This window comes from Rosa chinensis, chromosome 5 (genome assembly GCF_002994745.2).
Source record: "Rosa chinensis cultivar Old Blush chromosome 5, RchiOBHm-V2, whole genome shotgun sequence".
NCBI classification, from domain to species: Eukaryota; Viridiplantae; Streptophyta; class Magnoliopsida; order Rosales; family Rosaceae; genus Rosa; species Rosa chinensis.
Genome location: NC_037092.1, coordinates 89,289,565 through 89,360,803, shown reverse-complemented (window position 1 = coordinate 89,360,803; position 71,239 = coordinate 89,289,565). Strand labels below are relative to the sequence as shown.

Sequence of the window (71,239 nt, the reverse complement as noted above, 5' to 3'; positions counted from 1 at the left end):
CCTCTGGGGTTAGACAGCGGAGGTTGGGATGGGTGAATCCCTGGCGGTAAAGCTTGCCATCCTGGATGTTGTAGCGGGTTGCCCTGCGCTTGAGTTGTCTTGCGTGGACCTTATCTTCTGGCAATGTGCCGCTGCGCTTATATGCAATGATCTCGTCCATCCAGCTGGGATTGACCTGAATGTTGAAAATCTCCGCCAGGGTCTTTGTGATACTTGGCTTGTCAAGGTACTCCACCCTTGTGTCCGCTGGACTCTGATGTGGTTGGGCGGTTGCCAGTCTCGCCAGTGAATCAGCCTTAGCGTTCTTTTCCCTGGGGATTTGTGTGATGGTGTGAAATTTGAACTTTTTTAACAACGTTTTGACGTACCCCAAATATGCCGCTAACTGCTGGTCCTTGGCCTGGAAGCTGTCGTTGACCTGGTTAACGACTAGTTGCGAGTCGCTGAATATGTTGACGCTGTCAGCTCCTGAGTCAATGGCGAGGAGTAGACCGGCGACAAGTGCCTCGTATACCGCCATATTGTTTGAAGCTTTGAAGTTGAGTTTCAACGCGTACTCCGCGTTCAGTCCCCCGGGTCCTGTTAAGATGACTCCGGCGCCTTTGGCCTTGGCGCAAGCGGAGCCGTCCACATGCAGGTTCCAATCTGACTGTAGGGGAGTTGCCTCCTCACCGTTTACTATTTCTGTTCCGGGCTCTGTTTGAGTACCGGGTTCCGGCTGACGCTCAGTAAGCTCAGCGATGAAGTCAGCCACTGCCTGGCCCTTCATGGCGGTTCTTGGCTTGTACTCTATGTCGAATTCGCTGAGCTCAATGGCCCACTTACTGAGGCGCCCCGAGTGTTCAGGGTTCTGCATCACTTGCCTCAGCGGTTGATTGGTTAACACATGGATTGTGTGAGCCTGGAAGTATTGTCGGAGGCGTCTGGCGACAACGATAAGTGCGAGGGCCAGTTGCTCCAACGGTGGATATCTTGTTTCTGCTCCGTTCATGCCTCTGCCGGCGTAGAACACTGGGAGCTCATCCTGGCCTTCCCGCCGGACAATGGCGCAACTTATCGCCGTTGCCGAGACCGCTAGATATATGAATAGTGTTTCTCCTTGCACAGGGACCGAAAGGAGAGGGACTGCCGCCAGGTATTCCTTTAGGCCCTGGAACGCCGCCTGACACTCTGGGTTCCAGTCAATGACCTTCTTGTGAGTTGTTTTGAGGAGTTTGAAGAATGGGGCACACTTATCAGTGAGTCGAGAGATGAATCGAGAAAGGGCGGTTAACTTGCCTTGGAGGCATTGGACGTCCACCTTATACTCGGGGTTCGCCAGGTTAAGGATGGCTTGTACCTTATCCGGGTTAGCCTCGATACCTCGCTCACTGACGATGTAACCGAGAAATTTGCTAGCGGTGACTGCAAAGAAACATTTTTCTGGGTTGAGGCGCATATTATAGGCCAGGAGGATGGTTACTATGATCCTGAGGTTTGCCACATGTCCACTGGCCTTTATGCTCTTAACTAGCATGTCGTCCACGTAGACCTCGATGATTTTGCCCAGATGCTCAGCGAACATGGCATTCATCAACCGCTGGTAAGTTGCACCGGCGTTCTTCAGACCGAAAGGCATGACATTGTAGCAGTAAAGGCCTTTGTCGGTGGTGAAGGTGGTGCATTCCTGGTCGCTGGGGTGCATCCTGATATGATTGTATCCGGAGAAAGCGTCCATCATGCTGAGGAGCTCGTGTCCGGCAGTTGAATCGACTAACTGATCGATACGAGGTAGCGGGAAACTATCCTTTGGGCATGCCTTGTTGAGATTTTTGAAGTCGACGCACATCCGCCACTTGCCGCTGGGCTTTTTTACCATTACCAAATTTGAGATCCACTGGGGATAGATGACTTGGCGGATGAACCCAATGTCCCGTAGTTTGGCGACCTCCTCTCCGATTGCCCGGTATTTTTCCTCATCAAAGGCCCTCCGCTTCTGCTTGATAGGGTAAAAGGAGGGTTTGATGGTCAGCTTGTGAGTGATAATTTCAGGGGAGATACCTGGCATGTCCGCGTAGGACCATGCAAAGACGGCGGCGTTGTCACGCAGGAATTGAGTGAGTTCTGCCTCCACCTCTGGATCTAGTTGGGCGCCTATGCGGACTGTCCGCTCAGGGTGTTCGTCTGAGATGCAGACAACCTTTAACGACGTGCCTGGGTTGACCGGCTCCTTCCTTACATATTTCTCCTCCTCATCTCTAGGATCCTCAAAGATGTTTGGTGGCGGTGCCTCATTACCCACCGTCAGAATTTCATGGCGACGCGTTGACCACGCTATAGTCGTTGAATAACATTCTCGTGCCAGCTGCTGGCTTCCCCTCACACAGCCTGTGCCGTTGGGTGTGGGGAACTTCATGAGAAGCATGTACCCGGCAATGATGCACTTGAGCTTGTTAAGCGCTGGTCGACCAATGATGGCGTTGTATGAACTGAAGCAGTCGACAATAATGAACTCCGTATGCACCTCCGCCATGCACAGACTAGTGCCAATAACCAGGCGCATGTAATCCGACCCTAGCGGTTGTGTGACGTCACCGGAAAAGCTGAGCAGTGGCTCGTGATCCTGGAGTAGTTTTTTGTTTCGCTTGAGATGGTCGTAGCAACCGCTGAAGATAACGTTGACAGCGGATCCGCTATCCACTAAGATTCTCCCCACCGAGAATTTGCCAAGAATGGCATCGACCAAGAATGGGTCATCATGGGGTAAATGCACTCCGCGTTCCTCCTCCTCTGAGAAGGTAATAGGTTCCCAACCTGATCTTGGGAGTTTGGCGGATCTTTCGTAGCGGATGTTGCAGACCTCCTTCGGATGATTAGCGCGTGCATAGCGCTTTCTTGCCCTGTGGGACATGTTGGTGATTGGAGCACCGCCATCGATGGTGTTGATGCGGCCCAAGGTCTCGACGTTGGCAATTACTGGTGGTGGTTGGCGCACCCTGAACTGTTCCATCTTGCCGTCACGGTACAAGGTCTCAACGGCCGTTTTGAGAGCATTGCAGCTATTGGTATTGTGGCCGCTGTCCTCGTGGTATTTGCACCACTTACCGGTGTTCCTGGGTTTACCCGTTTTTGGGTATTTTGGAGGGGGCGGCGGTGGAATCTGATCCTTGCATTGATTATAGATATCTTCATACGAGGCCGTTAAGACCGTGAAAACTGCATACCGCTGCGAGGACTCCGCCTGCTTGTTGCGGTTATCTCCATGGGTTGGGCGGTTTCCCCTGTTGTAATGCTGGTCCTTCTGCCGCTTGTTCTGGTGGTGGCCCTGCTGCCACTCCCTTTTCTTGTCAGTTGGCGGTGCTGGGGGGTTTTGTTAGCGGTTTCCTGGTGACTGGAGGATGGTTGTGTTGACTTTGTTGGCGTTGCCGGTGGTGGTGGGGTTTCTCCATATGTGATGAATTCCGCCTGGGCGTGAATGACCGCCTCACTCATGACGTGGTCATACGTCGCATTGGGATGATTGTAGTTGAGGTGATAGAGGAACGGTCCCCTGAGAAGTCCCTTCCTGAAGGCCGCTGATGCCATTGTCTTGTCTAGGTCACGGCACTGAGACGCTGCCGCTCGCCATCTTGTGACGAAGGCCTTCAGTGATTCGTCCTCCCCCTGCTTAACGCTGAACAGCTGACTTGTATTGTGGTGCCCGGCGGACAATAGGATGAATCGGGAGAGGAAGGCGTGTGATAAAGCATGGAATGAGCCGACAGACCCCGGCGGACACTCAAAGAACCAGTTCATTGCCTCGCCATCCAATGTTTCGCTGAACAAGTGGCACAAGGTGGCGTCATCGAAACCCTTGTTGTTGGTGACCTTCTTGAAGGTGTCCATGTGGACGAAGGGATCGGACATTCCGCCGTAGTGCGGCATCTTTGGGGTTTTTGCATATGCTGGTCTGACAGCTTGCAGAATTGCAGCGGAAAAGGGCCCGGGTCTGGAAGTGAAGAGCGGATTCCGAGTTGGCGCTGGGACGCCCGACTCCTCCCGGATCAATCTCTGCTCCAGTTGGTGCATCCTTTCCAATATCTGGGCGGTTGCCTCGTCGGCGGAATCGGTCTGAATGATCCGCTGGGTTGGCCTGCACCTCGGCACAGGCGGACTACCTTCTGTCCTCGCCCTGGTTTCTGAGCGGTTGGTGTGCGGGAGTGATTCCGCCACCTGCTCTAACATTAGCTGAGGTATGGGCGGCGGTCCCATTCCCAACAACTCAGGTGGGTTCAGCGGTACCTGCATCTGTACGACCGGCCCTGGTACCAATGTGCCGGTGCTGGGTCGACTATGCCTGGTGCTACGTGACTGCTCGCTCTGTGCTGGGCGGTCGGTGGCCGCCAGCGTCTTCTTCAGTTCCTCAAAACGTGCCGTTAGTGTAGCCACCTGCCTTTGGGCTTCAGCCTTTTCCCTGCGCTCCTCCTCACGTTCTCTGTTTGCCTTGTGAAGATCCGCCAGTGCTAGCTCGTACATGGTGACGAGATCTTGGCCTGATGGGCGGCTGCTACCTGGATTTGCCTCACCGCCGGGGTTGGCCGGGGTTGTGAATAGTGCGCGGTTAACTCCGATCGCGGGGTCGGAGGGTTGAGGGATGGCGGGCTGTTCTGCCTGCTCCTCAGCGTTTCCTCCGCTACCGTTAGTCATGGTGAATGTAGCGGGATGACCTTTTGTTCAAGGGTTCCCACAGACGGCGCCAATGTTGATGTCTAAAAGTCCAGCGGTAGCTGGATCTTAGCTAACGCTGATCCGGTGGGCGGATCGATACTTGTATTGTTCTCGAAGCTCCCGTTACCTGCCAAGTGAAATACAAAGGGCGTCAGAGGGAGACCGCGCCGGGCGGTCTTCAACTCTCCGATGCCTAAGTTAGTCAATGTATTTATGTTTACAAGGTAACAGTAGGTAAGTATTGAATGCGTCCTTAATGAGGAGAGAGGAGAGAACCTTTTATAGGTGAGGAAGAGGTTGATCTTCTCTTTGTTTTCGATGTGGGACTGATATGCTTCAGTTCTCAGTTTCAGAAGCTTCTGATGCCATTTTGGCGTGGCGCGTGGCGGCGCGTCGACGGTGATCTGGATGTGGTTCGACGCTGAGGCTGCAGCCTGCCTGGCGGTGTGTCTGCGTGTCATTCCTTTAGTTGGAATTAGTACCTTCGGCGGTACAATGAGCGTGGCCCATTATAGCTAATTATGTTTGCAAATGTACATGTATGTACAATCCCAGTTAACCTCAATTTTTTTTCAATACAATTTGAAAGCGTTCTTGACAAAGTGTGTGAAGAATTATGTGAAAAGCCTACACAAGAGGCTTTGTTTTAGACTAACAACTAACAAATTTTTTGCAGATTTCTGTTTAAAGCAGGAATTTCATACATAAAGTGGCTTTGCGGCCAGAAGCATACAACAGAATAGAGCAATACAATTTCACATGCAATTACAAGGCCAAAGGTGGCTCTGACAGGAACGTAAAGTTTAAAAGTGACCGGATCTGGTTGCGAGGAGAAGGATCTGGGCGCTACCTCAGAGCACTCTTCCCCCCTTTACTCAGATCCTCCTCCGATCTGAGTCGCCACTGCTGTCATCGGTACTAGAAGAAGGGGGAAGGAAACAATCCATCATATTCCTTCCCTGAGCCTTTCTTCCAGGCAGGAGTTGGGGTCCGGAGCGAGCGCGACTCACAACCACATCTACCGCTTGGGGAAAAACAGAAGCCTCGTAACCAGGCCCCGGAGGTAGACCGCGGGAGAAGAACAGGCTGCCTCAACGTGGCCTTCCGCCCTTCTGCCCCATGCTCCTCGCGGACAGTCTGAAGAGACAGCCTCTTCAGAATCTGATTCTGCCGCGTTAGGAGCGTGGCGTGTTCTTCAGTTTAACTGAGACTGGCAAGTTCATCTAGATTTTCAGAAACCAAAGACATGCCACTGGACCTGAGATTAGGCCATGAGGCCTACCCAGGTCTTGAGATTAAGCCATGAAGCCTAAGAATTTGTGGCTAAGGTTGAAATCATAGAGGGAAGATTTTAGAAACTGAAGAAAGAGCAACAGGTCTTGCGAGGATATCTGTGGGAAAGACATGGTGGTTTGGTTATCGTTGTTCTTTGGAAACCGGTATTTATAAGACCAACTCTACACCGCGTGATAAGCAGTTGAGGCACTTTCAACGCCATCAATGAGAGAATCAATGCAGTTAAATGCTATAATCTCGGAAATGGAAGATATTGAAAACGCGTGGGAAGCAGGGCAGTCTCCAAGGAGGTAACGGCCCAAATTGGGGTTATCTTTTCAACGGTTTTACTTATCATTAATTGTCAGACTGTAAGTGATATTTGGGCCGAGCGAAGCGGGCTAAATATTAAACATTAAATATTAAGTTCGTTCATACAAAGCAAAATGGGCCTGAAGTAAGAGGCCTAAAGTTTACGACCCGCATGGGTCAAGCAAAGTAAGTGTTCATCTAGACGAAAGCTAGCGTCAGCAGCAGCTCGCTCCGCTTGTCGAACTGCTTCGCGTGCTTGAGCCAAGTTCTGAGTCATCGCTTCGAAGGCTGCTAAGGGTTGCTCTATCTGAGGTTCCTCTTGCTCAAGTTGGGCTGTCACCACCACCAACTGGGCCTTTGCTTCGATCAGTTGGGCTTGCAGGTCCTGAATGTAGGTCCGAAGGTGGTTCTGCGAGATCCGTAGGTCCCTGACGCGAATAGCTCGATCACCTAAGGAGTCGCGAGATGCCTCTGCTTGTTGCGCAAGGCCGCGATAGTGAGCCTAAACCTGCCTAGCCTGCGCGGCCGCGGTCGTTCTCTCATTAATCCGCGCAGGGAGGTTTTGTAGGAGCTCGTATATCTCAACAAATTCAGCTTCGGTGATAGTGCGCTCGCGGCGAAGCACCATCAAATATTCTTGAGCTCTGGCAGGCGCGCCCGGCAGTAAAATGTCAGGACCCAGAAGTCGTTGTAGACCGTCCCTCGCTTCGTCTATGACTCCTGGAGGAGCCACTTCGAGTACGCGAACAAGCCTTTCCAGCCTGTTAGGAGGTTCGGGAGGAGGAACAATGGCAATAGCATTAGCGTCAATAGCGACCGCGGCAGGGACTTCTTGGGCCTCGACGATTGTGGCCACGACTGGTTCCGGTGCTACATTTATCTCAGCTTCTACTTCTAGAACCTGGGGGGCAGGTTCTTGAGCCACCATGCCTTCACCAGCGGGCCCAACAGGATCAGCGACAGCGACCTCCTCAGCAGGGACGTTACTCTACGATTGGGGAAAGTTTATCAGGATATACAGAGTCAATCAAGAGATGAGGCATGGATTTTGGAATGGGGGTTACCTGTGCAACTGAAGGCTCGCCTGTAGTTGGTGTTGTTGCAGGTTCTCCAACTGCCGCGTTAGGGTCAAGATTGAGCGATACGTCTGCCGGGGGTTGTACAGCGATCGGCTCCTCGGGCGGTGCATCTGGCGGGGGTGCATTCTCTTCCGGCTCGGGTGAACTGTCTTCTATGATCTGCACAGGAATTGAGGCCGAGTCGCCAACGGTGTTGATAGGAGGTGGAAGGTTTTCAGGGCCCACGGGCGCCGGCACTTGTGAAGCAGTTGTTCCTTAACTAGCAGCTGAAGAGCCCTCCCCAGCGGTTCCAGACGGTCGGCGACGAACCTGCAAAAGAGAAGGTTATGGAAGTTTGGGCGAAGGTGTGGATAATGCTTAGGATGAGCTTCTCGCTTCTTACCAACCGATCAGCCGGTGGTTCATGTTCTGCCCAGGGGTCAGCACGAGGGTCCGAGCGACTACGCTTGCGAGCTAGAGCAGCTGCGACCTGTCAAAATCAAGGAGTTAGGACTTAACCCACAGAACGTGATCCTGAGGATAGAGGATTTCTTACGGTTTGTGGATCGTCGTCATCAGAAGAAGAAGAATCTTTGGCTGCAGGTTCAGCGAGCACTGTTTTTTGTTTTCCAGATTGTCCGGCCGCCGGGGAAGCACTGGTTGTGCGGCGGCCAGGGCGCGGCGCACTCCCCTAGTACAAAGAGGTGTGAGTAAACGGAGAGAACAGTGAAGGAACTTGCAGAGGGTAAAGTTACAATACTTACCTCCGGCGGAGGTTCGCGAATTACGATTCCAGCCTGGGCCGGGCGAGGAACTCGGGCCGGTCGGATCACTTGAAGGGGCCGGGGCCCAGTAATGTCTTCAGAGAAGCGAGCGAGCATGTCAACATCGACAGGATAAGGATTCCTCAGCTCGCCAAAGATAGTTGCAAAGAGTTCGTCGTCTGGTGGGGTCCAGCAATTGACGGAGACTTCCGCCCACCAAATCTCATAGCCTTCTTCAGTTCCATCTACAGCGTCGATGACCTGGGCCCAATCAGGGAGATCGACTAGCGCGAGCGTGCTCTGTGCCGGCGGGGGCCCTGAGGGGGGCCCGAATCTGCGCCAAGAGGTGTTGTAGTTCCAGGCGTCGTATAGAGGGACTGGTACCAATTGGACAAGGCCGAACTGACGGGAAAAGTGATTAGGAGCATAGAGCTCGTAACTGAGTTCTTCGGCGGCGATCCTGATGTCCGAACAGGAGACCGCGCGGAGAAAAGCCAGGCGAGCGCGGTCGGAATAGCGAGGATCGCCAGGAAGAAAACCATATTAGAGCAAAGATGGGAATCTTCTGCTCAGAATTAGGTCACAGTACGGCATATCATCTAGCAAGTACAGATAAGAAAAACATTCAGAATAAGGGGGAGATGAGTACTTGTCCTCGCGGCAGAACCATCGACCTAAGAGTTGGTCGGCCGGTGGAAGTAGCAGGATATCTTCGCAGCGGAAGAGTTGAAAGTAAGTCTGGATCCAAAAATCTAAAATCCAGAAAGGACCAGATATGTTGGTCTCAAATGGATGCATCGTCGCTTGGTACAGCATGCGATAGAGGGCTCCCAGTACCGGTTGTCCGAGCCCAATGTTGCGGCCTTTGTAGAGGGCCGTTGCTAAGAAGGTCCAGGTGCCAGTGGGCTTACAAGAAGAGGTGCAGAATATGAATTTACACAGCCAATACTCAAGAAAAGCGATTCCACCGGTCGCGTTGTGTTCCCGGCTGTAATACGCCAACCATCGCGGGTAGGAGCCACTGTGAGCGCTGCGACCGTGTTGGGCCATAGTTGAGGTGAAGTTGACAGAGTCAAATTGGCCGTGCACATAAGGTTCGCCATCGATGGGCAAGCCAGTGATGGCGAGGATATCCAACAGAGTGATGCTCATTTGACCAAATCTAAAGTCAAATGTGTTGGTGGCGGTATTCCAAAAACAGAGGAAAGCAGCGAGCGGCGAGCGATTACCACCGCGAGGAAGATGGAAACACAAATCGATAGTGTGGGTGATACCTGCCGCGTTCCAGCTAGCTAGATCTCGTGCCCGCGTCTCGCGATACCAGGAAATCTCCTGTGCACTAATGGAAGATGGCCAATTCCCTATCTTGGCTCGATGGTTCTGGGCACCCCAACCGCTAAAGTCTCCAGGAGTCCTTCGGAGGACTGGAATGGGCCGGCGAATAGGAAGGCCGTATAGAGCGATGGCATCGTTCGGAATAAACGCCTTGCGGTGCTGGGCCCAACCCGGTGTGATGGTCGGGAAAACGAAGGAATAGGGGTCGATGAATTGAGGTTTCAAGATGAATGCGGGCACCGATGCTGGTGCCCCAAGTCCGAGCAGCATTTTCATTTAATTCTTCTTCCTGATCGATGATGATTTTCTTAGGGGGAGCCATTTCTGGTTAGTTTGCAGAGAAGATGTTGGCAGAAATGGTTTTTCTGGGTTTAAGAGACCGGAAGGGTTTCTGAAGTGACAAGGTTGCGGCTGTGAATTTAAATAAAGGATTTTGTGAGGGAAACGATGCGACAGAAAGCGTTTCACAAACGAAAGGACGCGATCTTCATTAATGGCATCGTTTCAAGCGACCGGCACGTCTTTCTAAGTCCCCTTCAATCTGTTACACCCCAGCGGGCCTGATTTCGCGGCCTGGGGGGCAATGTTTGAGCCCAAAAGCAATTTTAGGCAAAATCCTTTAGTGGATTCGAACCAGCGGGCCGATACCTGCGGCCCAAAAATAAAACCACTCGGGTTTGGGTTATAGCTTCGCCCATTCCGTGTTTCATAAGGAGACGAAACCTTATTGAAATCGAGTAGTAGAGACTAAACAGGAAACTTCAATTAAGAGTCCTTCTGAGACAAGGAGCAGTCGAAACCCTAGGGTATAAATACAGGGCTAAGCGGAGAAATCGGAGACCTCTCTCTAATCAATCAATCCCAGCGATTACAAAGCCTCCCCGGAGCAAACCTTCAACCTCGTTGAAACCCGGTGACCGCCCGCCAGTCTTAGTCTCCTCGCGAGCCGACTGTCAGCATCACCAGATCAACCCGGCGACCGTGCTTCCAGTCCTAGTCTCCTCGCGAGCCGACTGCTAGTACTACCGCCACCGACACACCTAGCGAAGCAAGGGTAACGCCCTCGCAACCCAGCGAAGCTAAAGTCACGCTTTAGCAAGACCCGTGCTTTCTCCAACTTCCCAGTGATTGCTCTGCTCAGCCTACAACGTTGAGTATCGATTTTGGTGACCGAAGAGATCACACCCAAAGTCCTTATCCGTAAGGCAAAAGTCCTTTTCCGAAAGGCAAGAGAAGAACCCTGTGACGAGGTTGGTGCGCTCCTCGTCCACAGCGCTTGAAGAAGAAGTCAGGTCAAGGGACTACCCCAACGACTGCACCCCGCGGTGCTGGCACGCCTGCGCAATCACTCGCTCAAAAGAGACAGTTTGCAAGCCAACTGGTTTTGGAGCCAAACAGTGGCAATGTCTTCCTTGAGTAGGGAACTGGTGTTCTTGATTTTACATACAGTTCTTGGACGAGGAGAGTGGATATGCAGATTCTTCAAAATTTTTGAATTTCAAGCTCTTTTTTTTTTTAATCTTATAAACTGCGATAAGTTTATGACATTAGGAAGTAAGTGCTTTACTACATATTTAGCTTTACCAATGTGTACTGTTTTTCAAGAGGAAACGTTAGTTAAATGCTTTTCAGATTCATTTCCAGTTTAATAACAATCAGATTATTATTTTTTTAATTATGTTAGTAGGTTATTATTTGGAACATGAAAACACTACAGACTGAAAGCACACTGAAACATCACATGATGATCGTTAATGATGTTCGATTTAGAACAAAACTCCTGAGCAAAATATGGACAGGTATGATGGTAGAGTTAGCATGAGTTCAGAGTCAACCACTGTATATGATCTCAAAATGATTCCTGATAGAAAATAAATTTTCAATATATATTAAATGATAAGAAGTACAAACCAAATTGTTTGAAATATAGTGGTTCACCCTGGCTGAAAATTACCGAAGTGTAGTTCATTATTGCAGCCAAATTATCATTTAATGTCACTTGATTTCCACCCTAAGAACAATGACCTTTTTTGCTCATGTGACGTGAACAATGACATTCGCTTTTGGAGTACTAATTAGTATTTGTGCATTTGTAAGGTTAAATTTTGGGATCTACTTTAATTCTTTGAAAGTTGTCAGTAATTCTGGTTTTTTTTTGTTCGAAATCTTAGAGTAACTCCAACAGCTTCCCTATAATTTTTGTATTATAGAGAAGCAAAAGTCAAACCTTTAGCCTATTTTTCTTCTCCAACTCCAACAGATTCCCTAGTTTACAGTAATCTATAAAATCTCCATATTCTTCTTTAAAATTTTGGAGTTTGCTGTAAATAAAGGGAATTTGGTTTTCTCTCTCCTCATTTTCCCTAAAATAGAGATAGTTATAAGGAATCTGTTGGAGCAAAAGAGGCTGATTTTTCCCTAAAGTAGAGAAAAATCAAAATATAGAGAATCTGTTGGAGTTGCTCTTAGCCATTTAATGTTGCAGGGAAGTTTAGCACAGGCGAGATTCCAGCCAAGAATTGGACAATTTATCGATGCTTAGAGTGATAGGTAGACAGATTCATTGCAGGTATGATTAGCTGCTATTTATTTCACTAAATTCTCAACAGTTTCATTGATCTGTTGACCTGCAAAAAATCTGTTATATTGTCATATGTTGTTACTAATCAGACAACACAATATTTTGAACTTATACAGGGCACTCCACAGAGGTGCACTCTCTTTGTTGGGATACAAATGTGGCTTCGGTCAGTCAAGAGTCTGTCAGAGTGTGGTCATTAGTCCTCTGGAAAGTGCATTCACAAGCTCAATACTATCTCCATAAAAATGTTTTGTGGAGTTATATAGTTTTATAGTTGTCCTGCATTTAGTAAGTGCCATTAAGTACTTAATATTTGGTTCTTTTAGCTAGCGAATAAAAAATAGGAAACTGGCGTATTAAATTAGTGCTATTCAAGCTTTCCCTTAATGTTTTTGTAGAAGTGCAATGCAAATTGGTAATTAAAATGTGTACATGTACAGCCCGTTTTAATTCTTAAAGTTTTCCATTCTTTTGCAGGAAACTCTAGAAGCTGAGATGAAGATGCTCAGGAAGAAGTTGACCTTTAAAGCAATTACAATGCCTAACGCTGATCCTCCTCCTAATATCTCTAGGTAGTTTTTCAAGTCTGTAGCACCTATTGAGCTTAAGGGACTGTAAATTCTGCAGATTGCTGATAGAAGGAAGGAGTGTTCTTACTAACATTACCAGAGAGGTCGACGTACCTAAGACAGGTCAATTTGCCTACGAAATTTGAAAGCCCATCAATTCTTAGGTTATGCATATCTAACACACACAAACACCTTAAGTTTGAAATGATTGTATTGTGATGATGTTTGATCCTAGAATGGTAATGCTGATTTCAATTTCACATTGGTTGGCCTATTGCCAAATCAATTTTATGGACCATTTGATTGTTCTTCTTTTTCTGCATGCCTTTTGTTAGCATTATGGCTGGTCTCTTGATCTTGACAAGTGAATGAATTCAGCTTATTGTCTTGCTTTAACTAATTTTGCGAGCTCATCAACACGGTTATAGAGCCTTACATACAAAATTATTAACAACAATCCCGCAGCATAGCGCGGGCGCATTTGCTAGTTTTCACTAGGAATCGACAAGCTTTGTTATATATTCGGAGAGCCAATATAGATAAGGGTAAAGAACACAAAAGGTTGCTTCCCCCACCCAATGCTCTTCCAAAAACCTCATTCTTTTTCCCCATTTTCTAACCCCCAAAACAACAACAGAAGCCAAAGAAGCACTCATATCGAACAGAGGTTAGAATCCACCAAATTAAATCATATTTAAGCGTTGCTCTAACAATCAGACAATACCAACTACATGTCCAAATCAGTAATCAGGAAAGAATACTCACCCAATTGCGCACTGGTTTCACTAAAATCATAGTTTTCCCTCAGATAAAGGAGACTTGGATTATAAGGTGCAAGCATACCCGTAGCGGCTTTTGATCTGGTCCATTTACAGGTCTATTCAAAACAGTCAAACTCAAACCAATGAGTCAAGGAAACCATAATATTGTGATATATTATGCACAAGTTACAAATACGCCATCATCGATCTTCATCAAACTCTGGCATTACTACATGAACCCAGGTGTAGTTGATACTCCCAATTTGATATTCAAACTCGAAGTTAACAAGACAAATATTGGAAGGTGGCGGTAAGCCAATGCCAGCCTCGCTGAGCCGTCTTATTATTGTACCGAAACCGAATGGAATATAGTATAACCACATAAATATGACCACACAACATCCACCCAACACGGCGGTCTGCTTAATGTAGATTGTGAGTAATCTGAAAAATGGAGCCGGCTGGCGGATGGACTTTATATCAATTTGAGCATATATAGAAAGCCAATCCTGCTTTGCTCTCCCATAATTTGAAATCTAAAGGAAATTCAATTTTGAACTTGTATACTTGGAAGTCCTTTCCCATTGACATCCTACTTAGGCTAGGGCAATGCAACCTCTTAAAACTCATACGTACGGTAGGTGAACGTACCACTTCGGAATTTCACTTGGAAACCAGATTGCCAGCAATGAAAGAAAACAGAGCCGCAATTATCCTCTGATAAAATATTCTCCTTCTGCATCTTTTCCAATTGGTCTAGTCCAGTTAAATAATTGTGTACGTAACCGGGGCTATTTTTACCAAAATTCAGGTCCTAGTCCCCGTAAGAGAATTATAGACAATAATGGACCTGTTTTGCAAATACTGTAAAGTTAGGATGAAATGACCAAAAGCATTAGAAAATGAGAAAGAAAGGGTTTTAGGGGTTCAGTCCTCCCCTCCTCTCCTCCGTCTGTTTCAATCTTGATAGGCAGCGCCGGTTTCCCTCCCTATTTCGCCTTCTCTTTTGCAGGTAACCCTAACCCTAACTCTCCCAATACCTCTCTCTTCATCTTCGAAAGCTTCAATTATCTGCTTCTGGTTTTGCTTTTCGACTTTGTTTGCTTCCAGAGAGTTCACTACAACCAAAAAAAAAGATGAAATTTTTCCAAACAATTTTCTGGAACTGCACTTTGCCCAAAGTTCTCGGCTTTTTTCTTTACGGACTGAATTAATGGAATTTTTATGATAGTTTGCCTGTAATTGTTTGAATAAACCTACATAGTGTTTGTAATTGAGCTCCATAGAAGGTTTGTTATGAATGAGAAGCGTTTATTATGCATTAAATATGATTTTGGGAAGGTGGAGGTGACTTCAATTGAGGTAGCTTGCCTAAATTTTTACGAAGTTGGTGAGTTTTCGATTGACTATTGTTAGATGAATGGGATACGAGTTGCGAGTAGGATTGGAACAGCCAATTTCAACAAGTTGGACTGTGTGATTTACTTGATTTTCAGCTGAATTCAGTATTATTATAGGCCGAACTACTTTTGTGGATTTTGTAGTGAGTGTTATGCTAGAATGAACTTTGTATTAGTGATCTGTTTTTAAATGTGTTAGCTCTCTTTGGTGCATTGTAGATGGCTAGATGGGATGAGATTCTGTCTCTTCCTGTACAGAATCCTCCGACTTTGGAGTTTTCTGCTGCTGATCTTGTGTGGTCGAAGGTGGAAGGTTGGCGTGACAAGAAAGATAGAGTTGCTGTAATCCCCTATGCCAGAGTTGATGCTTTTGTGAGGGGTGAATCTTCGAACAAAGAGTGTCCGACGAGATTTCATGTTGAAGCGAGGCGGCGGCGGCAGGCAAAGACGAATTGCAAACCAAAGGTTGATGGCATCCTTGAATATATTCTGTAAGTTCTTATTTTTTCTTTTATCTGTCCATTGTAGCTAGTGTTCCTGCATCCTTCTGGCTTAACTTTGACTTCTTTTCTATGTGTAGATATTGGTGTTCCTTTGGTCCTGATGACCACAGGATGGGCGGCTCCATACGACCCAGTAGGACTAATTATGTCCCAAAGAAGAAAAATTCTGGTCGACCAAACACCAAGAGAGGTTGTACCTGCCACTTTATGGTGAAACGCTTAATTGCTGAACCGTCAGTAGCGCTTCTTGTATATAATTCTGTTAAGCATGTGGATAAGAAAGGGTTGCCATGCCATGGCCCTGAAGATAAGATGGCTTCTGGAACGCGCGCTATGTTTGCCCCATACATCTCTGAGGATCTACGCCTTCGTGTGCTATCTTTGCTATATGTGGGGGTCTCCGTGGAGACCATAATGCAGAGACATGCTGAATCTGTAGAGAGACAGGGTGGTCCATGTAATCGTGATGACCTCTTAACCCATAGGTACGTTCGCAGACAGGAGAGGATCATTCGACGTTCTACATATGAATTGGATGCGGAGGATGCAGTTAGCATCGGCATGTGGGTGGAAAACCATCAGAATATCATTTTCTTCTATGAGGATTTCTCCGAGACGGACCCTTTCACTTTGGGCATTCAAACAGACTGGCAGCTGCAACAGATGATTCGCTTTGGCAATCACAGCCTTATAGCCTCTGATTCAAGGTTCGGAACAAACAAATTAAAGGTCAGTTTAGTTTGTAACCTTTTCTTGTTAATTAGTATTGTTAATAAAATGAGAAACTGACCATGTTCATGTTGGAATGCTATCTAGTATCCTGTTCACAGTCTCCTTGTATTTAACCAAGACAACAAGGCCATTCCGGTAGCATGGATAGTGAGTCCAAAATTTGCAAGTTCTGATACCCATAAATGGATGAGAGCTCTTTACAATAGAGTTCAGACGAAAGATCCTTCATGGAAGTTGGCTGGGTTCATAGTGGATGATCCTCAGGCTGATGTACACACTATCAGGTTCTCAGTCATTGTTTAAACTTCAAGCTAACAATAGATGATCATATAAGCTACTGTTCTGTTTCCTAGAAAGCAGTCCATTGATCTTTTTCTATGAAAGTGGCAATGTGAAACCAACTATCATTTCTTGATTAAGCTGGTTGTGATGTACTCAATTTCAGTATTTTACTTATAGGAAAAAGTATGTGCTTTCAGTTTGGATATGATAAGCAGGTGGTCTGGGTTCTTGAAATCAATGCCCAATCTTGAAACTTCATGATACTACCTAGAACTGTAGATTTCCTCTTTGCCTGCTAAATAATAGGGTCCAGGTGCTTATTCATTCAGAGTTTTAGTTGATGTACCAGGATTGTGTGTTTTAGTGCATATGGTTTTGACAACGATTGATAAGATATATACCTTGTCAAAGGATGTTTAATTTCAAAGTTGAAGGCTGAAAAATATTCTTTCTTTATTTAATGAGGTTTCCTTTTGGGGTTTGGGTCAGTAGCAATACAGGCAACTATTTGAACTAATCTGGAGCTGTTTTTCTTTTTCTTGTTTCAATTGATGAGTTGAAGCTAATGGAATTCCTTTATTTTCATTGAATGCAGGGATGTATTTCAGTGCTCGGTGCTAATAAGCTTTTGGCGGGTTCGTCATGGATGGCATAAGAACTTGGTAAAGAAATGTTTGGAGGACGAGACGCGAGCTACAATATCAAGAAGGCTTCATCAGGCAGTAGATAACATATGTCAACAACGAGGAACAGATGGTTTGTTTGCGGATTTCATGGAAGATTTTGTTGATGCATCAGATTTTGTGGATTACTTTAAGGCAACCTGGTATCCTAGAATAGGTTGGTCACTATCATCTTAAGTAGAGGTATATTTTACCCTATGATATAAGCTGACCTGCATGTCTAGTAATTGGATCACAACATAAATTCATGTCTATCTGCCCTGCCAACTGAACAGAAGATTATCTTGCATACATACTGGTTGATGTACACATACTTATACCTACATACATGCATACATATGTATGCACAGTCGTACATTTTAATTACATATAATAATGACTGTGGGCATGTGTGTATGTTTTGGTCTCTTCATACGTGAATGCTGTTTACTATGTATATATGTTTACATATGTCCTATGGATTGGGCAGCCGGTTGTACAGCGTCTTTAGTTTATAAAAGATCAAGTTATTGTATGAGGCGAAGGTTTTTAAGTACAGTGGGGCTTCTGTGGTCGTTTTGTTTTCTTTATCTCCTTCTCTCCTGTAAGAACCTCTTTTTTTGCTTTATTCTGAATACTCATTTAAGAAAATTTATTTTGACTTAGGGAAGTGGACTACTGCATTACAAAGTCTTCCTCTCACTAGCCAGGAAACATGTGCAGCAATGGAATTCTACCACAACCAACTCAAGCTTAGGTTATTAAATGAGAAGAAACCCTGTGTCTACAAAAGAGTTGATTGGCTAGTTGATAAGCTGGGTACCCAAGTGCATTCCTATTTCTGGCTTGATGAATACTCTGAGAAGGATGATTTTGCACGATACTGGAAAAATGAGTGGGTGAGCGGTTTAACATCTTGGCGAACAGCTTTGGAGATTCCAGACTCTAATGTTGTCATTGAAGGTACATGTGCAAAAGTAACGGACCGGCTTGATCAAGAAAAGGCTTATGTTGTTTGGAACCCCGGTTCACAATTCAGTATTTGCAACTGCAGTTGGGCAGAAATGGGGAACCTGTGTGAGCATATACTCAAGGTTATTAGTGTCTGCAGGAAAAGAAGTCATCCCGTGCCATCTGTCAGCATATTGCAGTTCCACCAGGCCTTGCTTGATATGCTCCATTGCCCACCTCATGATTCTTTAATTCGTGATCACGCTGTTTCTTTAGCGGTCTTTGTACAGAATCAGTTAAATGGACCTAATTTGGAAAGCAGCAATAGCACAACGGATCAGGCAGCTTTCGCTGATAAAGATCTAGAATTAGTAAATGAGGGCCCAGTAAGTGAAGGAGTATTATCTCATAATGAGAATAGTTGTGCGGATGAGCATGTTGCTGTGGGTACTGAAACAAGTAGTCTGGTTGCATGTGGAAATGGTATATATAATGCGGGTTGTGGAGATGAAATCACTTCTTCTGAGATGGATGTTGACCCATCATCCATCTGTATTTCTCCACCTGGGTTACATTCTGTTGATGAGGTTGTGTCTGGTGGTGTCCTCTCACGAAGCAGACAGAGGCCCTTGTTTAACACAGAAACTGAAGATCTGCTTCCCGCAGATGATCCTCTCGCTAAGTCAAGTGAATATGAGGATGATATGTTAGATGAAAATTGTGAAAAAAATGTGATGAGTACGGATCCGCTCTCCCTTCACATCCCTTGTTCAGCAATGGAGTTTGTGGAGCAATACACAGTACCCCATTCTAATGATCTCCACAGCCATGAAGTCAATCCCGCCGTTATTTCAAAAGTATGTGATGACAATACAGTATATAACAATACCTCCCCATCTTCATCTGTGCCTGTTGAACCACAAGCTTCAGGTGTCATAGAAAATGAGAGCATGGAAATTGAAAGTGTGGACGGAATGGACTTTGTGGAGCATTGCCCATTAACCAATCCTTATGGTAATCACAGCCATGATATCGATATTGCGCCTACTGTTATTTCCAAAAGATCCCCTGACAATACCGTTTATAACAAGACCTCTGCATCTGCATCTATGCCTGTTGAATCAGAAATGGTTGTACTGGCTGAAACCTCAGGTATCATTTTAGAAAATGGTAGAATGGAAATCGGAAGTGAGAATGGAAACACAAGTAAGCACAATCTGTCTGCTGATAATCCTTCCACCTTGGACGGCATTCGTGGTTGTATGATAAATGAATCAGATTTTAGTCAGGATTCAGAGTCAGTAGGCAATGCGATGGTTGTGTACCCAGAACCATTGCTCAAGTTCTCATCAACATCAAGTTGCAACAAGGAAGAGCTGCCTGTTGAGAATGGGGCCACTGAAACTGGGTCTAGTGAGAAGCCATCTTCAATCACTGAATCTCATCTTAAAAAGTGTAAACTTCAAGATGGTGCCGAGATCATCAACAACAATGAGGTGATCCGCCAGCCAGTTATCAGTGACATCAATGTTACTTCTGCCAAGGGAAATGCTCGAGGTGAATCTGCTAATGCCTTTTGACTATGGAATTCAACAGACGTGACATATTGGTGCTTCAATGAGCGTTAGGGTCCTTGAACAAGAAAAAAATGTGTTTAGGGTATTTCTTCATGTACATACTTCTTCAATAGATCCAACTATATAGGATTTTTGTTCACTCCACCTGATTTTGTTCACTCCACCAACGAAGCTCAATTGAAGCTCTAAGGAGTCTAAGGTATCTCATTAGTTTGTTCTGGTGATCAAGCGAATATACATATTTTAATAACTATATGGCTAATCGACTGGATTTTCCCTAGATGGTTCTTGTAATGTTCCCATATGGAGGAAGGAAAACGATAGCTAGGTAATGTGAATTTGGTTGTTCGGGAACTTTGAAGAGGAGGCCGGTGTATTGCAGGCTTTTTTTTGTTCTTTCCCTTTTTGTTTAAGGGTAATGGTGGAAAGCATGGGGTGAATTTTGGTTGCTGAGTTCATTTAACAACAGCCTTATGTAATAAAAATAAATAAATGGTGTCCAAAGTTACTTTGATGAGTGATACATTGCTTCGCTCAACTCAAGCGAGCGGGTCATATTGCAAATGCATCGATCTCTTGTCAGCTTACTATTTGAACATTTGGGAAATTATGTTGATAGCATTTGACGCATGGAATTGCCTGTATCTAAAACGTGCATTTATCTCTTTTTGATCTCAAGATTAGCATCAAACGTAAAAGTTACAAACAGGGAATTACGGAATCTTCCAAGAAAAATTCCAAAGTTATTCATGCTTTAATATTACAAAACCTCTATTATTACACATAACAAACAACAAGCCTTTCTTCAACAAAACAAACAAGAAGCCTTTCAAAAACAAAAACAAGCAAACAAACAGCAAAGAGCAACATATATAATAGTCTGATCGGTCACTCAACCTCTGGGCCTTGCCATCCTTTTCATCAGTCTGATCAGCAATGCAACAATCTCAATGAACCGCTCACTGAACCTCGTGATCACAAAGTCTGCAAGAACCACTCCCACCACCAACCCACTCACTAACCCCGCCGCGGCAAATTTCCAATCCAATTCAACTCCATCTTCTTCTTCTGCTGTTGAAGGTGGAAGTTCAGGCCCCTCCTCAGAACGCCAACATTTCTTTGGCAATGGAAATCCACACAAACCTGGGTTTCCCTCATATGAAGTGATGCCGAAGGTACTAAACTGGTCTCCAACCGGTATTTGACCTGTGAGATTGTTGTGCGAGACGCTGAAAATTTGGAGGAATGAAAGCTGCAACAGTAATGGAGGGATCTCACCCTCGAACTTGTTATGTGAAAGATCCAAAGCTTCAAGATTTGTCAAGTTTCCCAAGGATGGTCGGATGCGGCCACTTAGAATGTTACTGGATACATTAAGTGAGCGAAGCCCCTTTAGGTTCCCAAAAAATTCTGGAATCTTGCCTTCAAATCTATTGCTCGACAGATCGATGGCCATAAAGTCTTCGCGAATCTTTTGGAAATATCTCTCTAAACCTTTATTCATCAGCGTGATTGAGTACTCAAATCTGTAACTAGCTGTATAATACCTATCACGGTCGCCGCCTCTATAAGACTTGAGTCCAAATGCTTTCATGTACGCCGATCCGTTTAGATGGATACCTCTCATTGATTTTCCAGAGAGGATGAATTCAAATGCAAACTGACCAGTAAAATTATTTTGAGACAGATCAAGGATGCGCAAATTGGGGAAACCATCGTGATTGCTTTGATATCTCGGAATAGCACCGTGGAACCCACTATTCCTCATTGCCAAAACTTTTAATTCCGGAAGAGTTCCCAACCAAACGGGGAATACATCATCGAACTTATTGCTAGACAGAACGAGAGACTCGAGGCTTAAACAATTCACCAATGACCTCGGTAATTTCCCCTGCAGTTGGTTACGACTGACATCAATCATGATCAAATCGCTTCCATTGGTGCCTATACGAGGAAGAGTGCCATGAAAATAGTTGTTTGCAACACTTAAAACTTGAAGATTACTTCTGAAGTTTTGTAGACACCGCGGAAGCATACCACTCAAATGGTTACTTGACACATCAAGGGAAATAAGAGAACTGGCATTACAAATCAAAGGTGAAATTTCTCCAGTTAATTTGTTGTTTGAAATGTGATAGAACATCAGGGATTGTAACGAAGGTACCAACATTGGGCCACTAAGCTTGTTGAACGAAAGATCTAGCCCCTCTAGTCCAACCCAGGGAAGGACAACTGGAGGCTGGTCAAAGCCTGAAAGGAGGTTATGAGAAATGTCCAAGAACCCCAAAGACTCTCTGCTCGTGTTCCACATCCATTTTGGTACTTGGCCATGCATTCCGTTCCCAGAAAGGTTCAAGTACATTAATGTATTTTGATATCTTAAGAAATTTGGGAACTCACTTATGTTGCACGAACCCAATCCTAGATACTCTAACCTTGCAATGCTAGATGCATTCATAGTTTTGGTTTCAGTGATCACATCCAAGCTGTTACCAGATAGATCGACCCACTCTAAATTTGGTAGCTTAAGAAGTTTGAGGAACTCCACTCTACCACTGAGATTATTATAAGCTAGAAGAAGTCTCTCGAGACTTGCTACATTGAATAATGACTCAGGAATCTCTCTCTGAAATTTATTGAAATTAAGATCTAAAACAGTAAGTTTGCGAAGATTACCTAGACAAGATGGGATTGAACCAGATAATTGATTTGAATTAAGACGAAGTGTTGCAAGCTGGGTAAGATTTCCAAAAAAACATGGGATAGTGCCATTAATATGGTTCTCCCCAAGTGAAAGATATGTGAGTTGGGTAAGATTTCCGAAAAAACATGGGATAGTGCCACTAATATGATTATGCCAAAGTGAAAGATATGTGAGTTTGCGAAGATTACCTAGACTACATGGGATTGGACCAGATAATTGATTTGAATCAAGAAGAAGTGTTGCAAGCTGGGTAAGATTTCCGAAAAAACATGGGATAGTGCCACTAATATGGTTCTGCCCAAGTGAAAGATATGTGAGTTTGCCAAGATTACCTAGACTAGATAGGATTGGACCAGATAATTGATTTGAATCAAGACGAAGTGTTGCAAGCTGGGTAAGATTTCCGAAAAAACATGGGATAGTGCCATTAATATGGTTTTCCCCAAGTGAAAGATATGTGAGTTGGGTAAGATTTCCGAAAAAAACATGGGATAGTGCCACTAATATGGTTCTGCCGAAGTGAAAGACGTGTGAGTTGGGTAAGATTCACAAATGAAGAAGGAATTTGGCCATTGAACTCATTAAATGAAAGGTACAAATAAATGAGATGTCTGAGATTACCAAGAGAAAATGGTAATTTGCCAAACATGTTGCATGAAATTAGGACGAGGGATGTCAAATGTGAGAAATTGGCCAAGGTATTAGGTACCGTGGATGATATGTTAATATTAGAAAGATCAAGTGTTTGTAGGCCAGTTAAATTTTGAGCTAAGCTTCTTAACAATTCATCATTAGAAAACATGTCAATATTTTGAGATAGATCAAGGGATGACAACTTGGTCAATTGTGAAACTTCAGACGGGACTTGACCAGAAAAGCCAGAGAAAGAGAAGTTGAGATACCTGAGCTTTGGAAAGTTCCTAATGGTATGAGGAATTTGAGAGAAATCAAAATCATTGTCAGCAAGGTTGAGGCTCTCAAGATGAACAAGGCGGAAGATGGTGTTGTTGGAGTTGATAGAGCCATAGAGATAACTGCTACTAAGATCAAGTCCAATCACATGATGAGTCTCCTCATCGCACTCGATCCCGTCCCATGAGCAACAATTGCTGTTTGATTTCCATGAAGAAATCTTTGGATAAGCACCCTCATAACTTGAAGCAGACATCTTGATGACAAAGCTTTGCTTGAATTGCAGTAAGGCAGAGATCTCATCATCATGGCAAGGAGGAGTATATGACTGCAAAGAGTCAGCCACGACAAGATGTGACCAGACAAATTTTGAAAGGATAAACATCGACGCAAATGCTAAACATAGAGATGATAACCCCATAATAAAATCTATGTTTAGTTTGATGAATCTAGTTTGCACTTGGAGAAGATGAAAGGACATATTTATAGACTGTCTTGCTGCAAATTATTGAATTAACTAACTAATATTCCACGTCGGGCTTTTTCTTTTTTTTTGAATAGGAATTGATTTCATTAGTAATCAAGCCATAGAAACATGCCAGAGTGTAACAAAACTTACATAAGAAGATCTGGGAACCCAGATAACCTATCTAAACCAAACTAAACTCATTAAAGTCTAATGGGGCGCTCGCATGAAGCAAGCCTACCTAAGCAAGCACAACCTCGCTTCCTAAGGAAAAATTATTCATCTAGTCCTATTTGCCGACACGCGATTGTGGTACAAATAACAACTAGAAACATCTTAGAAAAACTCATAGAGATTACCCCTACCTAAACAAGACTGGCATCAAATGTCTAATAGCAAACACTAAAATATAGCAACTAACAACCTCGGCAATAGGTTGGTCTTCTTGCTCTTTAAAATCTGCTGACTAGAATTGAGCCATGGCCTAATAGCCCAAGCCCAAATCCGAGCTAAATAAAAAGAAGCCCAATCAAGATGCCTAGCTATCATCGCCGCCGTCGGCAACAGATCCTCCAGTGGCTTGCCTTTCCGCCACACCATCTTTCCTCTAACAATGAACACCAAAATCAGATGAATCTGATTAGGAGCAAGTATCTCTGCTACCTCTCTCTGGCAAGCCTTAATCACCTGCACAGAAGATTGATTGGAAAAGAACCAATCTCCACCACAACGTAGATCAAGCAATCGCCTTCGTCATCAATTCAATCGGGAAGGGCACCTGAGGACATCAACCCCGATACCTGCACACCGATGCACTCAACTGCAAAACTGCCTACGTGCTCGATCTACACCACTTTCCCCACCGACACCAAATCAAACCCAGGTACCAAGCACAGACGGTCAAGCCACCGGATCTAAACCTTCAAACCAGTCGTCGCTGCTAGCAGGAAACGACTCTAGACACGGTCAGCCAACTAGCCGCCGCCTGCACGAAACCCTAGGAGAGCCCTTGAAACTGTGGACTAAATAAACAAGAGCATAGTATCACCATAGAATTGATCTAACACAGTGTTTGTTGATTTCATATAATCGAGAATATACTCTTAGCATATTCCACGTCCCCATTGCATGTATTGTTTAAGAATAAGACGTGAAAGATGCATTTAATGTTTTTTTTTTTAATTTTGTGTAGAAAAGTGATGATCTAAAGTAAATGGAAAAAGAAAGGACAAGTATTATTGAATGAATGAAAGTTTAACAGGTTCATGAATTAATTTGTAGGAAAAAAATTCCACTACATTCTTTTTGGACGAAGAAAAAATTTCGGGCTAAATATTGATTATTACTTTGTGGTTTAGGTCTAAAATCAATTCAGTCCCTAAACTTTTAATATAAAATTACATAGTCGCACATGACCAAATATGTAAACACAGAAAACTCACTTGCAAAAATATTTATACAAATAAGGACATGAACCCAGACCCAAAAGCCAAATGAATCAAACCTGATTCCCAATTTTAATGGCAAATGACTAAAATACTCAAGTTTCATCATAATTTACAGCACTGCCACTGTCCAATACCCAAACCGTAGCATAAACTGAGTTTCATCAATTTCCTAGAATTTGAGCAGAGCGGCGGTGAACCCTCTTTGGTGTAATTTTTTTGTTCTGCATACAGTAGAAGCGCTTTGCTATACAATCGCGTAATCAATTTATTATACGGAGCTACAGAACTGTTGACTATTCTAATTCACAGCTTGTAGGTGACTTTCTTATCCATAAGGATTATAACGAATTGGGGACTTAATTATTTAGCTTTAAGCATACAAACTACCAAAGAAATAGGAAATTCTAAAATGTTCATCCATATAACTTGTTTGAATTATTTTCATTACGAGCCCTCATTTCCATTTTATAAGTTACAAGTAATCTGATTGTTATGGGACATTTCAAATTTTTGGCAAAGCATAAAGCCATTCCTTGATCACCAGAACAAACTAATGAGATACCTTGCAGCTTCAATTGAGTGGTCTTCAATGTTCAAAATCTGGTGGAGTGAACAAAAACCTTACATAATTGGGGATTCTTATATAATTGGGGATTTTTTATATAGTATGTACATGAACCCAGTCACCAAGTAACCCAAGTCCACAGTTGCACAAACCCAGTAACCCGGCCTCCAAACCCGCTGCCCCACCATCGGCGTATGGTCTTATTTCTTTTTCTTTTTGGTTGGTAAAATGAGATTTCTTGACCTCTTTTGGTTGAGTAGTCAACCTTGAACCCCATTAGTTCTGTAATTATTCTCAGAGTCTTGGTTGCTTCATCTCCAACCACCGACACTGCTTTCTTATGATGAAAGGCAATAGACATGTACATATGGACATGCATCAACGATCAGACTGGAAGACTTAAGTGAAAACTCTTTGGAGGTTGGCTTGACCTATTTTCGATCAATCAATCTAAACCACCGATGCTGCTTTCTTATGAGGAAAGGCAATAGACAATTAGACGTGAACATATAGACATCAACGATCAGACTGGAAGACTTAAGTGCAGACACGTTTTTCATAACATGGAAAAACTTTTTGGAGGTTTTTTTTTAATTTTTTTTTATGACAAACTTTTTGGACGTTGGCTTGACCTATTTTCGATCAGACTGGAAGACTCAAGGTTTCATAGCATGACTGGAAGACTCAACTGCAGACATGTTTTTCATACTCAAGTTGACCTACTTTCGATCAATCAATCTAACGATCAGACTGGAAGACTCAAGGTTTCATAAAATGACTGGAAGACTCGAGTACTAAGTATTTTTTGCCGCATGCCCTTTCCTTCCCTCCTCCGATCACTCTCTTCGATCCTTCGATCTAAAAGGAATTTTGGATATAAAAACTAATATATTTACATAAATACCACTAGAGTAAAAGGTCAACAATCATTCTCTCTCTCCTCTTCTCTCCGGCGAGGTCTCTGGTCAACCTCCGGCCGACCAACTCTAGCGGGTCTTCTGGCGACCTCTGAAGGGTCTCCGGCCAACTTCCGGCGACCACAAAAGCTACTGTCACCAGCAACAAAAACTACTATCACCAACAACAAAAGCTACTGTGGCTAGCAAGAAAAGCTACTCTTGTGAGATTTCTGACAACCTCCGGCGAGGTCACAAAATCTACTGTTATAAGCAACAAAAACTACTCTGATGAAATTTTTGGCGACCTTCTGTGAGGTCACAAAAGCTATTGTTACCAACACTAAAAGCTACTGTCATCAACACTATAAGCTACTCCCACCAACAAAAATTATTGTCACCAATAACAAAAGCTATCCTAATGAGTTTTCCGGCAAGGTCACAAAAACTACTATAATCAGCAACAAAAGTTACTGTCACCAGCAACAAAAACTACTCTCAGCAACACTAAGCTTAGTTTGGGATTGTTGTGCTGTGAGAAGAAGCACTTCCGAACTTGCTGTGAGAATAAGCAGCTGAGGTGTTTGGTAAACTGTTTTTAAAAGTGTTGTGAGAACGAAAAGCAATTTTAAGGTGTTTGGTAAGTTGCAAGGCAAAAGTGCTTTAGCTAGGTATAATTACCAAAATGGAGGCAAACGATTATGAATATTCAAACGATCATCAATTATGTGTGATGTCCTTCATAACCAACTAGCACTATCTAGATAACTAGACACAATCATGGAGAGTTCTCACCATGATTGATTGTCACGTAAGTAACCTCAACCAGTGAGCACATTCTCTCAAGCATAGAGAGTTCTCACCAATTATCATGTTATGAAAGGTTTTGTGTTCATAGTTAGAAAGTGAAAACACAAAAAGGAGGATATCCGGCGTTTAGTATGGTGCCGTCTCTTGAGGTATCAGATATCTATTGTCTGAATATTCTTAAGACAGAAATATCGCATTATTGAAACATAATCTTCTTACTATTGATCATCATAATAAACTTTTAACTGCTCTATTTTTAACAACAATGGATAGCTATGCTCGTTTTATATTAATCAGGTAAAACAAATGTTCTGTTCATAAAACTGAACCTTCTTACAATTGATCATTCTTATATGAAGTTTTCATTCTTATAACAAGATATCGATATTGAGCCTACTGTTATTTCCAAAAGATCTCCTGACAATACTGTTTATAACAAGACTACCGCTGCATCTGCATCTATGCCTGTTGAATCAGAAATGGTTGAAGTGGGTGAAACTTCAGGTATCATTTTAGAAAATGATAGAATGGAAATTGAAAGTGAGACTGGAAGCACAAGCAAGTACAGCTTCCAAGCAAGCACAATCTGACTGCTGATAATTCTTCCACCTTGGACGGGGTTCGTGTTAAGGAAATTAGAATCCTTCCCGTCAAGGCTCACAGAGTAGACTGATAGAAAAGTAACAAACCACAAGAGAACAACGAGATTTAACGAGGTTCAGCATAAATCTATGCCTACGTCCTCCTGAGAGATACTTGTTCTTCACTATGAGAATAATTACTGTACAAGATACATTGAGCTAAATCACCATAACCCTTGTACACCCACACTCATAGAATTTCCCAAGAACTCACTCTCACCCATGAGTTGTATTCACTCTTGACATCTCTGCTCCCTTACCCAAGAGATATACACTCTCTTGTTGATGATCGCATGCATCGACCATGCCTTGGTTTACTACCCATGCCCTCTATATATAGGCACCCTAATCCAATTGGTAGTAGGAAAACCAAACCTTCTTGTACAGGAGAAAAGATCCTATTCCTGATAGGAATAAACTTTGACATCAACCATGTCCAATTAGGAAGACTAACCAAGTCCAACTAGGACTTTCCTTTCCTAATTAATTCTCATCACATCCTAACAGTTCGTGGTTGTATGATAAATGGTTTAGATTGTAGTCGGGATTCAGAGTCAGTTGGCAATGCGATGGTTGTGTGCTCAGAACCATTGCTCAAGTTCTCATCCAGTTGCAACATAGCTGAATTGAAGCTGTAAGGTATCTCATTAATTCTGGTGATCAAGGAATGGCTTTATGCTTTGCCAAAAATTTGAAATGTCCCATAACATTCAGATTATTTGTGGCTTATAACATGGAAATGAGGGCTCGTAATGAAAATAATTCAAACAAGTTATATGGGTGGACATTTTAGAATTTCCTATATCTTTGGTGGTCTGTATGCTCAAAGCTAAATAAGTCACCTATTCGTTATAATTCTTATGGATCAGGAAGTCACCTACGAGCTGTGAATGAGAATAATGAACACCTCTCTAGCTCCTTATAATAAACTGATCAGGCGATTGTATAGCAAAGAGCTGCTACTCCACCAACATAGCTGAATTGAAGCTGTAAGGTATCTCATTAGTTTGTTCCGGTGATCAAGGAATGGCTTTATGCTTTGCCAAAAATTTGAAATGTCCCATAACAATCAGATTACCTGTGGTTTATAACATGGAAATGAGGGCTCGTAATGAAAATAATTCAAACAAGTTATATGGATGGACATTTTAGAATTTCCTATTTCTTTGGTGGTCTGTATGCCCAAAGCTACATAAGTCGCCTATTCGTTATAATCCTTATGGATCAGAAAGTCACCTACAAGCTGTGAATGAGAATAATGAACACTTCTCTAGCACCTTATAATAAAGGGAAAATGATCATTTACCTAATTTTGGAGTTAATTAACCCCACTTACCCAAACACTCTTACTTACCCAATATTTAATATATATTTTTTCCTAATACCCAATTAAGTATTTTTTAATTCATTTTTATTTATTTTTGAGACAATTTTGCCCTCTCATTTTTTGTCACTTAGACAGAGAAGTCAACGGAGATACAATAGCAGCTCTTTGCTATACAATCGCCTAATCACGCCAGAATCCGGTCACCAGTCCGGTAGCCGGATTCAGGATTCCGGTGACCGGCCGCGGACTCGGGAAACCGAAATCCGGCAACCGATCACCGGAATCCCGAATTCGGCTACCGGACTGGTGATCGGATTCCGGCGTGATTAAGCGATTGTATAGCAAAGAGCTGCTATTGTATACAGAACCAAAAAAAATTACAACACGTCAACACTGCATCAAGATTGTCTCCTTTACATTGTCTTGTCAGTTTCTCCTCCCCTATTAACAAGGTCAGAGGGTAGTTTCATGTGACGGATATGTAATTTACAGCTTGATTACATTCATAACTCCCAAAATATTGAATCGAAGTTCATCAATAAAACCAATAACCAGAGAGTTCGGCCAGCATCTGTGGGATACCAACTTTACATTTTAATATCTTGAATTTAGATTGCTCCAGTCCAATTCCATCATCGTTAGAGTTTCCGAACATTTTCATAAGCAAACCACAGAATCTGCAACCATGAAGCAAGATATCATAACCAATTAATTGCAAACAGAGAAACAAATAAAATGTCCGCGTGTGTTTATGAGGGAGGGAGTACCATGATAGGAGGTCCAACAAGTGCAAACTGTCTAGAAAATCCTGAAAAGAATGCAAGGGGTCCTCTTGATTTTAGAATTTTAAGGGCACAATCCAGGGAGGAGCCACTTTCCCCTTGTGCTAGAACATTTTTTACTGGTACAGAGCATGCTGCACCGAAGAACGCTGAAACCACGCTTGCACCTAAATAAAACAATTCAATATTATCATATAAACCAAGGAACAAGACATTATGGGATCATGCTCTTTTATAAATGAGCAGAATCTATCCCAATTCCCAGAAAACAAGTACCGCATCGAGAGCATTCTGTTTAATATCTAGAATGTGTCGAAGTTTACTGTTAAAAAGTGTCAAAATTATCAAATTCAAACTTCCAACATTTGAAGTAAACATATGTATTACTTGTAATATTACCATTCTTTTGATGTAATAAATATAGTAGAGATATCAGAAATCTACCAATACAAGACAGATCTTAGGAGCTACTAGTTGGAAGGGCACAGCTCAGTAAATTTAACATGCAACATAACTAGCATGCCCTTTGTTCTCTTCAGGTCCAAATAGTTGGTTGGGTTATGATTAAGAATTCTAAAATTTCAGATCTCTAGAAACGAAAATAGAAAACTTGAATTACATTCAGGAGATTTATGTGTTTCAGTTTTGTTAAGTCTAACCATCTTTTCATGAATAATTCTTTTTCCCCCTTTTTTCATTTCCCTTATCACATATGATATACGTGAGAACCTATGCACCTAAACCAATGTGGGAGCGCAACTAAAAGGAAAGGCATAAATCCATTTGACAACGGTAAGAACTACATATGTTGGTCATCAAACTAAATACCAACAACAAAATAATGACCAAATTATATGATATTGGAAATGTAATGGTCCTATGTCTCATTCTGCTGTACGTGATTAAGGAGTTTTAAAATTGTGTTGTGAGATAAGTGTACAGAGCTACAAATGAGTTTTTATCAAGCTATTAATGTCCTAGGGAACGCCTAGTCGATCTTCTGTGACTACGATAGTTGGACCATCACAATTGATTCATGGTCGAGGACCAGCTCAATTTATATTGCCAAATGGCACAAGTATTAATGTCACCGAAGCTCTATATGATCCTAGGGCTGGAAGGACCCTCTTGAGTTTTAAATATATAAGAGCCAATGATTTTCATGTGGAAACACATTGTGAGAATGGACAAAAGTTCCTTTACATCACCTCTAATGACTACGGACATAAACAAGTATTAGAAAAACTTATGTGTCGCTCTAGTGGGTTGTATGCAACCACTATTCGAGTCATTGAATCCAACCATGTCATGAGAGATGACTTATGGGATTCTAACACATATAGGCTTTGGCACGATCGTCTGGGACACCCAGGTCGTGATATGATGATCCGTATACTAAAGACTTCACACGGACATCCATTTTCAAAACGAAAAGAAGTCATAACCAAAATTCTGTCCAAGGTAGGGCCAAAGTTGCCTACCCCCTGCGGCCCAAAAGTGGTATTGACACCACTAATGCCTCCTTGGTTCCTTTTTCTACTTCTAAAGTCAATTGCGACTTTGTGGTACAACCAAATTCTTCCTTGGTTGCTTCCAAAGCTCATCATTCGTTTTGCAAAGCCTGCTCTTTAGCAAACTTAGGACCTAAACCATCCTATGCAAGGGATACAAAAGAAAACATTCCATTCGTACAAAGAATCCAAGGTGATATTTGTGAACCTATCCAACCAACTTGCGGACCATTTAGATATTTTATGATGTTGGTTGATGCATCGACACGCTGGTCATATGTCATACTTTTGTCCACACGAAATATTGCATTTGCTAAACTCCTAGCACAAATCATTAAGTTAAGGGCTCACCACCCTGATCATCCCATTAAGTCAATTCGTCTTGACAATGCTAGAGAGGTTACATCAAAAACGTTTGATGACTATTGCATATCCATTGGGATTGAGGTTGAACACCCTGTTCCTCACATTCACACCCAAAATGGTCTAGCAGAAGATGCCATTAAAAGACTTCAAATGGTTGCTAGAGCATTGGTTATACGCACCAATATCCCTGTTTCTGCTTGGGGCTATGCAATATTGCATGCAGCTGTGCTTATTTGTCTGAGACCTACTGCCACTCAACCCTTTTCTGCGTCCCAACTGGTTACTGGATATGAGCCTGATATCTCACATTTACGCATATTTGGGTGTGCAGTTTATGTGCCAATTGCGCCGCCACAGCACACCAAAATGGGTCCTCAAAGACGATTAGGCATTTATGTTGGATATGACTCTCCAACCATTATCCGCTATTTGGAACCCTTGACAGGCGATCAATTTACCGCTAGATTTGCGGATTGTCATTTTGATGAGACAGTCTTCCTGTCGTTAGGGGGAGATAAGAACAATAATGTTCAACAGGAATTGTCATGGTCTGTCCCCACTTTGTCTCATCTTGATCCCCGAACCGCACAGTCCGAAATTGAGGTGCGGAGAATTCTCAATCTTCATAACGTAGTAGACACTATGCCTGATGCGTTTTCTGATATCGCTAAAGTGACAAGATCACATATACCTGCTGCAAACGTGCCTGCAAGGATTGATGTCCATAAAAATAATGGACATGGCGCCGCCACCACTAATGGTGATGGCAATGTAACTCAGGCCGGGCTCCCAGCAAGGAAACGTGGGAGGCCCAAAGGTTCGATGGATTCTTGCCAAAAAAGAAAGCGAGTTTGGCACAAAAAGATCCATTAATCATCGACATAAATAACCCGTCTCATGAAGATATTCCGGATTATGGTTATGTCCAAGAGACATCATTGGGGGACGCTCCAATGTTAGAACCAATTCCAGAGAATAGGGAGATCTCCATGAATTACACTAGTGTACATGGGACGTTGAATCGAGATTTTATTATCCTGGATGATGTGTTTGCATATTCTATCGCTCAATGAATTATAGAACATGATGATATCGAACCTCGCTCCGTTGAAGAATGTCAACAAAGAGCAGACTGGCCTAAATGGAAAGATGCGATCCAGGTTGAATTGAATTCACTAACAAAGAGACAGGTATTTGGGCCTATAACGCTGACACCCCCAAATATAAAGCCTGTTGGCCATAAATGAGTCTTTGTTAGAAAGTTTAATGAGAAAAATGAGGTTGTTAGATACAAACCCGCCTAGTGGCGTAAGGTTTCTCACAACGTCCTGGAATCGACTACGAAGAGACATACTCTCTCGTAATGGACGTTATAACGTTCCGTTACCTTGTCAGTTTGGTAGTTTCCGAAAAACTTGACATGCAGCTTATGGATGTGGTTACAGCATATCTCTATGGGGATGTAGATTCAGAGATATATATGAAGGTTCCAGATGGACTTCAATTACCCAAGTCAAGTGGCTCTAAACCGCGAAGTGCGTTTTCAATAAGATTGAGACGCTCACTATATGGATTGAACCAATCCGGACGGATGTGGTATAACCGTCTAAGTGACCACTTGATTGTGAAGGGATATGAGAACAATGAAATATGCCCATGCGTGTTTATAAAAATGACAAGTTCCGGATTTGCAATTGTAGCAATTTATGTCGATGACATGAACCTAATTGGAACTCTAGACGAGTTAAAGGAAACTGCTAAATACTTGAAATCCGAATTTAAGATGAAAGATCTTGGGAAAACACGGTTTTACCTCGAACTAGAACTCGAGCACCGTAGTGATGGGATTATGATCCATCAGTCAACATATACTCAAAAATTACTAAGGCACTTTAATGAAGATAAAGCAAAGCCTGTGAGTACTCCCATGATCGGTCGTAGTCTTGAACCTGAAAAAGATCCGTTTCGTCCAAGGGATGAGGACGAAGAATTATTAGAGGCTAAAGTGCTCTATCTAAGTGCAATAGGCGCATTATTGTACTTAGCTCAATGCACAAGACCGGACATCTCATTCGCAGTGAACTTGTTAGCATGACATAGTTCTGCTCCAACACGCCGCCATTGGATTGGCATAAAGACAATCTTTCGATACTTAAGAGGTACGATTGATATGGGCTTATTTTATGCCTACAGAGATAAAAGAAATGATGGAAGTGTGGGATCGGACTCCACAAGGCAAAACGCCACCTTCCGTGCTCCTCCTCCCCTCCATCAAAATGACAACGATGTCTTAATGGGTTTTGCTGATGTAGGGTATCACTCTGACCCTCACAAAGGTCGCTTCCAAAAGGGTTATGTCTTTACCATGGGAAGCACTGCGATATCTTGGAGGTCTACAAAATGAACTCCAAGGGTTTGCTCCTCCTCCCCTCCATCAAAATGACAACGATGTCTTAATGGGTTTTGCTGATGCATGGTATCTCTCTGACCCTCACAAAGGTCGCTCCCAAACTGGTTATGTTTTTACCATGGGAAGCACTGCGATATCTTGGAGGTCTACAAAGCAGACCCTTGTTGCTACTTCCTCAAATCATGCAGAGATTATCGCTCTACATGAAGCCGTGCGAGAATGCATATAGCTAAGGTCTGTAATTAGACACATTCGAGGAAATTATGGTTTGAAGTCTACCACAGATGAACCTACATGCATTTATGAAGATAATGCAGCTTGTATTGAGCAAATGAAATTAGGTTTCATCAAGGGCGACAACGTACACCAAGCATATATCGCCTAAGTTCTTTTACAATCAGCAACAATAAGCACTTCTAAATATTGAAGTAAACCAAATCTGATCAGAGGATAATGTAGCGGACTTATTTATTAAGTCGTTACCAAAATCCACCATCGAGAAACATGTGAAGAGCATCAAATTAAGAAAGTTATCCGAACTCCCATGATTGTAGCAATTAGGGGAAGATATTGACATTAGGGGGAGGTATGATGTCTACATGTTCGATCTCGAAGAGTGAATGACGTGTTGTGCTCTTTTTGTCCTTCGACCAGGGTTATTTTTGTCCCACAAGGATTTTGTTACCTGGCAAGGTTTTTAGTGAGGCAACGATCAAAGCGTCATCACCAAGTTTGAGCTGCACAAGGGGCAGTGTTGAAGGATGTCGACATAATGTGTGTCTCTACAAACTAGGGTTTAGAGTTGTAATAGGAGAAGGTTCTAGGTGTTCAATGTATTCGGATTCTACTACCTTTTATGTACGTTGTAACTCCCTATATAAGGGCTCCTATTATCAATGATAAACACATAATTTCAATTCTCCTACAACAGGCACTAAATTGTATATATCTAAATTGTATATATTATTAATAGCATAGAAAAAAGAAATGCCCTAGGGTATCTTCATACATCTTTACACATGGACGACCAGTTATCATTAGTCAAAATCAACAAGCGTCAAAAAGTAGTGATCAAAAGCAAAACAAAGAATAAGGGCACTAAACTCTGTATATTATATAATATTAATGGCATAGTAAAACGATAGCAAATGTTCTAGGGTATCTTTATACATCTTTAGATTAATAATGGACCGATTCTTCACAATACATAGTCATAGACTAGATCGATCGATCGAAAGTAGGTCAAGCCAACTTCCAAAAAGTTTTTCCATGATATGAAAAACGTATCTGCACTTGAGTCTTCCAGTCTGATCGTTGATGCATGTCCATATGTACATGTCCATTGCCTTTCGTCATAAGAAAGTAGCGTCTGTGGTTGGAGATGAAGCAATCAAGACTCGAGAGTAATTACAGAACTAAAGTGGTTCAAAGTTGACTACTGAACCAAAAGAGGTCAAAAAATCTCATTTTACCGACCAAAAAGCAAAAGAAAAAGAAATAGGACATTAATTTGGATCCACTAATGACATACAGCCAAATTGCAACCTCTAATTCTCTATCTTGTTCGGAAGACTTGGTCAAACTGTCACTATAAGTCTACATAGTATTACTTGGTCTTGATCTGTTTCATGATTTTCATATATTCACATTGCGATATTTTTCTTATATCGAATAGAGAATGGCAATATATCTAGACCATTGCGTGAGTTTTACAACTCTTTTGAGTCTTTTCTATGCAATTGAGAAAAGTGTGAAATTCAACTGATGGTCGAGTAGTTGCTTTGAATCAACAAACACACACACACATATATACATACAGATCTTATCCCAAGCGAGGTCTCGCTATGAAATTAAAGTGCGCTTTTAGAGTTTAGAGTCACTTTTCAGTCGCATATCTACATCTCGACCGTTTAGTTTTTAGGTACTAATATATAGATCATCTATGCAAAATTTCAACCAAATTGATGGTCGTTAAGGCATTGATAACTGCCTTAAAGCTAGTACGGTTCAGGTTGGACAAATTCAGTTCGTCCATTGGTTTAAACGAGTTAGATACCTTAAAAATCATCAATTTTGCTAAAATTTTGCAAAGATGATCTATACATTAGTACCTAAAAAGTAAACAATCGAGACATGAATATGAGACCGAAAAGTGACCCTAAACTCTAACCTCACACTTTAATATCAGAGCAAGGCCTCGCTCTGGATAAATATTATATATATATATATATATATATATATATCTTTCTCTACTAAAGAGGTTCTTAAATATTAATATCTAAAGATTTCCTTGATAGATCCACTTTTCGATCACGTATCCATATTTCGACCGTTCAGGTTTAAGTCCTAATGTATAGATCACTTCTACAAATTTTCAGCCAAATTAATGATCATTAAGGTATCAAATTAGATTACATCAATGAACGAACCGAATCTGTCCAACCTGAATCATTCGTGTTCATAATTGCAAATCGTAGTTTTGAATGCCTTAATGATTATCAATTTGGCTGAAAATTTGCAGAAGTGATCTATACGTTAGGACCTAAAAACTGAACTGTCGAGATGTAGATACGCAATCGAAAAGTGAGTCTATCAAGAAAATCCTTATATATTAATATCTAAGGACCTCCTTAGTAGAGAAGGACTGTATATGTATGTGTGTGTGACACCAGAGCCGGTCCTGAGATTCTAACGGCCTGAGGCGAAGAGTAAAAATGTGGCAATATATATATATATCGCTCCAAATAACAGTAGAAAATCATGTATTTTGAATAAAAGTAAAAGTAAAGATGAAGTTAATAACAAAACAAAAGTATATCAATATTTATTCCCTACAAAAGTTTAATTTGGGTTAGTTTTCCATACGGAGAATAAAAGGGAATAGTTCTTCTTATGGAAAAAAGGAAAAGAAAAGTTTATATGGAATAGGAAAAGGGAAAAGAAAAAAAAAAAGTGAGCTGAGCCACAGGGTCCAAGAAAAATAAGTAATTAAAAAAAAAACTGAAAGGATGAAGCTGTTGGATTTGGGTTTTGGGCCCTCCTCAAATCACTTAACTGATTGAAAAAAACAAAAAAAGGAAGGAACTGGAACACAATTCAAACCTTGGTGGGGAAGGATGTGAACTCTCTTCATTTCCGCTAGAGCAACACTGCGTTTCTTGTTTAGTGAAGCAAATAGTATTTATATATACTATCTATATTATATTTACAGAAATTCCGGAGGCCCCCGGGAGCCGGTGGCCTGAGGCGGCTGCCTCAGTTAGCAACCCTCAGGGCCGGCTCTGTGTGACACACACACACATATACATACATATATACATACATACATACATATACATATATATACATACATAGAGGCCTTCTATGCTAAAGAGGTCCTTAGATTTTAAAATCTAAGGATTTTCTTGAATTGCAAAAAGCTGATCAGGCAATTGTATAGCAAAGAGCTGCTACTGTATACAGAACAAAAAAATTACAACACGTCAACACTGCATCAAGATTGTCTCCTTTACATTGTCTTGTCAGTTTCTGCTCCCCTATTAACAAGGTCAAAGAGTAGTTTCATGTAACGGGTATGTAATTTACAGCTTGATTACATTCATAACTCCCAAAATCTTGAATCTAAGTTCATCAATAAAACAAATAACGAGAGAGTTCGGCCAGCATCTGTGGGATACCAACTTTACATTTAAATATCTTGAATTTAGATTGCTCCAGTCCAATTCTATCATCGTTAGAGTTTCCGAACATTTTCATAAGCAAACCACAGAATCTGCAACCATGAAGCAAGACATCATAACCAATTACTTGCAAACAGAGAAACAAATAATACATCTGTGTGTGTTTAAAAGGGAGGGAGTACCATGATAGGAGGTCCAACAAGTGCAAACTGTCTAGAAAATCCTGAAAAGAATGCAAGGGGTCCTCTTGATTTTAGAATTTTAAGGGCACAATCCAGGGAGGAGCCACTTTCCCCTTGTGCTAGAACATTTTTTACTGGTACAGAGCATGTTGCACCGAAGAACGCTGAAACCGCACTTGCACCTAAATATAAGAATACAATATTATCATATAAACCGAGGAACAAGACATTGTGGGATCATGCTCTTTTATAAATGAGCAGAATGTATCCCAATTCCCAGAAAAGAAGTACTCCATCGAGAGCATTCTGTTTTATATCTAGAATGCGTTGAAGTTTACTGTTAAAAAAGTGCCAAAATTATCAAATTCAAACTTCGACATTTGAAATTAACATATGTATTACTTGTAATATTACCATTGTTTTGATGTAATAAATATGGTAGAGATATCAGAAATCTACCAATACAAGACAGATCTTAAGGCTACTAGTTGGAAGGGCACAGCTCAGTAAATTTAACATGCAACATAACTAGCATTCTCTTTGTTCTACTTCAGGCCACATGGTTGGTTGGGATACGATTAAGAATTCTAAAATTTCATATATCCAGAAATGAAAATGGATAACTTGAATTACATTCAGGAAGATTTATGTGTTTCAGTTTTGTTAAGCCTAACCACCTTTTCATGGATAATAATTTCCCCCCCCCCCCCCCCCCCCTTTTTTCTTTTCCCTTATCACATATAGGTGAGAACGTATGCACCTAAACCAGTGTGGGCGAGCAACTACAAGGAAAGGCATAAATCCATTTGAGAACGGTAAGAACTGCATATATTGGTCATCAAACTAAATACAACAACAAAATAATAACACAAAATATATGATATTGGAGATGTGATTGTCGTATATGTCCTTTTGCTGTGATCAAGGAGTTTTAGAATTGTGTTGTGAGATAAGTGTACAGATAAGTTCTTATTAAGCTATTAATGCCTGAAAAATCAAGTAATTAGGAGAGGATTTTTACCCAGCTGTGCTCTTGTTTCGCTTAAACCACACGAGTCCCTGAGATAACAGAGGCTTGGATTATATGATGCGAGCATACCCACATTTGTCCCCATTCTTGTCTTCACATAAGGACCAGCATTTGTCCATAGTGCTGAAATTTTTCTATTGGCACTCATAGAGTAGAAAGCATCAAATATGTTTCTGTATTTGGCACGCTGCACTACTGATAAAGTCGTGGGATCAACCTGCGGGAGACATGCAGAAACAAATGGAAAACTGAAGTATGCCTCAGCTGCCCCGGCAATCAACCCGCAAGCAGCTTCCTGATAAAGAGTTAATGCCATCCCATCATTGGTAGCAATTGCTTTGTTTCTTAGAGTCCTAATAGAACAAATGCAATAAAATCAAAATTCAAACAGGGGCATTCTAAATCAGATGAACACTAGTTACACTTGAACCAGATAAATAGCCATGTACACTCATTAAACAACAAAGGTTATCACTTATTAACCCGAAAAACAAACATTTGCATTTCTCTATGTGTCATAAGAACTAGTACTAAATCGGTAAAGAATTACAGTGAATACTTGTATGTTTTGGCTCATTGGGGACTCGAAAACTTACTCGAATAATCCAAGTTGAAGGCTTGTAGATAAAGTACGGATCACAATCCCATCAGGACACGACTGCAAACAACAATGAAATTCACCCAAGTTTAATCTTGAAAGCCCTTGTCAGAATTCAACATCAAGATGTTAACTTTCTTGTTCAAAACTCAAAACCCAAAACCCAAAACCCTGAAAGTGAAAAAGATGGGACCTTGGCAAGAATGTTGAAGCCCAGAAATCTTGGACTTCGGCGAATGGGAGATAACAATGGGGAGTAGTAGATGGCAGCGAAAGGAACATAAAGGGTCAAGCCTTGAAGAAACGCAGCCAGTCCGCCATTCACAAAGGGCTTTAGCGACGGCCAACGCAAAATAAACGGCACGTCGTACTCTGGCTTGGTCTTCTTCTTCTTGTTCTGGTCTATGATGAAGCTCATATCATTTGCAATTCTAGTGGTTACTCTCTGATTCTCTCCCACCTTTTCTCTCCCGCCACCTTCTCTCTACTGTGACCTAAAGTTACAATGGGCCGTCTTTGCTCATCAGGCCCATGATTTTTCTTGCAAAATATTTGAAAGAGGGTGCATCGTAGCTGTAATAAAGTTGCACACTCACTAGCTAGCCAGTTAATAGCACTAGTTTCTGAATAATCTAAATTTTTTTTTTTGGGTGGGGGAGTGTGGGGGTTTGAGGGGGGCTTTTTTTTTTTTTACTTGCTTTGATCGGGTAGATTTCTAATGAGGTCATATTTTACTCTTTGGATGTAATATCCGAACGTTTTGAATGAAATTCTATCTTCTGATAAAAAATAATAATAATATAATATATCTTTTGAATAAATTTATGTCGAATTTCGTTAACTTAAGTCATAATGACACATTACATAGTTATATATTTTTCTTCTACTAATTATGGACAGATAAAAAACAAATGGCATATAAATTAGCATCATCATTCAACAGTTTCATACTCATTTATTTAAGTAAGCTTACGCACTATGAGACACAATGGCATAGTGAATATGCAACAAAAAAAAAAAACTAAATTTTTTTCCTTGTCCTTCTAACTAAGGCTTAGGAGGTTCTTATTTTTGGATCCCAGCAGTCTTCCCCTTTTCTTCGTGGTGTCAGCATGCTCAACAGTTGCATCCTCTTTCAAACTCATAAAACCTTCAGCAATCTCAAGTCTCAACAAGACCAAGTGACTTGGCAGTAAATTTAGTCATTTTAGTACTTAACTCAGGTACCATTAGGTTGACTCACATTAGCTGAGCATGCTATTTCATATGATGAAGAAAGAGATTGGTTGCAACTTTAGATGGAAGAGGAAGGCATAAGCAAGTATGTACACCTGCTTAATTCTAAATTTCAATAAAGATTATAAAGAAAGTCTATTAGTAGGGTGTAAATTAAAACAATTAGAAAAATAAGTGTAAATAACCAAAATTCAAATGTTATGGGTAAATCGACAGCCATGGTAAAAATCAGAAGGGTAATTTAATCATTTTGCCAATAAATAAATGTACCTGTGTTATTTATTTATTTTTTTGGTTGAGAATATTTATAGAATGACATGAGTTTCCAATTAAACCCCGATAGATAGTCCCCCAAACACAAAACACTGTAAAACCCTAGCAAAGTCTCTCTCTCTCACTCTCTCTCTGCACCAGAACCTTCTCCGCCTCCGGCGAAGCCTAAGCAGCAGCCTCGTCGCAAATCTCCACCGTTCTCTATCGTCCACCTCCGCACTCTCCTCTGTCCCACGCTCCTCTTCCCCTTCCCCTTCCTCCTCCTCCTCCCCCGCCGTTGTTCAATCTCTCCAATTCCGATTCCAATCTCGATCATTCAGGTCGTCCTCCTTCTCTTCTGCACGGCCGCCTTACGGCAGCAACAACCAAAATGACGAGATTGGCCCCGACACCATACTCTTCGAAGGCTGCGATTACAACCACTGGCTCATCGTCATGGATTTCCCCAGAGATAACAAGCCTTCTCCCGAAGAGATGGTCAGAACTTATGAGGAAACCTGTGCTAGAGGCTTGAACATCAGGTCACCTTTCTCTCTACATGTTTGTACTTCTTTTAGTGTAAACTTGCTTCCAAAATTGGGTTGGTTTTTAATGTTATTGCTGTTAGATGCTGTATTACAGAGCCAATTGAATGTTAGCTAGGGCCAATAACGGAGCCATCGACCAGTTTAACCGAATTGAATGATAGAGGAAATGAAAAAACTAACACCATTCAAAGCAAAGCAAAAGTTTCAGCTTATACATATCTTCTTTCTTTGGATTTCTTCTGCCTTGCCTACTATGCCTAGCTTTCTGCCAAAAATATTAACCTTGTGTCAGTTCATGTGCTAGTATTTCATCAGTGCTTGTAAATGGTGACTGGTTTTAGCCAGAGCTACCACCGTTATTAGGCTTGAATACGATGAAATTGTTTTCAACTCACTTGTTGATTTCAAGTATGATCTTGTCAAAAATGAGTTTTGAGAGGATGATCGACTCAAATGAAGTCGCTTGGGACGCACAGTCCCATTTGCACATAGTTAGAGAGGGACTCGAAATACGTATGTATAGGTGTGGAGTCGGAATGAGAGAGATATAACTTGCTAGTGACTACAAAATGCACACTGGATTTGTAAATACATACATTGGTCAGATTTTGTATTTTGTATTTTATTTTTTTAGAAAGATATCGAACATACAGGCCAGAGCTCAAACATACTGTGGGTCCGTTTGTTACACAGGATTAGGGACTGAATAAAATAACCCAGCTTTCCGGCATTTGCATCTGTTTACTCTTTAGCTTATGAAACTTTAATTGTTTATTATGTATCAGCTCAAAAGCTTTGCTTTAATTGGAGAGAATTAGGGTGAGTTAGCAGCCTTCTGCTATATGATTCATTTTGCTTAAGAATGAACTGGGACACTGGGTCATGTGTACTGTAACTAGTTATTTTGTTCTCTCTGGAATTTCACTGTTGGGCTTGCCATGTTGTCATGGACTTATGAATAATGCTTGAGTGCTGTGTTAATCATTGCAAGTTGATTGACGCCAATTGCCTGATTGGTTGTTTTTCTGGTTTAGTTTCGGATGTAATGTAATGCTTGGTTGTGTATGGTTCATTGTTTGTTTGATGCATTCAGTGATTAAAGCACATTGTTTTAGATTGCCAATTTATGCCTCATTGCTTCATTTTTCTGCTTTAATATATCAAACCATATAGGTTATTTGGTTATGGAACTTTAATTGGTTATTTTCTTTGTGATTCAGTGTGGAAGAGGCAAAAAAGAAAATTTATGCTTGTAGCACAACAACGTATACAGGCTTTCAGGTGTTGATGACTGAGGAAGAGTCTGAGAAGTTTAATGGTAATTTCATAGCACTTTATGTTACCTTCAATCATCCTGAGATTCTTTTCAAAAAGTCAAGATAGTCCTGAGACTGACTTTTCCTTAAACAGGCATACCTGGAGTTATTTTTGTGTTCCTGGATTCTTTATTTTTCTGCACGATACTGGAAAAATGAGTGGGTGAGCGGTTTAACATCTTGGCAAACGGCTTTGGAGATTGTAAGCCCCAACGACACAGGAACGAGCATTTTCGGGGAGAGTTCAGACCTGGAGGGGAATCACTAATGTCTCCCTCTTAGTTGCCCAGTCTACTTACTTCTCAAATCAAAAGAAGCGGCTGGGCGAGAACAAGAAGCGGTCATCGAAATTTTTGTTGATTCCACAAGCCTTGAAAGTACATTGGAGGTACATGTGCAAAAGTAACAGACCAGCTTGATCAAGAAAAGGCTTATGTTGTTTGGAACCCTGGTTCACAATTCAGTATTTGCAACTGCAGTTGGGCACAAATAAGGAACCTGTGTGAGCATAGACTCAAGATACTCAAGGTTATTAGTGTCTGCAGGAAAAGAAGTCATCACGTGCCATCTGTCAGCTTATTGCAGTTCCACCAGGCCTTGCTTGATATGCTCCGTTGCCCAACTCATGATTCTTTAATTCGTGATCACACTGTTTCTTTAGCGGTCTTTGTAAGAACCAGTTAAGTGGACCTAATTTCGAAAGCAGCAATGGCACAATGGATCAGGCAGCCTTAGCTGATAAAGATCTAGAATTAGTAAATGAGGGCCCAGTAAGTGAAGAAGTATTATCTCATCATGAGTTGTGCGGATGAGCATGTTGCTGTGGGCACTGAAACGAGTAGTATGGTTGCATGTGGAAATGGCCTATATAATGAGGGTTGTGGAGAAGAAATCACTTCGTCTGAGATGGGAAGATGGATGTTGACCCATCATCCATCTGTATTTCTCCACCTGGGTTACATTCTGTTGATGAAGTTGTGTCTAGTCATGTCCTCTCACGAAGCAGACAGAGGCCCTTGTTTAGCACAGAAACTGAAGATTTGCTTTCTGCAGATGATCCTATCGCTAATTCAAGTGAATATGAGGATGATATGTTAGATGAAAATTGTGAAAAAAATGTGATGAGTACGGATCCACTCTCCCTTCACATCCCTTGTTCAACAATGGAGTTTGTGGAGCAATGCACAGTACGCCATTCTAATGATCTCCACAGCCATGAAGTCAATCCCGCCGTTGTTTCAAAAGTACATAATGACATTACAGTATATAATAATACCTCCCCATCTTCATCTGTGCCCGTTGAACCACAAGCTTCAGGTGTCATAGAAAATGAGAGCATGGAAATTGAAAGTGTGGACGGAGTGGACTTTGTGGAGCATTGCGCATCAACCAATCCTAATGGTAACCACAGCCATGATATCGATATTGCACCTACTGTTATTTCCAAAAGATCCCCTGACAATACTGTTTATAACAAGACCTCTGCATCTGCATCTATGCCTGTTGAATCAGAAATGGTTGTAGTGGCCGAAACTTCAGGTATCATTTTAGAAAATGATAGAATGGAAATGCATTAACAGAAGCACCAATATGTCACATCTGTTGAACTCCATAGTCAAAAGGCATTAGCAGATTGACCTCGAGCATTTCCCTTGGCAGAAGTAACATTGATGTCACTGATAACTGGCTGGCAGATCACCACAAAGTAACTTTAGAAAAAAAGTAACTGGCTGGCCGAAACTTCAGGTATCATTTTAGAAAATGATAGAATGGAAATGCATTAACTTTAGGGTCCTTGAGCGTCAGGGTATTTCTTCATGTACATACTCTTCAATAGATCCGACTATATAGAATTTTTGTTCACTCCACCTGATTTTGTTCACTCCACCAACGTTGCTGAATTGAAGCCTTAGCATCTCATTATTTTGTTCTGATGATCAAGAAAATATAAATATTTTAATAACTATATGACTAATCTACTGTATTTTCCTTAGATGGTTCTTGTAATATTCCCATATGGAGGAAGGAAAACGATAGCTAGGTAATGTGAATTTCGTTGTTCTGAAACTTTGAAGAGGAGGCCAGTGTATTGCAGGCTTTTTCTTCTTTTCCTTTTTTGTATAAGGGTAATGGGTGGAAACCATGGGGTGAATTTTAGTTGCTGAGTTCATTTAACGAAACCCTTATGTAATAAAAATAAATAAACAGTGTCCCAAGTTACTTTGATGAATGATACATAGCAAATCTATCTGAACATTTGGGAAGGTTGATAGCATTTGATGCATGGAATTGCCTGTATCTAAAACGTGCATGTATCTCTTTTTGATCTCAAGATTAATATCAAACGTAAAGTTATAAACTGAGAATTACGGAACCCTCTAAAAAAATTCCAAAGTTATTCATACTTTAATATTACAAAACCTCATTATAAATCTATTATTACACATAACAAACAACAAGCCCTTCTTCAACAAAACATACAACAAGCCTTTCAAAAAAAAAAAAAAAAAACAAGCGAACAAACAACAAAGAGCAACATATATAGTCTGATCGGTCACTCAACTTCTGGGCCTTCTCATCCTTTTCAATGTTTTCATCAGTCTGATCAGCAATGCAACAATCTCAATGAACCGCTCACTGAACCTCGCGATCACAAAGTCTGCAAGAACCACTCCCACCACCAATCCACTCACTAACCCCGCCGCAGCAAATTTCCAATCCAATTCAACTCCATCTTCTTCTTCTGCTGTTGAAGGTGGATGTTCAGGCCCCTCCTCAGAACGCGAACATTTCTTTGGCAATGGAAATCCACACAAACCTGGGTTTCCCTCATATGAAGTGATGCCGAAGGTACTAAACTGGTTTCCAACCGGTATTCGACCTGTGAGCAATTTGTTGTGCGAGACGCTGAATTGTTGGAGGAATGAAAGCTGCAACAGTGATGGAGGGATCTCACCCAAGAAGTTGTTATGTGAAAGGTCCAAAGCTTCAAGATTTGTTAAGTTTCCCAAGGATGGTGGGAGGCGGCCACTTAGAATGTTACTGGATACATTAAGTGAGCGAAGCCCCTTTAGGTTCCCAATAAATTCTGGAATCTTGCCTTCAAATCTATTGCTCGACAGATCGATGGCCATAAAGTCTTCACGAATCTTTTGGAAGTATCTCTCCAAACCTTTATTCATCAGCGTGATTGAGTACTCTAATCTGGAACTAGCTATATCACCAAGTCCGGGTTCATAAACGAAGAATCTATATTGTAACAGGTACTCCGACCCGTTTAGATCGATACCTCTCATTGCTTTTCCAGAGAGGATGAATTCAAATGCAAACTGACCGGTAAAATTATTTTGAGACAGATCAAGGATGCGCAAATCGGGGAAACCATCATGATTGCTTTGATGTCTCGGAATAGCACTGTGGAACCCAATATTCCTCATTGCCAAAACTTTTAATTTTGAAAGAGTTCCCAACCAAACGGGGAATACATCATCGAACTTATTGCTTGACAAAATGAGAGACTCGAGCCTCGAACAATTCGCCAATGACCTCGGTAATTTCCCCTGCAGTTTGTTACGACTGACATCAATGATTACCAAATCGCTTCGGTTGGTGCCTATATGAGGAAGAGTGCCATGAAAATAATTGTTTCCAGCACTTAAAACTATAAGAACACTAAAGTTTTCTAGACACTGCGGCAGCATACCATTCAAATGGTTATTTGATACATCAAGGGAACGAAGAGAACTCGCATTACAAATCAAAGGTGAAATTTCTCCAGTTAATTTGTTGCTTGATATGTGATAGAAGCCCATGTGTAACGAAGGTACCAACAATGGCCCACTAAGCCTGTTGAACGAAAGATCTAGCCCAATTAGAGAAACCCAGGGAAGGACAACCGGAGGCTGGTCAAAGCCTGAAAGGAGGTTATGAGAAATGTCCAAAAACCGCAAAGACTCTCTGCTTGTGTTCCACATCCATTTTGGTAATTGGCCATGCATTCCGTTCCAAGAAAGGTTCAAGTACTCTAATGTATCTTGATACCTTATGAAATTTGGGAACTCTTTTATGTTGCAAGAACTCAACCTAGATGCTCTAACCTTGGAATGCTAGATGCATTCATAGTTCTGGTTTCAGTGATCACATCCAAGTTGCTACCAGATAGATCTACCCGCTTTAAATTTGGTAGCTTAAGAAGTTTGAGGAACTCCACTGTACCACTGAGATTATTATGAGCTAGAAAAAGTCTGTTGAGACTTGCTACATTGAATAATGACTCAGGAATCTCTCTTTGAAATTTATTGAAACGAAGATCTAGAACAGTAAGTTTGCCAAGATTACCTAGACTAGATGGGATTGGACCAGATAATTGATTTGAACTAAGACCAAGTGTTGCAACCTGGGTAAGATTTCCGAAGAAACATGGGATGGTGCCATTAATATGGTTCTCCCCAAGTGAAAGATATGTGAGTTGGGTAAGATTCGCAAATGAAGAAGAAATTTGGCCATTGAAATTATTAGCTGAAAGGTCCAAATAGATGAGACGTCTTAGATTACCAAGAGAAAATGGTAATTTCCCGAACAGGGCGCATGAATTAAGGACGAGGGATGTCAAATGTGACAAATTGGCCAAGGTATTAGGTACTGTGGATGATATATTAATGTAAGAGATAACAAGTGTTTCCAGGCCAGTTAAATTTTGAGCTAGGCTTCTTAACAATTCTTCATTCAAAAACATATCATCAATGCTAGGAGATAGATCAAGGGATGACAACTTGGTCAATTGTAAAATTTCAGACGGGACTTGACCAGAAAAGCCAGAGGAAGAAAGGTTGAGATACCTGAGCTTTGGGAAGTTTCTAATTGTAGGAGGAATTTGAGAGGAACTGAAACAATTGTCAGCAAGGTTGAGGCTCTCAAGATGAACAAGGCGGAAGATGGTGTTGTTGGAGTTGATAGAGCCATAGAGACAACTGCTACTAAGATCAAGTCCAATCACATGATGAGTCTCCTCATCGCACTCAATGCCGTCCCATGAGCAACAATTGCTGTTTGATTTCCATGAAGAAATCTTTGGATGAGGACATGAGCAACAATTGCTGTTTGATTTCCATGAAGGAATCCTTGGAGGAGGACAACCATACATTGAAGCACTTCTGTTAATGACAAAGCTTTGCTTGAATTGCAGCAAGGCAGAGTTCTCGTCATCATGGCAAGTAGGAGTATATGACTGCAAAGAGTTGGCGTGACGTACAAGATGGAACAAGACAAGTTTTGAAAGATAAACATCGACGCAAATGCTAAATATAGAGATGATAACCCCATGATAAAATCTATGTTTAGTTTGATGAGTCTGGTTTGCACTTGGAGAAGATGAAAGCACGTATTTATAGACTGTCCTGCCGCAAATTATTGAATTAAGCCCTTAACTAATATTCCATGTCCCTATTGCATGCACTGTTTAAGAACAAGTGCGTGAAAGACGCATTCAATGTTTTATATTTTATGTAGAAAGTGATGAATTACAGTAAATGGAAAAACAAAAGACAAGTACTATTTAATGAAGGAAAGTTTAACAGGTTCATGAATTAATATGTAGGAAAAAAATTTTCACTACATTTCTTTTTTGACGAAGAAAAAATTTATCAGGACATGCTAACCTCTCTCATTGAACTGATCCTAACAATTATTCTTTTTACGTCATTACGTGGATCTCATTGAACTGATGCAATTGGGAAACTAATTAATCTCATGTAAGAGCTGAGCACTTGAACCCTAAAGCTCTCAATCTCTTTTGTTTTCGGTTTGTTATTATTAGTATTATTTTTTTTGGATAAAGAGGTTACTTTGTCTAAGAATCTATCACAAACCAATTTTTATAAAATATCGATAATCTTAAAAAAATAAAGAGGAGTGAAATCGACACACGATTTTTTGCAAACCACATCACCTCTTCTTTTTGTTATGCACATGTTCATTGTAAAACATATACAAAAGTAAAGATACAAGGGTGTAGTTTGCAAAAGAAAAAAAAAGAAGAAGCCAATTTCATCACCTCCTAAAATAAAATGCAATATCTTAGCGGGGCATGAAGCATGAAGGCAGCGCAGAATGAACGTTTTTTAGTGTTAAAGAAAAACCAATTGAGTTTGATATAATGTTACACATATACAACAAATTACCATTAGTTAAAAATATAAGCGTCAAAAGGAAGTGGACTAAAGCAAAACAAAGAACAAGCGCACCAAATTGTATATATTATTAATTATTAATTAAACGAAATGATCTAGGTATCTTAATGCATCTTTATACTAATGATGGACCAATTCTTTATAATACTTAGTCATAGACTAGATCGATTGATTGAGAATAGGCCAAGCTAGTTGACCAATGCACATACAGCCAATCTACCTCTTTGTCAATTTCTTGGATGAAGGATGCAACTGAGTGGCTGACTGCAGGGAATTAATACGCTATTAATAGGCTCAAATTTTTCAGCCATGCAATTAATATCACAAAAGATTAGTTGTATATGGAACTTCCATACATGTACTTGTAAAGAACAATAAGTTAATAATTTTGTTGGGCCAACCTCCAATAAGATTTTCCATGCATGTTAAGAAAAATTTGTTTGCACTCGGATCTTCCTGTTTGATCGTTGATGCATGTCTATATGTCCATGTCTATTGCCTTTCATGAAGGATAAGAAAGCAACGTCAGTGGTTGGAGATGAAGCAACCAATTAAGAGTACTCGAGAATAATTACAGAACTAATGTGGTTTAAAGTTGAGAGAAATTCTTAGGCAGGGGCTTCCCCACCACGTGGATATAAGGCAAGCCAATCAAACGTCAGAATTTTTTTTCCTTATTCCAAAACTGTCCCTATTTTTTTAAAATGCAATACCTAAAAAACTCCCCTGCTGGGAGTTGATTGGTCAGCACTCACCCCCACGCAAGTCTCTCTCCAAAGTTGATTATTCTTTTGGTTGAAGTCAAGAAATCTCATTTTACCGACCAAAAATAATAATAATAATAATAATAAGATATTAATTTGGATCCATTATTTACATGCAGCCAAATTGCAACCTCTAATCCTTTATCTCATTTAAAATACTTAGTCAGACTGTCACTATAAGTCTACGTCGTTTTACTTGGTCTTAATTTGTTTCATCTATTCATGTTGCATTAATTTTTTTTTCTATCGAATAGAGAATGGCAAATCTAGACTATTGCGTGAGTTTTACAACTCTTTTGTATGCAAGTGAGAAGTATGGTAACTGAGGGGATCCCTTATAATGAGGATTTTTTTGTAAGACTCACTTTTCGATCACATTCCCGTAAATCAATCTTTAGATGTTAAGATATTTATGTGTAAATCATTGTGTAATTTTTCAACCAAATTGAAAATCGTTAAACTATTCATAATCATGATTTATTAGTTATGAACATGAACAATTCATGTTTGACAGATTTGGTTTGTCCATCGATTTAATCTAGTTCGGTACCTTAACGATTAGTAATTTGAAAGTAAATTTTCAGAAGTGATATATTTATGCATACATAAATATGAACAACTAAAATGAGGACTAGTTGAGGACTTTTGTGTGAGACTCACTTTTCAATCACATTTCCACAAATGGAAACATCTAACGGTTGATTTGCACTAATGTAATCGAAAAGTGGGTTTCCCAAACCATTGATTAGAAAATCCTCAACTAGTCCTCATTTTATGAGAACCACTAAAATGAAGACTAGTTGGGGACTTTTGTGTGAGACCAACTTTTCAATCACATTTCAGCAAATCAACTAACTAGTTGGGGACTTTTGTGTAACATAACTAGCATGCCCTTTGTTCTTCTTCAGGTCCAAATAGTTGGTTGGGTTATGATTAAGAATTCTAAAATTTCAGATCTCTAGAAACGAAAATAGAAAACTTGAATTACATTCAGGAGATTTATGTGTTTCAGTTTTGTTAAGTCTAACCATCTTTTCATGAATAATTCTTTTTTCCCCTTTTTTCTTTTCCCTTATCACTAGGGCTGTCAATTCTGACACGACCCGATAACACGACTCGAAACCCGCACGAAATAAAGCGGGTTGAACCCGCACGATTAAAAAGCGGGTCGGCGGTGGGTCAACCCGCCATGACCCATTTAATAAATGGGTCGGCCACGGGTCAACCCGCCAACACGAAGTGAACCCGTATAACCCAATTATGTTGTACTTCTTCTTGAAATTTTGGACGTTTGGAGTATTTGATCATAGGATTAAACAATTTGAAATATTTTGCTTTATTATTATTAGATTTAATTATTTATGAATTATATATAATTATTTATATTCTTTGTCTTGTGGAGTTTTTAGCGAATTTAATCAATTTATGCATTTTTTTAGTTAAATGGGTCGTATTGTTAACATTTAAATGGGTCATTTTGTCTAACACTACACGACCTATTTATTAAATGGGTTAAGCGGGTTGGAAACGGGTAATCCGTTTAATAAATAGGTTGGGTTTGGGTTTAAATTTTTGACACGATTATTAAATGGGTTGGGTTTGGGTTTGTCTCTTGAGACACGACAAATACCTTGACCCGACACGAACCCAACCCGACACGACCCATTGACAGCCCTACTTATCACATATAGGTGAGAACCTATGCACCTAAACCAATGTGGGAGAGCAACTACAACGAAAGACATAAATCCATTTGACAACGGTAAGAACTGCATATGTTGGTCATCAAACTAAATACCAACAACAAAATAATAACCAAATTATATGATATTGGAAATGTAATTGTCCTATGTCTCATTCTGCTGTGATTAAGGAGTTTTAAAATTGTATTGTGAGATAAGTGTATAGAGCTATAGATAAGATTTTATTAAGCTATTAATGCCTGAAAAGTCAAGTAATTAGGAGAGGATTTTTACCCAGCTGTGCTCTTGTTTCGCTTAAACCACATGAGTCCCTGAGATAACAGAGGCTTGGATTATAAGATGCGAGCATACCCACATTTGTCCCCATTCTTGTCTTCACATAAGGACCAGCATTTGTCCATAGTGCTGAAATTTTTCTATTGCCACTCATAGAGTTGAGAGCATCAAATATGTTTCTGTATTTGGCACGCTGCACGACTGATAAAGTCGTAGGATCAACCTGCGGGAGACATGCAGAAACAAATGGAAAACTGAAGTATGCCTCAGCCGCCCCGGAAATCAACCCGCAAGCAGCTTCCTGATAAAGAGTTAATGCCATTCCATCATTGGTAGCAATTGCTTTGTTTCTTAGAGTCCTAATAGAACAAAGGCAATAAAATCAAAATTCAAATAGGGCATTCTGAATAAGAAGAACAATAGTTAGACTTAAACCAGATAAACAGTCATCTACACTCATTAAACATGTTAGAATTTGTGGCTTTGATACCACTGTTGGAATTTGGTGCGGAAGCTTTAGTAGTAGTGAGTTAGGACAATGTGTTTAGGACTTTAATTTTGGGAGCAAGAATTTGGGAGGAGTTAAAAACAGAGGAGGTTGTTCAATTAAAACAGAGGAGGCTCGTCAACTATTGATTGATTGGTTAATTGATTGGCTGCTTAGTTTATTGCTTGATTAGAAGAGTACATGCAGATACATATTTATAGACATGGTCAGCCGACTTCCTTACTAGCCCACCGACTTTCTTTACTTCCACCGAATCAACTTACAATTATCAAATACATTCTAGACTTTTCTACAACTTGATTATATTCCAACTTGCATGATTCTTCTAGATACTTGCTGTAATAACTTGATCATTCTAGATCAATCTAGCAATTCTTGGACTTCTCTTAGTTGCTCTAAACTTCTCTAGATTGATGTAGATTATTTTAGATGATCAATGTGCATTAACTTTCAACAAAACAACAAATGTTATCACTTCTTAACCTGAATTAACAAACATTTGCATTTCCATATGTGTCATAAGAACTACTACAAAATCAGTAAAGAATTACAGTAAATACTTGTACGTTTTGGCTCGTTGGGCACTCGAAAACTTACTCAAATAATCCAAGTTGAAGGCCTGTAGATAAAGTACGAATCACAATCCCATCAGGACACGACTGCAGACAACAATGAAATTCACCCAAGTTTAATCTTGAAAGCCCTTGTCAGAATTCAACATCAAGATGTTGACTTTCTTGTTCAAAACTCAAAACCCAAAACCCTGAAAGTGAAAAAGATGGGACCTTGGCAAGAATGTTGAAGCCCAGAAATCTGGGACTTCGGCGAATTGGAGATAACAATGGGGAGTAGTAGATGGCAGCGAAAGGAACATAAAGGGTCAAGCCTTGAAGAAACGCAGCGAGTCCGCCATTGACGAAGGGCTTTAGCGACGGCCAACGCTCAATAAACGGTACGTCGTACTCTGGCTTGGTCTTCTTCTTCTTGTTCTGGTCTATGATGAAGCTCATATCATTTGCAATTCTAGTGGCTACTCTGTGATTCTCTTCCGCCCACCTTCTCTCTCCCGCCACCTTCTCTCTACTGTGACCAAACCGGAACCCAAAGTTACAATGGGCCGTCTTTGCTCATCAGGCCCATGATTTTTCTTGCAAAAAATTTGGAAGAGGGTGCATCGTAGCTGTAATAAAGGTGCACACTCACTAGCTAGCCAGTTGATGGCAAGGACTAAAATATTGAATATGGAGGAAATATTGATAGTCTAAAAAATGAAAATTTTTAATATGAATATCAAATAAATTTCGATCTAAATAAATTTTTGAAAAAAATAATGGAAATTTAGGAAGTAACATGAAAATCATTAATGAATTTTCATGAAATGTTTACATTATCAGTTACATATAATATTTCAAAAAATCAAAAACTTTATTGTTTAATGATTATAATAATTTGGAGTATAATAAGATACATTGACATGACAAAGATATGAAATTCTACATGAGAAATCTCATAAATGACTTAAATAGGAGATTAGGAGAGTTAATTATTAATTATAATAATATTTTACAATTAAATAGATATGTTAAAAAACATCGGTCTTCAAATAAAAAGAAAAAAATGTAGAAAAATAGAGCCAAATATTAACTAGTTAGCAAATTAGATAATTAGAAGATTTATAAGCATGGAGGGAAAAGACTCAAAGAGCGATCGATGGCCCTATAAATTTTCAAAGTTTTCCTCTTTGGATGTTATTCAGTTTAGTCGGATTGGATAAGGACAATGACTAGTTTTCATGAGCCCCATATCGTGAGAGGTGGCGATAATTTCAGAATTTCAGGAGAATATCAGGAATTGCACGAAAATTTTGAATATTTCCAGAAATATCGTGAAATTTCAAAAATTTCTCACGATATTCTTTTTAGAGCAATTAATCAAGTTTGACAATGGGTTTTTCAAAAAGTCTTACAGGGGACTCTAGGAACTCTAAATAGTTGTTTGAACAACGAATTACATTTACGTACCATCAGTACTAATATTGGCATGTTTGGAACGGTGAAAGAAATAATATATTAGTCCTTCTACTGCAGGCATTTTTTTTTCTTCCAAAAAAAAAAAAATACTCATGGTAACAATCATTGATGGTTCTAAAACAGCTAAGCCTATGTTACATGCAATAGTACCTAAAATTACTACTGGAAAAATATATAAAAGATCGCCATGGGGGTTCTCCATAATAATTATGACCCATCCCTTTAGCCAATTTAGCTCTTAACACAGGATTGCTTCTTTGTGGTCTAACATTCTTGCCAATACATTATCCTCATTTTGTTCCGGGTTGTAATCTCTAATAAAAAATATAGCTTCGTGAAATACTTTAATTGTTTATTTTTGACAGGAATCAATAAAGAAAAATAAAAAATATTTGAATCCGATTTGATTTCATCCAAATGTAGTAATATAAAAACAAAGGGAACTGTTCCGATTTCATTGAGGCGTCTTGAAAGTTATTTGGCGTTTTCATACGATATCCACGATTCCTCTTGGTTTGTAATTGAATACACAAATTAATTGGTTATGTTAGGTTAGCTATATGCTGTGTATTATCAACAATTTCTACATAGGGTGGTAAAATGATGTCTTGAGCAGTTACATACCCAGGACCTTTGCCATAAATAGACGCATTACGAGTTCCATACAGATTACTTCTCAATACAATTTCTTTTAAATTCATTAAAATTTCATGTACAGATTCTTGAATACCTACGATGGTAGAATATTACCTATGATGGTAGAATATTCGTGTGGTATTTTCTCAGATCTTGCACGTGTAGTACATGTACCTTCTGTTTCTCAGAGTAAAGCTCTTCGCATCACGATGCCTATTGTATCGGCTTGGTCTTTCATAAGTGGGGCCAAAATAAAGCGTCCATAATAACGACGCTTGTTGTCTACTCTTGATTCAACACACTTCCACTATAGTGTCCGAGTAGATACTGTTACTTTCTCTCAAACCATAGTATTATTATTTGATCAAATCATTCAATTATTTATTTCTCTTGAAATCTCTTCAATGTTTACACACGCCTCTTCACTGTCCTAGTCTTCCTTGATCCACTTGGCTACATCCGCCCCTTGTACTATTTAAATAAAAATAGAAATTACAAACATTTCCACCATTTATCATTACTTGTAAAAGAGAATACAACATAAATGGAAACCCTTTTATTTTAATCTTTTGGTTAAAAAAAAAGTACTAAAATACTAATTTAATTATCGTAATAATTATAATTAATAATTATAGTAATTAAATGATTAATTATAGTAATATGGTAAAGGAGCAATACTTTCAAAAAATTTCCATTAATGAAAGATGTAAATCCATTGGAAAATCAAAAATACGCATCCGTCGCCAAAAGGATCACCCTAAGATGATCATCTCATGGCTATTGAGAACGAATCAAATCAGCACTACACCAAAAACAGCCTTTTACCGCCCACAATGTGCGCCGTAAATACCCTTTTACAGCGCAAAAAAGTAGGCTGTAAATGTCGGAGCCGTAAAAGACATTCCTCAATAATCCAATTTGATTTATGGAATGTTTGCACGCCGTGAATGTCAAGAAAGCACGCCTTAAATGACTCTCTGACCACTTATTTACGGCGCACTGGGCATGCCGTAAAAGACTTTATTCACGGCCTACGACGAACGCCGTAAAAGACTGTTTTTATGGCACACTTTTGCATGCCGTAAAAGAAGTAGTTGCCCAATTTTTTAGAGCCCAATTTGCAAGCTGTAAAAAGCTTTTTTGTCAATTTTTATATGTCATTCACGACGCACATAACCTGCCATAAAAGTCTTTGTGGCAAAGAGGTTTCCTGGCTGCTCATAATCCAAAAATGATCAACTAACAAAATGACTTTAGCAAAAATAATATTAACCTCAAAGTACAGGTGAAACTGCATATATATCATAGATAATAGAAAGGGTTTTAACAAACTTTTTATATCCAATCTGCTACAGACCAAGTACAATTTCTAGCAAACTTGAGTTTAAACTTATGTTAAGAATATAGCATATTACAAAATATACTACATATTTTGAATGGATGCAGATTCTCTCAATTGACCATCACTTTGAGCACTTTATCATCAGTAGGGCAATGTTAATAGAAACCTCAAAAAGTGGAAGTCCCTGTTATGAATGTAAAGCACAGTTAATAATAAACGAAAGCAAGTACTCAGCAAACTATCTAATAGCAGATGACCATCTGAGTTAAACATACATATGAAGATGTCAATTTTCCTGTAACAGTAACAAGTTCAATTATCCAATACTTCACAACAACTTTTCTAAAAACAATCAATGACATAAAAACACAAAATTGTTACAAAATGAAAGCAAAAGTGTTTCAGAAAAAAAGAGAGTTTGGACGCATGGAGATATGGTGTGTCTATTCATCTCACCATGAGGGGGTTTATATAGGAGTACATGATGTATGCAAATGGACAACGTTTAATAGCAACGTCAATTACTCCTATTCACAATTCTATCAATCACTAATCTATAGTGAAAGGCATATATGACTCTCCATCTATTTATATGATATTAGCCATAACTATTTACAACACTCCCCCTTGGATATTTCATGTCAATAGTGTTGCCTAGGCTGAGCGCTTCTAAGTTGCCTTGTCAAAAACCTTGCCAAATAATAAAAACCCTGTGGGAGAAAAACAACCTTGGTCGAAGGAGAAAAAGAGCACAACGGGCGTGAATGTGGAGTAGTCATATCACAACAGAGATAGGTGAAGTCTTCTTATCAGCATCATAAGTAGATAGTATGTCTACGAGAGGTATGCATTAGAGTTGCTACACCAAAACCTTGCCCGGTAAACCCAGTGGGAGAAACCCGTGGTCGAAGGGAAAAGATGAGCAAATGCATATATGTCAAATCAAAGCATCTTCAGGATGCAGTAAGTGGGGTGACCATGCCAGAGATGTGCCTTGTCAAAACCTTGCCAGGTAACAAAACCCAGTGGGACAAAAATAACCCTGGACAAAGGACGAAAAGAGTACACGATGGTCAAGTGGGTATGCTTCAGGATACTCCCCCTGATTTCGACTCCCTCTGAAAATTGCATGTTAGGTAATTCAGATAGTTTACGTAGACCAATACCTTGAACATGCTTATGGAATGTAGACTTTGGTAGTGACTTGGTAAAGAGGTCTGCACGATTGCCTTCAGATCGAATCTGTTTGACTTCAATCTTCTGATGCTCTTGTTGCTGCTGATTGAAGAAGAACTTCGGTGCAATATGTTTGGTGTTGTCTCCTTTGATGAAACCCGTCTTCATTTGCTCAATACAAGCAGTATTATCTTCGTGGATAGTGGTTGGTTCATCAGTAGTGGAATACAGTCCACATGTGCTTCGAACATGCTTTGTGATGGCTCTCAACCATATACATTCACGTACTGCTTCGTGAAAAGCTAGAATCTCAGCATGATTCGAAGAGGTAGCAACAAGAGTCTGTTTTGTAGACCTCCTAGAAATTGCAGTATTCCCAATAGTAAAGACATAACCAGTTTGGGAACGCGCCTTGTGCGGGTCTGATAGATAGCCTGCATCAGCATATCCAACAAGGCGAGCATCATTCTGAGGATCAAGGGGGTTTGGTCCATTTCTTGATGCATAGGGATAGAATAAGCCCATATCGGTCGTACCTCTAAGGTAGCGAAAAATGTCTTTTATGCCATTCCAGTGGCGGCGTGTTGGCGCAGAGCTATATCTAGCTAACAAGTTCACAGAGAATGAAATGTCTGGTCTAGTGCATTGAGCCAAGTACAATAATGCGCCTATTGCACTTAGATATGGGACCTCTGGTGCCAATATCTCTTCGTTATCATCTGCAGGACGAAACGAATCTCTCTTAGGATCTAGACTTCGAACAACCATGGGAGTGCTTGAGGGCTTTACTTTATCCTCATTAAAACGTCTTAACATCTTCTGGATGTAGTTTGATTGATGAAGCAGAATGTCATCATCACGGTGCTCGAGCTCCAGGCCAAGGCAGTAATTCGTTCTCCCAAGATCTTTCATCTCAAATTCAGACTTCAGGTGCTTTGCGGTTTCTTTGATCTCTTCAGGAGTACCAATCAGATTCATGTCATCGACATAGACCGCCACAATTGCAAATCCAGAACTTGTTTTCTTAATAAACACGCATGGGCATAGTTCATTGTTTACGTATCCCATCCCGATCAAATATTCACTTAGACGGTTATACCATATCCGTCCGGATTGTTTTAATCCATAAAGTGAACGCCTCAAACGAATGAAGAGCGTGTTCCGTGGTCTAGAACTATTTGCACCGGGTATCTTAAGTCCTTCAGGAAATTTCATGTATATCTCTGTATCAAGATCCCCATAGAGATAAGCTGTGACCACATCCATTAGCTGCATACTCAGTTTTTCGGAAACTACCAAACTGATAAGGTAGCGGAACGTTATGACGTCCATTACGGGAGAATATGTCTCCTCATAATCAATCCCAGGGCGTTGAGAAAATCCTTGCGCCACTAGACGAGCCTTGTATCTCACAATCTCGTTTTTCTCATTACGCTTCCTTATAAATACCCATTTAAATCCTACAGGTTTAACATGGGGAGGTGTGGGGACTACAGGTCCAAACACCTTTCTCTTTGTCAAGGAATCTAATTCGACCTGGATTGCTTCTTTCCATTTTGGCCAGTCATCTCTACGTTGACATTCATCAACGGAGCGAGGTTCGATGTCATCACTATTTATAATTTCGGTAGCTACTGCGAATACAAATATATCATCGATGATAATCTCATTCCGATTCCAGATCTCACTTAAGCATGCATAATTTACCGAGATTTCTCTATTCTCGGGAGTGGGTTCAGACGTTGGAGCGTCCCCCAACGTAGTCTCTTCTAGGACGGACCCATAATCCGGAATTGTCTCGTGAGATGGATCAGTTGAGATCGCGATGTCTAGTGGATTGGTTTGTGCCAGTTTTACCCTCTTCCGGGGATAAGAATCCTTCGAACCTAGTGGTCTTCCTCGCTTCTGGGCAGGGACATATGACTGGTTAGCCACCATGGTCGTACCTCGTCCATCTGGGGTGACGTGTCCTACAGGGACATCTATCCTTGCAGGCATATTTGCAGCAGGTATATGTGATCTCGTCACTTTAGCTAGATCAGAGAAAGCGTCTGTCATATTTTGGGCTACCCTCTGTAGATCTAGAATTCTCCGCACTTCATTATCACATTGTACGGTTAGGGGATCAAGATGAGACATAGTGGGGACATTCCACGTCAATTCACGTCGTTCATCAGGAACGGTAACGTTCTTATCTCCCCCTAACGGCGGGAAGACTGTCTCATCAAAGTGACAATCCGCAAATCTAGCTGTAAAGAGATCGCCTGTCAAGGGCTCTAAAAAGCGTATAATGGATGGGGATTCATAACCGACATATATGCCCATCCTTCGTTGAGGACCCATTTTTGTACGTTGTGGTGGCGCAATTGGCACGAAAACTGCACACCCAAATACGCGTAAGTGCGAAACATCAGGTTCGTACCCAGTAACCAATTGTAACGCGGGATAAGGTTGGGTGGCAATGGGCCTCAGTCGGACCAACATAGCTGCATGCAAAATTGCATAGCCCCACGCAGATACTGGAAGCTTGGTGCGCATTACCAAGGTCTGTGCGATCATTTGTAATCTTTTAATGAACGCTTCTACGAGACCATTCTGGGTATGAACATAGGGAACTGGATGCTCAATATTAATCCCAAGGGATATGCAATAATCATCAAATGATTTTGATGTAAACTCTCCAGCATTATCAAGTCTTATAGACTTTATTGGATAATCCGGGTGGTGAGCCCTTAATTTAATAATCTGGGCAAGGAGTTTAGCAAACGCAGCATTTCTTGTGGACAATAACGTAACATGTGACCACCTTGTCGATGCATCAACCAAAACCATGAAATATTTAAATTGTCCGCATGGTGGTTGGATAGGTCCACATATATCCCCTTGTATCCTTTGTAGGAAAAGGTTGGAGTCTTTTTCAGTCTTTGGATATGATGGTCTTACATTTAATTTTCCCAATGAGCATGCTTGGCATAATGTGTTACTATACACAAGATCCTTATTGGTAAGTGGATGCCCATGGGATAAATTTAGGATACGGCGCATCATACTTTGACCTGGGTGTCCCAAACGGTCATGCCAAAGTAAGTAGTTGCTTGAATTGGTTATCTTCTGGCTAGTTATGTGATTTGCCTCAATTGATCTTATGGTAGTCATGTAGAGACCACTCGAAAGGCATTTTAGCTTCTCCAATGTACGCTTCCGGCCGTACAAATTGGAGGTTATGCAAAGATATTCCACTCATTTTCCTCAGTGGTTTCAACGTGATAACCGTTGGCTCGAATATCCTTAAAACTCAATAACGTTCTTCTGGAACGTGGAGAATATAAGGCCTCATTAATGGTAAATTCAGTACCATTGGACAACATAAAATGGGCTTTGCCATGGCCCTCTATTAGGTTGGATTGACCTGATATAGTTGTCACAGAGGTATGAGTAGGCAATAAGTTTGTAAAATACTTCCTATCTCGGAGTATGGTGTGCGTAGTAGCACTATCAGCCAGACAACAAACTTCCCCACAAGACATGCCTATTCATAAATTTAATTCAATGGATCACATGTATGAAAATAAATAACTTTATTGAATTAAACATCCAAGCATAACCAACTCATAAAACCAATATCCCAAAAATCACCAAAGATAATCCAAAGGAAATATAAACTATTATTCATAACAATAATATAGATATGGCACAAGTGCCTATTATGTCCATGTTCTCTAGTTTTCAATCCTCGATGTACCCATTGGCTGCTTGGAAATCAGTAATCTCCAAGGTGGTATCCATAGGAACTGACTCTTCCACAAGGTTGGCCTCTCGAGTTCCGCGTCTGGCGTGATACTCTCCTATCTCTTCATTTGTTGCACGGCAGGTGCGAGACCAATGGTCAGTGCCTCCACATCTATAACATAGATTATGCTGATTTTGAGGGTGACGGGCCAGGCCAACATTCTCTCTAATTTGAGCTTGTTGGACCTGGGCATTTCTGTTTCCACCACGTGGGCCTTGTCCACGTCCTCCTTGACCCCTTGGGCGATTACCTTGGTGGTCACGGTCATATGGGGCATTTCTGGGCCCATTTCTCCTTCCATGTCTCGGACGTTCAGGCCTCCTTCCCCTTCCACGACCCCGGTTTCTCCTTGCGCGATTATTTTCGCGATGGGCAATAGCATTTGCTTCAGGCAAAGGAACTGTTCTGGTACCGGTGGGCCTTGCTTGATCATTCCTCAAAAGTAGGTCGTTGTTCTTTTCAGCGAGCAACAGGACGGTGACCAATTCTGAGAATCTAGCAAAGTTTCTCTCCCTGTATTGTTGCTGCAGGACCATACAGGAAGGAGGAAAGGTGGAGAAAGTTTTCTCCAATAGATCAGCTTCTGTGAGCTCTTCTCCACAGAATTTTAGGAGTGACCGAATCCTACAGATTTCAGAGTTATACTCATTGACAGTCTTGAAATCCTGGAAACGTATGTTCTGCCAGTCGTGCCTTGCTTCTGGCAAGTAGATAGTCCTCTGATGGTTGAATCGCTCTTCTAGAGCGACCCACAGGGACCATGGGTCCTCTTCAGCTAAATATTCCACCTTGAGTGCTTCCTCCATATGTTTCCTGATGAAAATCATAGCCCTTGCCTTCATATCTTCAGGGGCGATGTTGTCAGCATTAATCGTTGATCTCATCTTATTTGCAGTCAAATGGAGCTTGAAGCTTGTTGAGATTTGACATTCTCAACAAGGATTCAAAGGATAATTGTTAGTGCTATGGGTAATAATTTCCACAAGCAATCAATAAGAACTTCAGGTTCTATAACATGGTATGAAAATTAGGATTAAACATGTACATGGTGAATTAATGAATGAAACTTCAAGTTCCTTATATGACATTATCGAAATTACAGATTCGATATTCATGAAATGTTATTTCTCAACCCTTTTGGTAACTCCAATTAAATACGACCAGGTAAGAGTATGAGGTTTGGGTGGAGCGAGGCTCTCTTAAGTACACAGCCTCATTGTATCTTGCCTAGACATCGCATCGAATTGGGTGTGCCTACTTGGAAAGATTCATAACCTTTCAATGTTATCGAAACTACGGGTTCGATACGTGTGAACTTCTGGTTCAATATTTATGTATGATCTTTTGGTTCAATATTTATGTGTGAACTTCTGGTTCATTAAGTACCTGCATTCTATTCATATATATTCTAGTGCAAGGAAATTTTTTTTAAGCCACTAAAATATTCATATAATTAATATGAGCAAATAGATAAGCAAGTAACACCACAAAATCATTATAGTAATAAACGCAATATACGTTATTAAAATGAATAATGAAATAAGAAAGAATAAATTATGAAGTGATTGTGGTAATGAGCATAAATTACTATAGTAATTGCTTTGGATAGAAATCAATCAAAATCAACGCACGGATTAATCAATCACCAATTAATTGGCCTCAAATCTGCTTCAGGCAGAATTAATACTAAATAATGTTAATACATACTAACTTTCCATAGTGGTATAGCGGACAACATGTTGAGTTGGAACCTATTTTTAGCTGGGTTCGAATCCCAGCAACTGCACAATCTGTTTTTTTTTTCTTGTTGAATTACTATAGATATATAGTTGCAGTCCATAAATTTTTCACTTTTCGTTTCCTATCAAACAATCCCAAACACATGAACACCATAAATTTTTCTCTTTTCTTTTCCAATCAAACAATCCCAAACACATGAACAAATATATACAAATACGTATACCAAGTAAATAAATCATGTAGCATTTGCTAGGGTTCATGCATTTTGGTGATTTTTCATATTCAATCAATAGGCACAATAAGCAAGAAGAATGAATATAAAATTAGGTTTTGGAAAATATTACTTGATGACGGATGGATGAATCTTCAGCTTATGTGTGCAGAACTGAGAAGGTTGTCTTCTCAGCCAATCCAAGAGCTATTCGCCTCTTCTGAATAGCTCCCACTTCGAATGATGTACAAGTCTCAAAACAACTCCGATAGAGCTGAAATTTGGAGGGCAGATAGAAGAGGCAGAGACGAACAACTTTGATGAAGGAAAGATTTTGATCTGAGGTCTAGATCAAGAGGTTTCGTGGCGTGCAAACAGGCTGCAGCAGGGGGGTTGTTTTTTTTTTCTTGGCTAGGGCTTGGGCTAGGGCTTGGGTTAGAGCTTCATGCTGATAACGTGTTATAAAATGAAAGCAAAAGTGTTTCAGAAAAAGAGAGAGTTTGGACGCATGGAGATATGGTGTGTCTATTCATCTCACCATGAGGGGGTTTATATAGGAGTACATGATGTATGCAAATGGACAACGTTTAATAGCAACGTCAATTACTCCTATTCACAATTCTATCAATCACTAATCTATAGTGAAAGGCATATATGACTCTCCATCTATTTACATGATATTAGCCATAACTATTTACAACAATAAACCACAAACAAAAGAGAGAGTATCCATAGTGCTTTTCCATTCCTCCAATCACACCAAAAGTAAAACCCCAGCTCTCAACTCAGGCAAGGAAATATGAACTCTGTAAAACAGAACCTGTATATAAACCCAAAATCTAGCAAAAAAAAGTGCAGCTCTTTCAGACTTTCCAACAATGCAATGAAATCTGATGCTAAATGAAAACTCAGATAATTTAAAATGAAACTAAGAAGTAAGAACCAGAAAATCTCTAGATCTATTCAATTCTCTATTTCTTAATCATTCTTTATTCTGTTAATTATGTTTCAAGTAATAACACATTTCTAAATTGGTCATCAAACAGAGGAAGCGGTATTTGGCCGGCCATTTCTGCCCATATATAGCCCAGTTCTGATCATCGAACATGCAAGTCCGTAAAGATAAAGATGCTGAAATTTGGTGTACTTGGTGCTATATATCCCAATGAAAATAATCATTGCAATGCCTCTATAACTATATGACAACCCAGCTGCTAAAATGGAATGCCTCCTTTACAAATCAGATTGTTGGGAACAGATATGTAGTTGTTAAATCAAATATTTACCTAATCAAACCAAAAAAGCTACGTCTCTGAAAAATCAAACATTGTTGATCGATGAAAAAAAAAATTACTAGCAGAGGAATTCATGCGCGCTCTATCAAATAGTAATCCACTGGATCCAGTCAAATGGTAGCTAACTGCAACAAACCATACCGAACAGAAATTAGACAAATTGAAAGTCTTCAGACCCTATAACGACCAAAGAAAAACATAACCGAGCTTTGACATGAAAGGGGGCTTATCTATCTTATATTGCAAATCTTGATTTTAAGCTACCAAATGTTTTAGATTGCAGAACTGCAACTGAACCCTAAATTACAAAACTTAAACTATATTTCTTAAACTGAGCAATCATATAGGCATGTCTAACAAATCTTTCTGCAATTCCCATGAAACAATAATTAAATACAAACCCAAATTTCATAGTCGATGAAAATGTAAACTTGGCTCGGATTTTGCAAAGCTGCTACGTCATTGAAATACTTTGTGCAGGCGAGTTGGAACAAATCAGTGAAGTCACTGGGATATTAGATATGTCAATGTATTTCACATGTAGCAGTACCATCAGTAAACTTAATAACCGAAGAAATAGGCACTTACTATGATTGGGTTCCCTCTACCCCGCTAAAATTCTGTTCTTTTCTTCAAAGTCCCCAAAGAAGACTAAGTTAGCCTCACTTGAAAAATGCAAAGAAAAACGATCAGCAACGAAGCTCGATCATGGAAAAGAAGTAGGGTAATCAGTTACAGAAAACTTATGATAAAAGGGATTAAAAGCTATTATAATCTATAACATAGTCATCCAACTTGTTTTCAGAACCTAAGACCGGCACAGAGAAACCCAAAGATGAAAAAGCTTTGCTAATCAACATCAAAATTACAACAAAGCAATCAATAAAACTTGACCATTCAGGAAGAATCATTAACATTAAAAAGAAATAACCCTGGGAAATCTTTAATCCCTAGTCTATATTCATCATAACCTAAAAAAAGGTTTACAAAGCTTGAACATTCAATCTTAAACATCTCTGACAATGTAAGAAAAAAGTGGTCGACAATGTAAGAAAAAAGTGGTCACCAATTGGGAAAAAGAATTACCTTGCTCTGGAGGATAAGCCATCAAACATATGTGAGCAGGTGTCAAAGATTCTAGATTGGTAGTGGCTTCCGGCATTTGCATCTGTTTACTCTTTAGCTTATGAAACTTTAATTGTTTATTATGTATCAGCTCAAAAGCTTTTCTTTAATTGGAGAGAATTAGGGTGAGTTAGCAGCTCGCTGCTATGTGATTCATTTTGCTTAAGAATGAACTGGGTCATGTGGTACTGTAACTAGTTATTTTGTTCTGTCTCTGGAATATCTCTGTTGGGCATGCCATTGTCTTTGCCACGTTGTCATGAAATTATGATTAATGCTTGAGTGCTGTGTTAATCATTGCAAGTTGATTGACGCCAATTGCCTGATTGGTTGTTTTTCTGGTTTTGTTTCGGATGTAATGTAATGCTTGGTTGTGTATGGTTCATTGTTTGTTCGATGCATTCAGTGATTAAAGCACATTGTTTTGGATTGCCAACTTATGCCTCATTGCTTCATTTTTCTGCTTCAATATATCGAACAATATCGATTATTTGGTTATGGAACTTTAATTGGTTATTTTATTTGTGACTCAGTGTGTAAGAGGCAAAAAAGAAAATTTATGCTTCTAGCACAACAACGTATACAGGCATTCAGGTGTTGATGACTGAGGAAGAGTCTGAGAAGTTTAATGGTAATTTCATAGCACTTTATGCTACCTTCAATCATCCTGAGACTCTTTTCAAAAAGTCAAGATAGTACTGTGACTGACTTTTCCTTAAACAGGTGTACCTTGAGTTATTTTTGTGTTACCGGATTCTTTATTTTTCTGCACGATACTGGAAAAATGAGTGGGTGAGCGGTTTAACATGTTGGCGAACAGCTTTGGAGATACCAGACTCTAATGTTGTCAATGAAGGCACATGTGCAAAAGTAACAGACCAGCTTGCTCAAGAAAAGCCTATGTTGTTTGGAACCCTGGTTCACAATTCAGTATTTGCAACTGCAGTTGAGCACAAATGGGGAACCTGTGTGAGCATATACTCAAGGTTATTAGTGTCTGCAGGAAAAGAAGTCATCCCGTGCCATCTGTCAGCTTATTGCAGTTCCACCTGGCCTTGCTTGATATGCTCCGTTGCCCACCTCATGATTCTTTTATTCTTGATCACGGTGTTTCTTTAGCGGTCTTTGTACAGAACCAGTTAAGTGGACCTAATTTGGAAAGCAGCAATATCACAATGGATCAGGCAGCTTTAGCTGATGATGATCCAGAATTAGTAAATGTGGGCCCAGTAGGTGAAGAAGTATTATCTCATCTTGAGAATAGTTGAGCGGATGAGCATGTTGCTGTGGGTTGCATGTGGAAATGGCATATATAATGACGGTTGTGGAGAAGAAATCATTTCTTCTGAGATGGATGTTGACCCTCATCCATGAGTATTTCTCCACCTGGGTTACATTCTGTTGATGTTGTGTCTGGCCATGTCCTCTCAGAAAGCAGACAGAGGCTCTTGTTTAGCACAGAAACTGAAGATTTGCTTTCCGCAGATGATCCTATCGCTAATTCAAGTGAATATGAGGATGATATGTTGATGAAAATTGCAAAAAAAATGTAATGAGTACGGATCCACTCTCCCGTCACATCCCTTGTTCAACCATGGAGTTTGTGGAGCAATGCACAGTGCCCTATTCTAATGATCTCCACAGCCATGACGTCAATGCCGCCGTTATTTCAAAACTATGTAATGACATTACAGTATATAAGAATACCGTCCCATCTGCATCTGTGCCTGTTGAACCGCAAGTTTCAGGGGTCATAGAAAATAAGAACGTGGAAATTGGAAGTGTGGACGGAATGGACTTTGTGGAGCATTGCGCATTAACCAATCCTAATGGTAACCACAGCCATGATATCGATATTGCGCCTACTGTTATTTCCAAAAGATCCCCTGACAATACTGTTTATAACAGACCATCAATGCCTGTTCAATCAGAAATGGTTGTAGTGGCTGAAACTTCAGGTATCATTTTAGAAAATGATAGAATGGAAATTGGAAGTCAGAATGGAAGCACAAGTAAGCACAATCTGTCTGCTACTCTGCTGATAATCGTTCCACCTTGGACGGCGGTCGTGGTTGTATGATAAATGGTTCAGATTGTAGTCAGGATTCAGAGTCATTTGGCAATGCGATGGTTGTGTACTCGGAACCATTGCTCAAGTTCTCATCAACATCATGTTGCAACAAGGAAGAGCAGCCTGTTGAGAATGGGGCCACTGAAACTGGGTCTAGTGAGAAGCCATCTTCAATCATTGAATCTCATCTTAAAAAGTGTGAACTTCAAGAGGGTTCCGAAATCATCAACAACAATGAGGTGACCCGCCAGCCCGTTGTCAGTGACATCAATGTTACTTCTGCCAAGGGAAATGCTTGAGGTGAATCTGCTAATGTCTTTTGACTATGGAGTTTCACAGACGTGACAGGGGGTAAAATATTGGTGCTTCAATGAGCGTCCTTGAACAAGAAAAAAAAAATTGTGTTTAGGGTATTTCTTCATGTACATACTCTTCAATAGATCCAACTATATATGATTTTTGTTCACTCCACCTGATTTTGTTCACTTCACCAACGTAGCTCAATTGAAGCTGTAAGGTATCTCATTAGTTTGTTCTGGAGATCAAGAAAATATAAATATTTTAATAACTATATGACTAATCTACCGTATTTTCCGTAGATATTTCTTGTAATGTTCTTTTATGGAGGTTTGGTTGTTCTTAAACTTTGAAGAGGGGGCCGGTGTATTGCAGGCATCTTATGTGCCGGGCAAATTGGCTGTTTTGAACACTCACGAGACTAGTTTTTATACATATATTATAAGAGAAAATATTTGAAACAGTACCCGAACTTAGGCCGACTCCTAACTTTAGTATTCGACTATGCAAAACTATCACTTTGGTACCTCAAGTTTGAAGCCCGACCCAACAATGGTACACGCTGTCATAGCCGTCTATGACGGCTTTAACTAGCTAACCACATGGCATATTTTGAGGTGTTGACTCTTTTTTTTTAATTTAATTATAAAAAAATTTGAGACCAATTTTTTGGTCTCACCAATAACACTTGTCCCTATGCGAGCTCTAGCCAAGAGCGAAGAAGCCATCACCGCCGACCTCCAAGGCCTCTCCAACAAGGAGATCGGGAGACCAAAAACAGAGGGAGAGAGAGAGAGAGAGAGAGAGCTAGTTGCTCTCTGACCCGGACACCAGCCGCGACCTGAAAAAGAAATCCGACTGGAGGGACAACGCCCGACCACACACAGCCACCATTCCCTTCGTCTCTGCGTTGCCTACATCCCTGTGCCTTTGGATCACTCATGCATTGAACGGAGAAGGAGTAACGACGACTGGAAGCTCCGAGACTTCTCCGGCGAGCTCTGCAATTCCCGGCAATTCCGACCACCATTTTGGCTAGCTGTGGTATGAAATCTCATCTCCTCGTCATGCCCAACAAGCCTGTGCAATTATTTTTTGAATTTGATCAGGTTTTAATGACTTGGTTTCTGGGTTTGGTCTCGGGCAGCCGTGTTCTTGGACATCGGCGACATTTCTGGCTGTTCTCGACTCATTCCTGCCTAGTTTCTAGTTCGACTGCTTCTCTAGATGGGGACTGACCCTGCGTGAGAATTAAACTTCGAAGATTTCTGGGTTGTGGTCATTGAGGCTTGAATACCAGTTCATCATGAACTTCTTCATGAACTTCCAATCACAAGCTGACAAAACCCAAATGAAGGAGACGAGGAGAAGAAGAAGGGATATGCTAAAGAGGCAGCCATTTGGTCACTGTTGTGTGTTTGTCTGATACGAAGCTTTACCAGAATAAAAAAGGACTCTCTCTCTCTCTCTCTCTCTTTCTCTATGCAACAGGGTTTACGAATTTCACAGAGAGATTGATAAATCCATGAAGGATTTGGTTGTGTATTGTGTTTGTGAACTGCGATTCCATGGATGTTGGGATTTCTTGGGTTATGGTTTGAGTTAGTGGTGGTGGAGGAGGTAGAGGAAGTGGAGGAGTTGGTACCGGTGCTGTGATTTGGGTGGAATTCTTGAATTTCGGTTTGACTGAGAGAGAGTGAATTTGGGTTGAAATGACCCAATTACCCTTCAGGTATTGCCACGTGGCTGGGCTCTTAACACTGTTATGGACGGCGTGTACCGTTCTTGGTTCCGGCTTCAAACTTGGGGTACAAAGTGATAGTTTTGTATAGTCGGGTACTGAAGTTAGGAGTCGACCTAAGTTTGGGTACTGTTTGAAAAATTTTCTCATATTATAAATGTTAATTTTATCCTTATATTTAACAGAAAAATTAACAGAAAACCAAAGTGTCAAATGGAGTCTAACTCCAGGTATCAAGCCGTCATCTTTAATACATCAGGTACCAAAGTGTCTAACTGGTCATACTTCAGATACCGTAGAAGGAGTTTACCTAATAAAAATACATAAAGAGTCCTAAGTTACTTTGATGAGTGATACATTGCCTCGCTCAACTCAGGCGAGCTGGTGATATTGCAAATCAGTGGTGTAATACATCTCTTGTCAGCTTACTATTTGAACATTTGGGAAAGTTGATAGCATTTGATGCATGGAATTGCCTATATCTAAAATGTGCATATGCCTCTTTTTGATCTCAAGATTAGTATCGAACGTAAAGTTATAAACAGGAAATTGCGGAACCCTCCAAGAAAAATTCCAAAGATATTCATACTGTAATTCTACAAAACCTCATGTATAAATCTATTACACATTAACAAACAACAAGCCTTTCTCCAACAAAACAAACAAGAAGCCCTTTTTTTTTAATAATATAGAGATGCGGCTATTGCCACCCTCCCATATTCTTTATTCACCCTACTTGCTCATTACACCCTACATTTGTAATTTCAATTATTATATTTACTCATATAACCCACTTCTCTTTCTAGAAATATCCTTATATGACACATCCAATTAAAGAATATTTTTTTAATGAAAATCTCTCATTTGTTGAAGTAAAATGACAATTGGAATTGGTCTCCTCATTTCATTTCATAGCCCCTTTATATAGGGAGAGAATTACAATGGAAAGAACAATTACAATGATGACATTAAACACTAATTGATCCGTAATTGGGCTTATTGATGGTAATCACTGATTCCTTGATACCCTCTCCGTCAGTCGCTTTGACGAAGGCACATAATGTGCTTTTCCTTTAACACTCCCCCTTGTGCCGAGTCAAAGACTAAATGGTGCATGAGTTGTTGCCTCACTAAAAACCTTGCCAAGTTACAATAAAAACCCTGTGGAACAAAAAATAAACCTTGGTCGAAGGAAAAGAGCACAACGCACCTTCTACA

General features: G+C 40.5%; 7 protein-coding genes across 8 annotated transcripts; 2 read left to right on the top strand and 5 right to left on the bottom strand.

The window, feature by feature from the left end:
* The first annotated feature begins 14,212 nt into the window (after positions 1 to 14,212).
* Positions 14,213 to 19,672, top strand: LOC112167716. The gene is made up of 6 exons (XM_024304766.2): positions 14,213 to 14,353; positions 14,961 to 15,232; positions 15,322 to 15,973; positions 16,061 to 16,260; positions 16,854 to 17,098; positions 17,587 to 19,672. Exons 2-6 carry the CDS (start codon positions 14,961 to 14,963, stop codon positions 19,449 to 19,451), a joined length of 3,234 nt encoding a protein of 1,077 aa, XP_024160534.1. The 5' UTR covers positions 14,213 to 14,353; the 3' UTR covers positions 19,452 to 19,672.
* Positions 19,673 to 20,340: 668 nt separating this feature from the next.
* On the bottom strand, positions 20,341 to 23,449 carry LOC112164450 (receptor like protein 27). Its single transcript, XM_024300641.1, has 2 exons — positions 22,862 to 23,449; positions 20,341 to 22,074 (listed from the first exon to the last, which is right to left on the bottom strand). Exons 1-2 carry the CDS (start codon positions 23,447 to 23,449, stop codon positions 20,341 to 20,343), a joined length of 2,322 nt encoding a protein of 773 aa, XP_024156409.1.
* A 14,279-nt stretch (positions 23,450 to 37,728) lies between these two features.
* Positions 37,729 to 40,318, bottom strand: LOC112167717 (mitochondrial dicarboxylate/tricarboxylate transporter DTC). Its single transcript, XM_024304767.2, has 5 exons — positions 39,970 to 40,318; positions 39,775 to 39,836; positions 39,170 to 39,531; positions 38,149 to 38,330; positions 37,729 to 38,058 (listed from the first exon to the last, which is right to left on the bottom strand). The coding sequence occupies exons 1-5, from the start codon at positions 40,192 to 40,194 to the stop codon at positions 38,020 to 38,022; spliced, it is 870 nt and encodes a 289-aa protein (XP_024160535.1). The 5' UTR covers positions 40,195 to 40,318; the 3' UTR covers positions 37,729 to 38,019.
* A 1,027-nt stretch (positions 40,319 to 41,345) lies between these two features.
* Positions 41,346 to 43,659, top strand: LOC112164449 (multiple organellar RNA editing factor 1, mitochondrial-like; the record flags this gene model as incomplete). The annotated part of the gene is made up of 3 exons (XM_024300640.2): positions 41,346 to 41,806; positions 43,033 to 43,130; positions 43,223 to 43,659. Coding segments are annotated over 3 exons (624 nt in total), but the record flags the coding sequence as incomplete, so codon positions are not given.
* A 2,027-nt stretch (positions 43,660 to 45,686) lies between these two features.
* Positions 45,687 to 46,565, bottom strand: LOC112164448 (putative receptor like protein 25). The gene has a single exon (XM_024300639.2). The coding sequence runs from the start codon at positions 46,563 to 46,565 to the stop codon at positions 45,687 to 45,689; it is 879 nt and encodes a 292-aa protein (XP_024156407.2).
* LOC112167718 (mitochondrial dicarboxylate/tricarboxylate transporter DTC-like) lies at positions 46,296 to 52,755 on the bottom strand. Of its 2 annotated transcripts, none has more exons than XM_040506139.1 (2): positions 52,057 to 52,755; positions 46,296 to 46,688 (listed from the first exon to the last, which is right to left on the bottom strand). In XM_040506139.1, exons 1-2 carry the CDS (start codon positions 52,379 to 52,381, stop codon positions 46,624 to 46,626), a joined length of 390 nt encoding a protein of 129 aa, XP_040362073.1. In that variant the 5' UTR covers positions 52,382 to 52,755; the 3' UTR covers positions 46,296 to 46,623. The 2 variants fall into 2 exon arrangements, 1 of the variants encoding a protein (XP_040362073.1); XR_005799645.1 differs by lacking the exon at positions 46,296 to 46,688 and adding an exon at positions 48,682 to 49,815 and having other exon boundaries at positions 52,057 to 52,754.
* Positions 52,756 to 61,477: 8,722 nt separating this feature from the next.
* On the bottom strand, positions 61,478 to 62,425 carry LOC112164446. Its single transcript, XM_024300638.1, has one exon. The coding sequence runs from the start codon at positions 62,423 to 62,425 to the stop codon at positions 61,478 to 61,480; it is 948 nt and encodes a 315-aa protein (XP_024156406.1).
* Between the last annotated feature and the right edge of the window lie 8,814 nt (positions 62,426 to 71,239).

What these genes read in the sequence shown, in the direction of transcription:
- LOC112167716 (XM_024304766.2), top strand. Translation starts at nt 14,961, where the DNA reads ATGGCTAGATGGGATGAGATTCTGTCTCTTCCTGTACAGAATCCTCCG. An exon ending in GCTGATGTACACACTATCAG is followed by an intron (nt 16,261 to 16,853) that starts GTTCTCAGTCAT and finishes CATTGAATGCAG; the next exon opens with GGATGTATTTCAGTGCTCGG. An exon ending in AACCTGGTATCCTAGAATAG is followed by an intron (nt 17,099 to 17,586) that starts GTTGGTCACTAT and finishes ATTTTGACTTAG; the next exon opens with GGAAGTGGACTACTGCATTA.
- LOC112164450 (XM_024300641.1), bottom strand. Translation starts at nt 23,449, where the DNA reads ATGTTTATCCTTTCAAAATTTGTCTGGTCACATCTTGTCGTGGCTGAC. An exon ending in ATATTAACATATCATCCACG is followed by an intron (nt 22,075 to 22,861) that starts GTACCTAATACC and finishes AATAAATTTCAG; the next exon opens with AGAGAGATTCCTGAGTCATT.
- LOC112167717 (XM_024304767.2), bottom strand. Translation starts at nt 40,194, where the DNA reads ATGAGCTTCATCATAGACCAGAACAAGAAGAAGAAGACCAAGCCAGAG. An exon ending in GCTTCAACATTCTTGCCAAG is followed by an intron (nt 39,837 to 39,969) that starts GTCCCATCTTTT and finishes TGTTGTTTGCAG; the next exon opens with TCGTGTCCTGATGGGATTGT. An exon ending in CGAAACAAGAGCACAGCTGG is followed by an intron (nt 38,331 to 39,169) that starts GTAAAAATCCTC and finishes TCTTATATTTAG; the next exon opens with GTGCAAGTGCGGTTTCAGCG.
- LOC112164448 (XM_024300639.2), bottom strand. Translation starts at nt 46,565, where the DNA reads ATGAGGAATATTGGGTTCCACAGTGCTATTCCGAGACATCAAAGCAAT.
- LOC112167718 (XM_040506139.1), bottom strand. Translation starts at nt 52,381, where the DNA reads ATGGCATTAACTCTTTATCAGGAAGCTGCTTGCGGGTTGATTTCCGGG. An exon ending in CGAAACAAGAGCACAGCTGG is followed by an intron (nt 46,689 to 52,056) that starts GTAAAAATCCTC and finishes AACAAACTGCAG; the next exon opens with GGGAAATTACCGAGGTCATT.
- LOC112164446 (XM_024300638.1), bottom strand. Translation starts at nt 62,425, where the DNA reads ATGAGATCAACGATTAATGCTGACAACATCGCCCCTGAAGATATGAAG.